We start from the raw sequence: 72,089 nt of genomic DNA, 5'->3' as shown, positions 1-72,089 counted from the left end.
TTTTGCCGGTGGGTCATGCCGAGGTGCACGAGGCCATATTCCGCGAGGGAGTGACCCTCCCGCTGGTGCCCAACCTTCAGATTCTGCTGTGCGAGTTTGGCATCGCCTTTGGGCAAGTGTGCCCCAACATGTGGCGGTTACTGCTGTGGCTCAACTCCCTGTGGCTGTTGTCTGGTTGCGAAGGACCGACCGTGGCGAAGGTGCTGCACTTCTATGAACTGGTGTACGTGAAGCGCCAGGGTTGTAGAGGGCAAGTGAATCTCAGCCGTCGGCAAGGAGCGCCTAAGCTGATCGAAAACCTGCGGGACTCCATGTCGTACTAGCGGGGCTCGTTTTGCGTTGCCACAGCGGGATGGGAGTACCAGGCGGGGGCTAACGAGGGGGAGCGGGGTTGCGGTACAACCTTACTCGTGAAGAAGAGTGCCGGGTAGCGCGCATCAGAGGTTGCTGGCGGAACCGCAACTTGTTGGACTTCCTTCTTCTTAGCGGGTGGGAGTTGCTGGTAGCCCAACAGTTGACACGCGCCGTTGGTAAGTAATCTTAGCTGTATCGTACCTTTGGTGGGGTTGTCCCATGCTAACTGGCCTGCCCCTAACTTTTGCAGAGACTCCGCCGGGAAACAAGGCTAGCCGCGACGCCTTTTCTAAAGCCATGGACCGCGCTGAAATTGATAACTTCCTGGAAGCCATGTATGCTTCCGGGATGGAGGCACAAAAGACGATGGTGGATCCGGAGACACTAGCGCTGAGCCAGTCAGAGGTTCCCGTGGTGCTGCCAATGCCACACCACTCCCATCTCGGTGGTGATGGGCTGCCCGCCGTCCAGGCGGGGAACGGCGGGGCTAGTGAAGCAGCGCCGAGGAAAGAGAGGGCGCCGGCCCTTCGGGGCGACGTGGCGAAGAAAGCGGTGCGCCCCACCGAGGGTGTTACCATAGCGGGGTTGGCGCCGCTGGCGGGGGGTTCGAGGCCAACAGTTGCTGGGAGCACACGGGTGCTCCAGCGAAAACGCCGCCAGCCGGACTCTGGTGATGAGGAGGAAATGGAGGTAACGGGGGCCCGAGAGCAACCCAAGAAGTCGAGGCAGGCTCCGCCCGGGGCTGTTGCGGATGTGGCGGAAGAGGTGGGTGCGAGCGGCCTGGACTCATTCGCTGCCTACGCCGAGTTCCTTAATGATGGTGAGCGGGACTTCCTGTATCACCTCTGCGAGCGGCTAGGGTTCGGCGGTCTGGAGGGGATTGTTCGGTCGACCGCCGTCAGCGAGTCGCCCTTCAGCACAGCCTTTGGGCACGTCGCCGTTGGGCTTCACGAGATGTTCCAGGCGGCGACCAAGCAGCCTCTAGTTGAGCGGGAGCTGAGGGAGGAAGTGGCGGGCCTCCAGAGGGACTTGGGGAAGACCCAGGAGAAGTTGGCTGACGTCGAGCAACTTCTGACAAAGGCCGACTGCGATGCTGCGGATGCCAGGGGCAAGTTGAACGTTGCTATTGAGCGGCACTTGGACCAGAATGAGCGGTACGCCAAGCTGGAGCAGGATATGTCTCTTGTACGGGACCGGGTGACCGCGAAGGAGAAGAAAATTGAGATCCTTCAACTGGAGTCCGCCGCTAAACAAGCTGAGATCAAGCGGCTGGAGGGTGAGGTCGCTCACCTGGAGGCTGAGGGAAGCCGTGCTGCGGCTGCCGCTGTAGAATCGTATAAGCAGTCGGCAGAGCACAAGAAGGCACTGAACGACGCAGCCAAGGCCGGTGCCCTGGCCAATGTGGAGATGTTGCGGCAGAAGGGCACCATTGAGTGGGCGAAAGCGGCAATGCCAGTCGTGCAGCCAAGGAAAGAAGCGCCGCCGACAACCAGTACTGCTCCCACTGCCGTAACTGGTCCCGGAGTCCTCTCGGGTAGCGGGGAGAGTGGCGAGCCTCCAGAAGGTGACTCCCAGCGGACGCCTACGCAGTTCGAGGCGTCCCGTGCTGGGTTCTTGGCGGCCCACACCCGGGTGGATGGCACGATAAAGACTCCCATTCCCACGGCCCAAGGGTCCGACCAGACGAGCCGCTCCCATCCTCCGCAGGCCGCCGGTGGAACTGCTGAAGGTAGCAGGGTCGACCCAACCAACCCTGCTGATCCCGCCAATCCCGTCAACCCCTAAATAGTAGGAAGTTTTTTTTTGTATGGCCGCTGAGGCATTATGATGTAATTCTGTTTTGAGATGAATGAAATTTGTTGGCACCCAAATTCCAAGTGTTTCTTTCTATTTGTGATAATGTGTGTGCCGCTAGAAGTCTTGATACCTGCTTTTGGTCATGAATGAAACATTAAAGGAATTAAAATTGGTCCAAGTGCACAATGTAGCGGACGTAGTCCGCTGACTGGCGTTGCCAGTTGCCCTCAGTGCTAGACTTGGTAACAATGGTTTGAATAATTCCTCGTTTCATTGATAGCTGTCTAAACAGCGCTTACAAAAGCGGGGACGTACCCGTTGGGTAGCTTCCCTTACCTAAATATTGAACAAAAATTTAGCTAAGTCAAGATGCTTTTGGGTAGCGGTATGACTATTTGTAGTAATACCGAAGGTGTTCGGTATTCCAAGGGTGGGTCGTTGTGACGCCATCCTTGTCCATTAAGTAGAAGGTGCCCGGGCCAACGACGTCTACAATTTTATATGGACCTTCCCAAGTTGGGCGGAGTTTCGTCGGTGGGGGTATAACTTCTTTCATCACCCAGTCCCCCAGTTGGAGGTTGCGGGCCTTAACCCTGGCGTTGTAGAAACGTGATACTCGCCGCTTATTCTGGAGATTGCGCAAATGGGCTGCATCTCGCTTTTCCTCTAGTAAATCCTTGTCGAGGTTAACGCCGTCGCAATTGGTCTCGGGGCAGTAGCCTTCGACCCTAGCGGTTGGTTGGATTACCTCGACAGGCAGGACAGTCTCGGTCCCAAACATCATACAAAAGGGGGTTTCACCTGTGGCGGAGGTTGGGGTTGTTCTGATGGCCCATAGAACCTCCAGGAGCTTCTCCGCCCACAAACCCTTTGCCTCATCGAGCCGCTTCTGCAATAGTTTCTTGATTATCTTGTTTGCCGCCTCGACCTGGCCGTTGGTTTAGGGATGGGCGACCGATGCAAAACGCATCTTGGTGCCCAGATTGGCGGTGAAAGAGATGAGTTCCTTATTGTTGAACTGTGTGCCGTTGTCTGTGATGATTGCATGGGGGACACCATAGCGGCAGTAGATGTTCTTCCAGAGGAAGTGGATTACCTTGGCGCTAGTTATCGCCGTCAGTGGCTCCGCCTCTATCCATTTGCTGCTGTAGTCAATGGCGAAAATGATATATTTGAATTGACCTTTGGCAGTTTGGAATTTTCCCATCAAATCCAGGCCCCACGTTGAGTGAATCCAGGAGCTGACGATAACCGACAGAGGTTCCGCCGGAGAGTGTGGTAGATCAGCAAATTGTTGGCATTTGTGACAGGATCTTGATATCCGCTGGGCATCATCACCAAGCGTAGGCCAAAAGTAGCCTTGTCGCATTGTGCGATTAGCCAAGGACCTGGCGCCTGAGTGATTTCCGCATTCCCCGCCATGTATTGTTGCTAGCACGACCTGTCCCTCTTCTGGGGTTAGACAACGAAGGTTGGGGTGAGTGAATCCCTGGCGGTAAAGTTTGCCGCACTGCATGTTGTACCGGGTTGCTCTCCGCTGGAGCTGTCACGCCTTGATTTTGTCTTCCGGCAATGTCCCGTTGTGTTTATATTGGATAATCTCATCCATCCAACTAGGATTGGCCTCGATGCCCCGTTCACTGACAATATATCCCAGAAATTTGCTGGCGGTGACGCCAAAGAAACATTTCTCCGGGTTGAGGCGCATGCCGTAGGCCAAGAGAATGGTTATTATGATTTCCAGATTTGCCACATGTCCGCTGGCCTTTCTACTTTTGACCAACATGTCGTCTACGTAGACTTCGATTATCTTGCCCAGATGTTCCGCGAACATGGCGTTCATCAGCCGCTGATAAGTTGCCCCAGCGTTCTTCAAACCGAAAGGCATCACATTGTAACAATACAGGCCTTTGTCGGTGGTGAAGGTGGTGCATTCCTGGTCGGCGGGATGCATCCTGATCTGGTTATAACCGGAAAAAGCATCCATCATGCTGAGAAGCTCGTGTCCAGCGGTTGCGTCGACGAGTTGATCGATGCGAGGTAATGGGAAGCTATCTTTCAGGCATGCCTTGTTAAGGTTTTTGAAGTCGACGAACATCCTCCACTTACCGCTAGCCTTTTTGACCATAACCAGGTTGGAAATCCACTGTGGATAGATGACTTGGCGGATGAACCCAATGCCCTGGAGCTTGGTAACCTCTTCTCTGATAGCGCGATACTTTTCTTCGTCAAAGGCTCTGCGTTTCTGTTTGATATGGTAGAAGGATGGCTTGATGCTCAACTTGTGTGAGATGATTTCAGGGGAGATACCTGGCATGTCTGCATATGACCAGGCAAAGACCGTAGCGTTGTCACGTAGGAACTGGGTGAGCTCCGTATGTATCTCAGCCATACATGGACTACTGCCCATAACGAGCCGCATGTAATCAGAACCCAGCGGTTGAGTAACGTCGCTGCCGGGGTTGACCGGGGTGGTGAATAACGCGCGGTTTACGCCTACCGCTGGGTTGGTGGGTTGGGGAATGGCGGATTGATCTGCCTGCTTTTCAGCGTTTTCCCCGCTGTCGTTAGTCATGGTGATTGTGGCGGGATGACCTTTTGTTCAAGGGTTCCCACAGACAGCGCCAATGTTAATGCTCAAGTCCGGCGGTAGCCGATTCCTTGCTTAACGCGGGTCCGGTGGGCGGACCGCTACTCCTAGGATTAGGTGATTCCTGTTACTGCAACACGATAGACAGGGTGTCAGAGGGAGACCGCGTTGGGCGGTCTTCACTTCTCCGATGCCTAAGTCAGTCACTGTATGCGCAGCATAACAATAAATGAGTAGTAATTGCGTAATTAATGAGGAGAGAGAAGAGGACCTTTTATAGGCGAGGGAGGGGTTGATCTTCTTCTTATTTCCTATGTGGGACTGCTGTGCTTCGATTCCCAGCGTCAGGGGCTTCTGATGCTATCTTGACGTGGCGCGTGGCGGCGCGTCAGCAGTGATCTGGGGGCAGTCCGGGGCTCGAGCGGTAGCCCGCCTGGCCGTGACTTCGCAGGTCATCCCCTTGGTGAGATTCAGTACCTCCGGCGGTACAATGAGCGTGGCTCATTATAGCGAATTATGCTCGTTCTAGCGTATGTAGGTACAGATATCAAGTATCATATTCCCATGTCCATAACCAATTGGTCTCGCGGAAAAGCCACCATTAAACGACTACGATGGTAGCCCGGACATTGGTAATGCACACCAATATTTCCGCTTGGGTTATGCAACATCGCATGCAGCTATGCTCATTCGTCTATGACTCATAGCAGCCACTCAACTTTTATTTGCGTTATAGCTAGTGACTGGGTTCGAGTCTAATATCTCATATTTATGCATATTTGAGTGTGCGGTTCATGTGCCAATTGCGTCGCCACAGCGCATCAACATGAGTCATTGCAAATGAATGCATATATATATATATATATATATTTGTTGGACATGAGTCTCCAACTATAAGTCCGCTATGTAGAACTCTTGCCAGGCGATCTCTATTTCGCTGGATTTGCAAATTGTCACTTTGATGAGACAGTCTTCCCGTCGTTAGGGGGAGATTAGAACGTCAATGTTCAACAGGAACGACAGGAATTGTCGTGGTCTGTCCCCACTATGTCTCATCTTGATCCCCTAAAAGTGACGAGATCACATATACCTGCTGCAAACATGCCTGCAAGGATTAATGTCCCCACAAGAGGACATGGTGCCACCCAGAGAAGATGGGTACTGCTCCACTACCATGGATGGGAGTATGGTGACGCCACAAAGGTGGCATAATGGTGTCATAGGCCATGGGTTCCGCTAGTGAGAGTAGGAGACCCATAGGTTCGATGGATTCTCGCCTAATGAAGAGAGCAAGTTTGGCACAACTTGATCCATTGATCATTGATACTCAAAATCTGTCTCATGAGAATATTTTGGAATGTGGTTATGTCTAAGAGACATCGTTGGGGGACGCCTCAATGTTAGAACCAATTCCTGAGAATATAGAGATCTCTACGAACTACACTAGTGTACATGAGGACGTGGAATTATTGAGACCAATGACATCGAACCTTACTCCGTTGAAGAATACCAACGTAGATAAAATTGGCTTAAATGGAAAGATGCGATCCAGGTTGAATTGGATTCACTAACGAAGAGGAAGGATTTCGGGCCTGAGATGCCAACACCTCCTAACATAAAACCTGTTCACATTTAATAGGTCTTCGTTAGATAGCGAGATGAGAAAAAGATATGGTAATCTCGCCTTATGGCGCAAGGTTTCTCACAACGCCTTGGAATCGACTACGAGAAGACGTGTTCTCTCGTAATGGATGTCATTGCACTCCACTACCTTTTCAGTTTGGTAGTTTCCAAATAACAGAACATGCAGCTTATGAATGTGGTCACTACGTATCTCTATGGGGATCTAGATAAGGAATATAATGAAGGTTCTTGTGGACTTTATTTACCCAAGTCAAGTGGCTCTAAACCATGGAGCGCATTTGCAACGAGGTTGAAATGCTCACTAAAATGACCACTTGATTGGGAAGGGATATGATGAACTATGCCCACGCGTTTCCATGACAAGTTCTGGATTTGCAATTGTCGCGGTTTATGTTGATAAACATAATTGGAACCCTTGAGAGTTAAGGGAAACCACTAAACACCTGAAATCCGAGTTTGAGAGGAAGGACCTTGGGAGAACACAGTTTTGTCTAGATTCAGAACTTGTATACCGTGTCAATAGACATTTTTGATAAAGTCAAAGATGCACCATGGTCGTCCGTAGTCTTGGCCTTAAAATGGATCCGTTTCGTCCCAGGGATGATGACGAAGACGTGTTATTAGTGAAAGTGCTTACTTATGTACAATAGGCGCATTATTGTACTTAGCATAATACAAGACCGGACACCTCAATTATTATGAACTTGTTGGCTAGATATAGCTCCGCGCCAACGCAACTCCATTAGAATGGTATAAAGACAATCTTTCGATATTTGAGAGGTACGATTGATATGGGTTTGTTCTATCCCTACAGAGAAAAGAGATGACTGAAGTGTGGGATCGGACCCCACAAGGTAAAATCCCACCTTCCGTGCTCCTCCTCCCCTCCATCAAGTACGTAGAGTTTTCAGCAGCATTCCTGGAATGGTAAACTTGATCAATATTGCTAGCCTATTTATCAAACAGATTAAGCTAACCATTAATTGGTTAATTCCGGCAGTCGAACTGTAACCGTTAAGAAGTTGTTAGCACAAATCCAATGATTACAACATGTGGCAAACCTATACAAGCCCACAATATTCAACCGTTGTCTGCAAACCTATTACAAATCCAATAATACAGCTAGAGTGTTGTTTAGTCAGTGCCAGATAACGTATGCACTATGACGATTGATTCAGGTCTGGGTGTATGTGGCTACAACAGTATCTACACTCTCCAAGATCAAAGGCCAACATGTGCATGCCCAAAAGGATACTCTTTACTGGATCCGAATGATCTGTATGGGAATTGCAAACCGGATTTCATACAAGGCTGTGAAGAAGATAAGCTGAGTCCCACAAATGATATATATGAAGTTCAAATGCTGACCAATACGGATTGGCCATTGTCAGATTTTATGCAGTTAAATCCTTCTACTCCAGAGAGTTGCAATCAATCTTGCTTTGAAGATTGTTTGTGTGCTGTTGCTATTTACAGGGTTGAAACCTGTTGGAAAAAGAAGTTACCTCTTTCAAATGGGAGAGTGGATAACGGGCTTAATTCACAGGCCTTCATCAAAGTCAGGAAGGGTAATTTAACTCTACCAGTTCCTCATCCGCCAAATCCGGATGACAAGAAGAGGAAGAACCAGACCACTTAAATACGCGTGGGATCAGCACTTCTTGGTACCTCAATCTTTGCTAACTTAATGTTAAGTGCTATAGTTTGTATGAGATTTTTCTTCAGTTACCAGAAGAAACATGTGAGGCCTAACCAAAATGTTTTGGACTTGAATTTGCGGTCTTTTAGTTATGAAGAGCTTAAAGAAGCAACAAATGGATTTAATGAAGAATTAGGAAAGGGTGTTTTGGAGTTGTTTACAAAGGAATATTGCAAATTGGTTCTGGTGTCCCAGTGGCAGTGAAGAAGCTAAATTTTGTGGTACAAGATAGTGAGAAGGAATTCAAGACGGAACTGAACATAATTGGTCAGACACATCACAAGAATCTGGTTAGACTTGTTGGATATTGTGACGAGGGACAAGAGCGGTTACTAGTATATGAGTTCTTGAGCAATGGCACATTAGCAAACTTTCTTTTTGCTGAACCAAGTTGGAAGCAAAGGATTGATATTGCTTATGGAGTTGCTAAAGGACTTCTGTACTTACATGAAGAGTGCAACACCCAGATCATCCATTGAGACATTAAGCCTCAGAACATTCTTCTAGATGATTACTACAATGCTCGGATAGCTGACTTTGGATTGGCAAAGCTTTTAATGATGAATCAGAGCCAAACTCAAACTGCCATAAGAGGAACAAAAGGGTATGTTGCACCTGAGTGGTTCCTGAACCTGCCAATCACTACCAAAGTCGATGTGTACAGCTTTGGTGTGGTGCTGCTAGAGGTCATTTGCTGCAGGAGAAGCGTTGATATGGAAAATTTTTCCGAAGAGAGAGCCATTTTAACTGATTGGTTTATGACCGCTACCTCGAAGGAGTCTGGGATACGATTGTTGACAACGAAATGGAGGCCTTGCATGAGAAAACAAAGCTGGAAAGGTTTGTCATGGTTGCTGTTTGGTGCATTCAAGAAGACCCTATTCTTCGACCCACTATAAGGAAGGTTGTGCAGATGCTTGAAGGTGTAGTGGAAGTACATGTTCCACCATGTCCCTCACCATACAGCAGAGCAGGCTGAAACCGACTTTGTTTAGCATTGTGATCACTTCAAGAAGTTACTTTTTTGTAGTGTTGGTGTTGGCCGGCTTCGTAGCTTTCCTTTTCGTTACTGTCTATGCAGTTGTACTAGTAATAAGTCTGAATTCAGATGCAGTTTTTGTAAGTTATGATCTTGTTGGGAATGATCAAGTCATTTCAGAACACTTAAGTTTCATTAGCTGTTGAAACTTTTAGTATTGAACCATGGGACTAACTTAGTGAACACATAATATCCCAATGAACCTTGAAAGCCATATTGGGCTAAACTTGCTAGGTTCTTCATCCTAACAATCCTCATCAAGCCTGAATAGTGTTAATATAAACCACATGAATAGTATCCATTCTTCCATTTCCAGCTCCACCATGTCAAAACTCGCCTACCTCCCTTGTAAAAGAATATCATTAGTCACTATGGAATGAGGCCTAGGCATTTGATCACCGGGTTCATAGGATACTAACGAACATGAAAGAAATGAAGGAGTCACGTCTTGGAAAAGAAAAAGGTCGACAGCAGGATTCAAACCTGCGCAGGCAAAGTCCGACTGATTTCAAGCCCGTATCCTTAACCACTCGGACATATCGACAATTCCTTCACAACTTTGAGTCCTCCCTTTTAATACCATTATAACTTCACATTTTTTGAAAAAGATCAAAATTTTAAGAGAGATATAACTGCCCTGCATGAGTGAAGTCCAAATTTAATTGTTCTGCGATTCTGATCGCCACAATCGGTGAGTCTCCGATGAGAAATTCTCGGAGCTTGGTACATACCTCATAGCAGGTCATGCACATGCATTGGTACATACATGATCTTGCTTGATGAATTTGGAAAATTCTGGCGAAAGTTTAGTTTCATTGAATAGAGAGGAACATGGATGTATATTATTTTCTTTATGAAGGTAACTTTGATTATATGTAGAATAAGAACACATTGGATACATTAGCTTCTTGTTTTGATTGCAAGTCTTGCCTGTGTTCAACTTGTTAAATTTTTCAGCCAATCATGAACCCAAGATTCTTTCTTTTATCAAATTTAGTCATTGGTATGGAAGTATATATGGTGCAAAAATAAATAGGAAAACTCTAGGTTCATGGCTAAGCTGAAAGTTATTGATTCATTTTTCGAAAGAAAATATGTTGATACTTGATGTGAATACATGCAAGTATAGACTAGATGATAGTTTATAATACCATTTGGACTTTATCATAGTTTATAGAGTAGATGGTCAATTTTGTTTTGTAATGTGATTACTTAAAAGTTAAATGTTAGCAGCTATGGAGAGGTTGTATCAGTAAGTCTGTTAGATGCTTTTTCAGATACCATTTAGGAGCTGTAAGTTATGATCTTGTTTGGAATGATAATGTTTAGAAACAAGTTTTATTAGAAGTTGAAATTTCATTTATGAAGTTACAGCCACTCATGAAGAGGAGAAGCATAAACGGAAACTGTGAGAAGCCCTGAGCTTGCTTCCTCCAAAGTCCAACTGCATAGCTCATTTAAGGTCCACAGCATTTTGGGCTACACATGGTGCTTCATCCTGTAAACAAACCATCATTTTTTCACAGGTCATGCTTCTTTCCCCAGTTTCAGAATATCAAATGTGTCATTTCTTATATCCAAAGTTAGACTCTCGAGATTGAAATTTGAATTCTTACATTAGAAGCTTTTAAAAGCTATTTATATTCTGGTAGATTATATTGTTCTAAACAAAAAGACAGAAATTGTTCCTTGGTGATTTTGGAAACTTCTGGCCCAACTTTACTTTATTGAATTGAGATGAATATGGAATTATGGATGTGTTGAAGGATGTCGACATAGTGTGCCTCTATAAACTAGGGTTTAGGATTGTAATAGGAAAGTATTATAGGTATTCAATTGTATTCGGATTCTCTTAACTTTTGTATACCTTGTGACTCCCTATATAAGGGCTCCTATTATCAATAATAAACACACAATTCTATTCTCCTACAACACGTTATCAGCACGAGTTCTAACCCTAGCCGGAAAAAAAAAAAAAAAAAAAAAAAAAAAAAAAAACCCTAAACATCAAAATCTGCCGCAGCCTCCCTCAGCTTTCCTGCCGAGCCTGCAACCTTCCACGCTGCTGCTCCCTGCACACCTGCGCATCAGTCCACGCACCAGCCCGCACGCACCTGCTAGCCCACCAGCCCCGGCTGCCGAACCTTGCTGCTGCCATCAGTACACACCTTTTGCCGCGCAGCCCATCAGTCCATGCATCAGCCTCGTAGCCCCGCAAGCCGCAAGCACTGCAGCCCCCTGCACATCCGTCCAGCACCAGGCCTCCACAACGCCGACCCGATCTCGACCCGCCTGTAGCAGCCCACTCCAGCGCCTCGCGCCTACACCGTCTGCAGCAGCCCACTCCGCGCCTCCCCGTCTACCAGCGCCCTACGACCGCACCTGCAAACCTCCCATCGCTTCAGACCAGAAGAAGACGACGCAACAGAGAACAGAGGAAAGAAAGTGACTTGGTTCATAAACTATCGCAAGCGTACGAATCGTTGTCAAGTAAGGGAAGTATTAAAACCTTGATTATCGTACCTCGGGGATTAGGTGTTGGACCTAACCGAGGTAATTGGCGCTAGAGTGACTCAAAAGCATACAATGAAAAAGTAAAAATAAAAATAAAATAAAGTAAAATAAAATATTCACAAGGCACCAAGCCTCGGCAATGCTCGGCTTAGCTCACACTAAGCCTAATGAAAGCCACTAACTTGTAGCCCAAATAAGTTATGCACAAAGGAAGGTAGAATTTTTTTTGGGAGTTTTTAATTGGGAATTAACTAAATTAAATGCAAACTAAAATAAAAGCAAACAACTAATTATCAAGCAAGAAATTAAATTTGGATTTTCAAATTAATGGGAACATGGGAGTATCGGGTGATTCACACTAACTATCTTGTAAACATCGATGCCAATTTCACAAATGCATGCATTTCCTATTTGTGTCGATTCCCGTATCTAGTACCGGTTAAGGCTACTAAACCAATTATCCTTTCAGTGTATTGATTATGCCGGTTAAGGCCACAATCAACTCTCTAATTTGGGCATTACGCTGGTTAAGGCCGCAATATCCAAAAATTAGAGGCCTAGAGAGCAAGATAATAGAGACCCAAGCAAGCTTAGCTACAATTAAGCAAGCTAATGGTCACCACACTTAAATCCTAGATGCAACAAGACTAATAAGTTGTCAATTTATCGATCTATTCATCACAATTGCCCACAACATAATTTCAAAGGGTGACAGCCTAGAAACATGCTTCTAAGGACCAACAAATTCGGATTTAAACCATACACAATGGAAATTGCATTTATTAAGAGTAAAGCATCAATATTTATACAAGATGAGTTAGGGCTTCACAACCCTAACTCCCAAAATTGAACTACTCACAACCCATTATCAAATACATAAGAAATTAAGAGAAATAATAGAGGAGAGAGGGAACACAAGCTAGGCTCACAATTTGCTATAGGCAAATATGAACCCAACTTGAAATTAAGCCCCTACTCTTTACCAAGTCAAAATCCCTTTGTGGTGATGAATCATTGATGATGTAGAGTGAGAGCCCATTAATTTTTCCTTAAAATTTCTTGAGAAAAATGGTTGAGAATGGATTTGGAAAGTGAGAGAAATAGGAGACTGGAGAGGGAGGTGGGTCGCAGCTATGCTGGAGGAGAGGATGGAAAATCTGGGGTTCGAATGGGGTGTGCTGCGGCTATTGTATGTCTGAGGTAGAGGATGATTGATTGAATATATATGGGTCAATTCGTGGCTACTGTTTGTGAGAGAGGAGAAAAAGATAAGGGTTTGGACAATCCGGTGCGTTTTGGAATTAAGACAAGGGAAGGAAAAAAATGAAAGGATCTGGTTGCTCCATCCCACGTGATTAGCTGTTGCATAATTTGAATGAAGACAAACAAGGTCCATGTGATTTGTGTGCTTGAATGCAACTTACGCGCAATAATGGCAGGGTCATCAAAGAAATGGGAAATATTTGAACCCGAAATTATCGTACCACGGGGATTGAAAAGCTAACTTTAATCCTTGGTTATGCCGATTACTAAGTCACCAATAATTTAACAAAAAAACCTAGAAAAATAGCACCATGCTATTTACATGCCCGGCTCGGAACAACCAAGCCTAAAATTGGTCAAGAGAACCACAAATAAATGCGGAAACTCACAACCAAATGGTATGGATAATGAAAATGGTTTGTGAAATTTGATTTTTTTTAATTGCGAAGAAAATAAAATTAACAATTGAAAATTAAAATTACAACTAAAGATAAAGATAATAGAAACTAATCAAGAAATAGAAATTAGGTCACTAGGGTATCCTCCTAGCCAAATTTAATGCACAAATATATTCCGACAATGGTCATTCAATTCATAGTAGCATCAAGAACCGTACCCAAGCCTTTTCAAGGCTCATGGGTCATTAGATTCCTTAAATGGTATTCCTACTCCGGATCAAGGGTCGTAGAAACTCAATTGAGACAATCTAGAGCCTTGTTAGGGCCTCTAGTTGCACCAAAAGGCGAAGAGTCCTAGAATCAAGGTTCCCAAGCTAGCCAATACGGCAATCGAAATTGGTATTGTAACTAGCCATGTTCCAAACAAGTGTCCTAGCCATAAATTAGAGAAGTGATTAGGTCCCCTAATTTTTTCTAGACATGCTCATCTACACATTCAAGAGTTAATCAAGCTCCTAAGCATGCATCTAAGCCAAATAATATAGAATAGAACATATGCCAAACACGAAATTAAAAATCATTAAATCAAAACATATTTATTACATTAAATCCATGCTAGGGCTCAAACCCTAGCTTCCTAAATAGACTACTCACAACCCATCCACAAATCAACAACAATATTCATCAATTAAAGAGGTAAAGGTGAAGAAGAGTGAAAAGTAACAAGAACAAGTCACAAATTGCTATGGAGCAATTATGACAAGCCTTGATTTATGGCTTCCCACTATACCCAATCTCAAGTCTTGATGTAGATGAGATCCCTTGAAGCTCCTTGAAATCCCTTTGAGAAATTGATGACGATTTGATGGAATTTTGGTGAGGTGAATCTTGGTGAGGAGGAATCTAGGTGAGGAGAAATCTTGGTGAGGTGGTTTGGGTGTGTGGAGAAGAAGAAAGAGAGAGAAGTGATGGGTCTGGTTTTCTTTGGGTTAGAGAAGAGAGAAGATGGATCCAGTCTTGGAGATGGTCTACTGGGTTTTAAAGTTGAAGAGGAGGAATAAAAAATAAATAAAAAAAGGGGGTGGTCGGCCTCTAGGAAGAATGGGATCATTGCAATGCAATTATGTGTGGCTGTATAGGAAGAGAGAGCGGATGTGTGCCACGTGGCAACACATAATAGGAAGAGAGGGAAAATAAAAAAGAAAAGAAAAAAAGAGGATGGGCGTGCAAATGTGTTTCTGATGGAGACGTCATGATACTGATGCTGACGTCAATGTGTTTCTGATGGAGACGTCATGATACTGATGCTGACGTCATCATGACGTCAGCAAAGTCTTCTTTTTTTTTTTCCTTTCTTTCTTTTCTTTTCTTCTTATTCTTCTCTCTTCTCAATGCATTTTCGCAAATACTACTAGAGGTAATTGGATTCCGCTTCCTTGATGGCGTTGACCACGGTTGATCCGCATTTACTATTTCGTCATTTTGTCAGAAACTTCAATTTGCTCCAATTTTCCACAATTTTTCCTTGATTCTTCAATTCCGCTTATTTTCTACAAAATAATAAAAAGTGATTAATTACATTATAATTGATTTGAGAATTAGCTTATTTATAGTGTTTTAGATATAATTACACGCATATAAATGAATATAATCACCATGCCACTTGTCAACTCATAATTGGTCAGACCAATTAAATTACACCAAAACGTGCATGCCTGCTTAATTAACAAGTTAATTAACCAATTAACAATAGGTTAATTAACTAATGGTTAATTGGTTAATTAAGGCAAAATAATTTTGTCCTTCTGTCGAGAATTCCGAATTTCACCATTTTGCATCATTTCTGTGTCCATTTTTTTCTGGATTTCCGCAACTCCGCTTATTTCTTACACAGTAAATAAAAATGAATTAATTAATTACATATTAATTGACATGGGGATTTGCTTATTTATAGTGTTTTAGATATAATTACACGCATATAAATGTGTATAATCAGAAAGTAAGCAAGAAGAAGAAGACCGAAAGAAAAAGAAGAAGAAGATAAAGGGACCCGGCCCAGAAAAAAAAAAAAAAAAAAAAAAAAAAAAAAAAAGGGGGAGAAAGAAAGATAAAAAAAGGAGGAAAGCCCAAAGAACAATAGCCCAGAGAAAGAAAAAAAAAAAAAAACACGCCTGCTCCAACACGCGCGTGTCCTCAAGCCAAGAACAATTACGTAAGTTTTTATAATTAAGGTTGCTGCTTTCCTGTATTTAAATTCCTTTTATTTTCTGCAAATATTGGAATATATGTTGCCAAATGATTTTGATATTTAATAAAGCGGAATTGTGGGGATTCATGCTTAACGAACTAAGAGTGTTCGTATGAAAAGAACTAAGAGTGTTCGTGTGAACTAAGAGCGTTCACAATGCTTGGACTAAGAGCGTCCGTAAGCATCAAATTGTGACCATATTAAAACATTATTGTTTGGTCTAATCCAAAAGAGATTCTTGGAAATTGATTTCTTGGTAGCATAGCTCGGAAATCTCATTATTTTAGTTTTCGTGGAAGTTTAACTCCGAAACTAATATATTTTCTCTTCTTATTTTCAGGATGTCGAATGAACCTAGACTCGACTTTCCCATGCTTGACTCAACAGGCTCGGATTACCACAGTTGGGTAACCGATGTTGAGAATCATCTCACTTCCAAGGGAATATTACCCATAATCCAGGCACCTAACCCGGATCTTGTGTTCAACCGAACATCTACAAAGCATGCTCAAGCAGTTATCTTGATGCTACGCCATATGGACAAGGCACTCAGATTGGAGTATATGTCGATCAAGGATGCTAGAGAGCTATGGGTAGCGTTAGAAGAGCACTTTGACAATGTCCAAGATTCCCTCCTCCCTGACTTGAATGTTCAATGGAACAATCTGCGCTTTGCTGACTTTAAGTCTGTTGCTGAATATAATTCAGAAGCTCTTCGCTTACAATCCATGTTGAGATTCTGTGGACAACCTGTCACAGAGTAAGAGCTAATTGAGAAGACTCTCTCCACCTTCCCCGTTTCAGCCATTGTGGTATCAAAGCAATACCGTACTGAAGTCAATGCTGGACAGATCACGAGGTTTCATCAGCTTATCAATATCATATCTGTAGCTGAGAAACATGATAACATCCTCGTGAAGAATTATAATTCAAGGCCCATTAGAACTAAGAGCGTTCATGAGGCGAATTATAATGCACCCAAAAGATGGCGCAAGGAGCGGAACCCTAGGAATAAGGGACATGAGGGACGTATGGGTCCATATAACCGCCCTAATCAGGAAGGAAACCGTAAGTTTGGAGCGGATACACGTGGTGGCAATGCCACACGTGGGAGAGGGGGTCGTGGCAACCCTATCAGTGGTAATGGAGCCATAGCTCATGGTGGTGGCGCCATGGGTCGTGGTGGAGGAGCAAATCCTCCTAGGGAACGCCCACAACGTGCACCTCAATTGAAGGGAGGCAACCACAATGATATGTGTCATTGATGTGGATTTAGTGAGCATTGGTTCAAGCAATGCAAGGCAAGCGAGCAACTAGCTTCAAGATACAGGGCATACAGGGACCTGAGGGAGCAAGAAGTGTTCCTTGCAGAAGAAGAAGAAAATGGTGGAGACGTTAATCTCACCATGGAGGACTTCAAAGCTGAAGATGAAGTGCACAAGGATGCTGCAGACTTTGATTAGAAATAGTCTTTATTTTTCAAGAATCATGTAATGGTCAATAAATGACAATTGTATTAACTCTTTCTTATGTGGCATACCCAATAAAATATGATGTCTAGGAAAGTCATTTAGATAATTGGTACTTAAGCGAGCCTCGCTCCACCAACCTCTCTCTCTACTTTCCTGGTCATATTCGATTGGAGTTGCCAAACGAATAGAGTGACTATAATGTGTCTCAGTTTGATTTTCTTTATTTTGGATTAGACCTTTTTGGACCATTTGATGTAATCATTGGCTACATTTATTAATAAAGTATCGTATTATTCAATGTCATGGACATGTTTTTAATTTCGAACTTTATTATTTCTCAGTATGTTTCCTGGAGAGTTTGAATGCCTTGTTGATAGTGGCACCACACATACTATATTGCAACATAGGCAACTATTTCTATGCATAACGCCTAGTCGATCTTCTGTGACTACGATGGCTGGACCATCACAATTGATTCTTGGTCGAGGACCAGCTCAATTTATGTTGCCAAATGGCACAAGTATTAATGTCACCGAAGCTCTATATGCTCCTAGGGCTGGAATGACCCTATTGAGTTTTAAAGATATAAGAGCCAATGGTTTTCATGTGGAAACACATTGTGAGAATGGACAAGAGCTCCTTTGCATCACCTCTAATGACTACGGACATAAACGAGTATTGGAGAAACTTATGTGTCGCTCTAGTGGGTTGTATGCAACCACTATTCGAGTCATTGAATCCAACCATGTCATGAGAGATGACTTATGGGATTCTGACACATATAGGCTTTGGTACGATCGTCTGGGACACCCAGGTCGTGATATGATGATCCGTATACTAAAGACTTCACACGGACATCCATTTTTCAAAACGAAAAGAAGTCAGAACAAAAATTTGGTCCAAGGTAGGGCCAGAGCCGCCTACCCTCTGCGGCCCAACAGTGGTATTGACACCACTAATGCCTCCTTGGTTCCTTTCTCTACTTCTAAAGTCAATTGTGACTTCGTGGCTCAACCGGATTCTTCCATGGTTGCTTCTAAAGCCCATCTTTCGTTTTGCAAAGCCTGCTCTTTAGCAAAATTAGGATCGAGACCATCCTATGCAAAGGACACTAAACAAAATATTCCATTCTTGCAACGAATCCAAGGTGATATTTGTGGACCTATCCAACCAACTTGCGGACCATTTAGATATTTTATGGTGTTGGTTAATGCATCGACACGTTGGTCACATGTCATGCTTTTGTCCACCAGAAATGCTACATTTGCTAAACTCCTAGCACAAATCATTAAGTTAAGGGCTCACTACCTTGATCATCCCATTAAGTCAATTCGTCTTGACAATACTGGAGAGTTTACATCACAAACTTTTGATGACTATTGCATTTCCATTGGGATTGAGGTTGAACACCCTGTTCCTCACATTCACACCCCAAATGGTCTCGCAGAAGACGTCATTAAAAGACTTCAAATGGTTGCTAGAGCATTGGTTATGTGCACCAATCTCCCTGTTTCTGCTTGGGGCTATGCAATATTGCATGCAGCTGTGCTTATTCATCTTAGGTCTACTGCCACTCAACCCTTTTTTGCATCCCAGATGGTTACTGGGTATGAGCCTAATGTCTTACACTTACAGATAAAAGTGTCGGTGGGTTATCACTCACTCATTTCAAAAAAAATTGTCGATGGTGTACATGTGGAGAGATTATTCAGAGCACCGCCGTGCACTTGCACCAACATAAATGAATGGTTAGATTGCATTAAATACACTTTTTGTTTATTAAAAATAAAGTTGATAATAAATATCAAGGGTTGAGATTATTTTATAAAGGTTGGGTCACTTACACCGTTGGTGCATAGAATAATTTCCAGTACATGTGATAAAACTGTCGGTGGAGTTTTCAGATTTTCTCTCTTTTCAAAAATCTTGTCGATGGTTTACATGTGATAAAAGTGTCAGTGGAGTTTTAAATTTTTTCACTTTTCAAAAACTTTGTCGGTTGTGTGCATGTAATAAAAGTGTCAGTGGAGTTTTAAATTCTTTCACACTTTTCAAAAACTTTGTCGGTGTTGTGCATGTGATAAAAGTGTCAGTGGAGTTAAAAAAAAAGTGTCAGTGGACATATAATTTGTCTACCCATAAAATTTTATTTGGTTACATATCCAAATTGTTCATCAATACTATTTATTTACATCATACATTTCTCATTTTTCAAAAAAAAAAAAATATTTGATGAACAGTAACTGACTTGTGACCCTGACCCAACGGGTGGAAGCAAATATCCAGTGGCAGTGAATAGTTCCTGCCCTAGTGACCTAGTGACCTGGTGACCTAACGGGTGAACTTGTTCTTATATGTCTCTAGAATTCACCCAAACCACACACATCAATTGTACATCAGACAACTCCATCAGATAGCACATGTGATCTATTGTGTACCAGTAGCTCATCAATTGTTATATAAATAGCATCCTACCCTACATGAACACATCAAGCAATTATACAAGAGTTGTTATCTTTATCTTCTCTGTTTTTCAAAGTCTTTCTCTTGTCTATTTCTTTCTCTAAGAATAAAGTTTATCTTTTCTCTATGGTCACATCTTAGTCTACTTGAAATCTTAAATTTAATTATATCGCTTTTGAAGCGAAAATTCTTCCCTGCTCTGAGTATACCATGCTTGGGCACGTCAGCATGTTATGGACCGTCGGATATATACTCTTTAATCTAATGTTTGAGGATGTTAACCGGCTGACCCGCTAACCATTTTATATAATTGAAAAAGTTACTGTGTAAGAAACAAATAACAACTTTTACATTTAAAAAAAAAGGCTGCCATTGTTTTGTTGTTTTTTCTTTCCCTTATCTTTTCCTCCCTCCGCAATCTGCATCTTCTTCTTCCATTTGCTTCTGTAGTTAATCAAAATTTGAGAATCAGGGTTTCTTCTCTATTGTAACCATGAAGCAGATCCCTTGGAAATAGAAATTCAATTCAATTTCTTCATCTTCTGCTTCAAAAAATTCAACCCCACTCTCCTAAATCAAAAGTTATTCAACTTCATTGTTCTTGATCCTGGTCTTTAATGATTCTCTTCCACCAAAGGTAAAATTCATGATCCATAAAAATCCCTCTCATACTAGCGAATCATATGTGAATCATTCTTGATTTTTTGGCGACATTTCACTCGCCCCACTTCCATAGCTCACAGCAGTAAGTTCTGAGCATGAACAGACTGGCAAAGGAACACCTGGTGTTGGGCAAGTTGCAGGAGGGGGAAGAGCAGGGCCGGCCTTGCCCAAGGGCAGCCTTGGCGACAGCCCGGGGCCCAAGGGAAGGTAGGGCACAATTTTGAATTTAAGGTTATATATATATATATATATATATATATATATATTTTGATATAATTATATATAAACAGCAATATATGCTATGGAGCGTGTAAAAAAAAAAAAATTCTTATTTCATAATTCTAGAGTGTTGTCTAGTTGGATGTTTTATTCTTCTTATTTTTCGTTTTTTTGAGTAATCGAGAACTGTAAATATCATTTTTTCTCAAAAAAAAAAAAAAACTGTAAATATCATTATAGTAGTCTTTCACTCTCTCTCTAAAACCTAGAAATCAAACAAATTTCTCTTTAAATTTGGGGTTTCAATTAATGATTATTAAATCCCTTAATTCTTCACTTGCACCGCCTGTGATTTCCAATATTTCTCCTATATGCTTTTCATCTCCCAATAATATTTCTCTTCTCTATTATTCTGTTCTTCTACGGTAAGCTGACCTATTTTTTGACATTTCATGATGCAGCTTGAGGTATAGATCAAAATAGATATTGAGTGTTTTTTAATTTTAAAGTTTTGGATATTAGAAGTTATGTTGCTTGTTTTTTGTGATTTTGTTGATTACTTAAAAAACTTGTTATTAATTCGTAATTTTTCGAAGTTGAATTAATCTCATAATCGTCAACAAAAAAATCTCAACACTAACCTTGGGCACCAAAAATTTTTTTGCCCTGGGCATGAAGAAACTCAGGACCGGCCCTGGGGAAGAGAAACAGAGACGAAAAGAAGGGGAGTGAGAATGTTAACCAAAAAAAAAAAAGAAGAGGAGTGAGAAGACGGGACAGAGAATAGGGACAGCAGCATTTAAAACGGAAGAGAGAGAAATTAAAAAAAAATAAAAAAATATTGGTCATATCGGACGGCCAGGATTTCAGTTGTGAGAGAATATGATCCGACGAAAAAAAAAATTATGTCTCTATATTTGTTAATTAAAATTTTTAAAGATTAAAGAGCAATGAAATCGAGGCGAATCCAGAGTCTATATCTAAAATTTTAAATGGATAAATGGAGCTTGTGGTCTTGGAGGGCACGAACATCGAATTTTTTAAAGAATTCGTTGTAGCAAAAATGATATTCAAGTAAATTGTCAATAAATAATGGTGGATCGCATTGATCGAGGTTAATACGACGACAAACGAAATAAATTTTTTCGCATGGAACCTATCACTATGCGCTAAATACATGAGTAAAACAGTAATGATTCCTCTGGCATTACGACCTTTACTACAACGATGCTGTCCATAGATCAAATTATTTCGTGGATTGGATTTCACTTGACTATATACGACTCCATTGCGTGTGCTCGGGGTAGTACAGTAATATCAAGAATAAAGAGTAATGGGCGCAACGGAAAACCGGCTGGTTTGAGAAAAAGAATTCTCTGGGCTCGCCTTTTTAGAGCAAATAAACTCTCTTTTGCTATTCAGCTCCTTTTTCTGACAGGAACGAAGCAGTCTCACCGCCAGGGGAGGGACTAGAACCTTCAGCAGTCTCTGCTCCTGTGGTCGGAACCGGACTTCACGTGCGGTTCGGAGGGCGGGGATCTCCCGACCCTACTATCATTATGCCTTTGCAATGTTACTTGGTTTAACTCTATTTGTGACATTTTCTCGTATGTGGGACTCTCTATCTTCTTGGGTAGATAATCGATCGTCTTTCATTTTGATAGTGAGTAGTTTTTATAATAATAAGTCAAGTCAAGAATAATAATCGAACTGGAGGAGCTTGCCAGCATGGCTTGGTAAGCAAGCAACCAGTTATGTAGGCGCCAACTTCCAGTTCTTTCTCTTCTTTCTTCGTACATTTTTTATTTCTCGAATTGCATAAAACTTGATATGTCTACTAGTGTTGTTTATTAAATTTATTGCTCAAAGGTATTTATATCTTCAAAAAAATCATATCGTTTAGGAAAAAAATATATAGAAAATCGACTGGTAGATGTAATGATTGAAATATTTTACGCCTATGGTGAAAAATTGGACCACTGCAACAGCCATTTAAGCCCCTTATATGCCTTGACTAATGTTGTTTAATTTGTTTTAGACATATAACGATTTTGTGTGATTCATATAAACAAAATTGAAAATCAATAAATTTGAGACTACCGATGCGTTTATATCATATTAATAGGTATTGTGTAAAAAAATCAACCCAATTTGCCATCATTTCGACGTCAAATAAAGAGGTCAACACTTTATACGCTTGTATTTCCCTAAGGGAAGCAGAGCCACGAGAAAATAAAATTCCCAAAATTTTTATATTAGTTGATATAGCACATATCCACGAGAGTGTGAAAGTTGACAGCTCGAAAATAGAAGTTGCGAATGAGTGGTTATGTGCAAATTAGTTTTAGGGTTAAGGGTTGACCAGGTGGATCGAGACCCCAATGAAGATGAAAATAGTTTAAATTTTGACCCTAACCATTTATTGTTGTCATGATGACATCCAACGGTCGAATTTGATCAATTCTATTTACTCTACCTTGTTGGTTATGGAAGGTATATTTTTCCTTATAACTAATAATCAAGTTGGACCACATTAGTAGGCATGTAAGGATTTTGTGCGATCCATATAATTAAAATTGAAAATCTAAAACTTTGAGACTACCCATGTGTTTATATCATATTAATAGGTATTGTGTAAAAAAATTAACCTGATTTGCCATTATTTTGACGTCGAGTAAAGAGGTCAACTCTTTATACTCTTGTACTTCCCTAAGGGGAGAGGAACCATGAGAAAATAAAATTTCCGAAATTTTTATATTAGTTGATATAGCACATATCCATGAGAGTGTGAGAGTTGACAGCTTGAAAATAGAAGTTGCGAATGAGAGGTTATGTCCAAATTAGTTTTAGGGTTAAAGGTTGACCACGTGGATCGAGACCCAAATGACGATGAAAATAGTTGAAATTTTGATCTTAACCATTTCTTGTTGTCATGATGACATCCAACGGTAGAATTTGATAAATTCTATTTCCTCTACCTGGTTGGTTTATGGAATGTATATTTTTCCTCATACTAATAAACAAGTTAGGCCACATTAGTAAGCATGTAAGGATTTTGTGCGATCCATATAATCAAAATTGAAAATCTAAAAATTTGAGACTACCCATGTGTTTATATCATATTAATAGGTATTGCGTAAAAAAACAACCCGATTTGCCATCATTTTGACATCGAATAAAGAGGTCAACTCTTTATACGTTTGTACTTCCCTAAAGGGAGCGGAACCACGAGAAAATAAAATTTCCGAAATTTTTATATTAGTTGATATAGCACATATCCACGAGAATGTGAGAGTTGACAGCTCGAAAATAGAAGTTGTGAATGAGAGGTTATGTGCAAATTAGTTTTAGGGTTAAGGGTTGACCACATGGATCGAGACCCCAATGAAGATGAAAATAGTTTAAATTTTGACCCTAACCATTTATTGTTGTCATGATGACATCCAACGGTCGAATTTGATAAATTCTATTTACTCTACCTTGTTGGTTATGGAAGGTATATTTTTCCTCATAACTAATAATCAAGTTGGACCACATTAGTAGGCATGTAAGGATTTTGTGCGATCCATATAATTAAAATTGAAAATCTAAAACTTAGTTACTTAGAGACTACCCATGTGTTTATATCATATTAATAGGTATTGTGTAAATAAATTAACCTGATTTGCCATCATTTTGAAGTCGAATAAAGAGGTCAACTCTTTATACTCTTGTACTTCCCTAAGGGGAGCGGAACCACGAGAAAATAAAATTTCTGAAATTTTTATATTAGTTGATATAGCACATATCTACGAGAGTGTGAGAGTTGACAGCTTGAAAATAGAAGTTGCGAATGAGTGGTTATGTGGCAATTAGTTTTAGGGTTAAGAGTTGACCACGTGGATCGAGACCCAAATGACGATAAAAATAGTTGAAATTTTGATCTTAACCATTTCTTGTTGTCATAATGAGAACCAATGGTAGAATTTGATAAATTCTATTTCATCTACCTTGTTGGTTTATGGAATGTATATTTTTCCTCATAACTAATAAACAAGCTAGGCCACATTAGTAGGCATGTAAGAATTTTGTGCGATCCATATAATCAAAATTGAAAATCTACAAATTTGAGATTACCCATGTGTCTATATCATATTAATAGGTATTGTGTAAAAATATCAACCCAATTAGCCATCATTTCGACGTCGAATAAAGCTGTAAACCCTTTATATGTTTGTACTTCCCTAAGGGGAGTCGAACCACGAGAAAATAAAATTCCTGAAATATTTATATTAGTTGATATAGCACATACCCACGAGAGTGTGAGAGTTGACAGTTGGGAAATAGAAGTTGCGAATGAGTGGTTATGTGCAAATTAGTTTTAGGGTTAAGGGTTGACCACGTGGATCGAGACCCAAATGACCATGAAAATAGTTGAAATTTTGATCATAACCATTTCTTGTTGTCATCATGACATCCAACGGTCGAATTTAATAAATTATATTTCCTCCCTTTTGTTGGTTATGGAACGTATATTTTTACATATAACTAATAAACAAGTTAGACCATATTAATATGCATATAAGAATTTTGTGCGATGCATACAAGAATTTTGTGCGATACATATAATCAAAATTGAAATCAATAAATTTGAGACTACCCTTGTATTTATAGCGTATAGTGCGACAAACGTTACTAATTTTCTCACTCGCAAATCTTGTGGGAGAGTGGTGCACTCACGCAAACTTATCTAGTCAAACTCCATCTATCCATGTAAAATAATTCGTCACGATTTCGTTATTCTTATGAAATTATTAAATAACATAGGAGTTTTCATACATACATTTCTCTTATCCAAAAAGTCCATCTCCACTATTGTAATTAATATCCATATTTATTTTTCCTTACCATAAGAAAATTACAAATTTAGTGTTCATTATAAATAAAATTTAGTATGAACCTGAACATTGCTTTTTTTTTTCTGAAAATTTATTATAAATAAATTGCAGTCTTTCAATAAAAAAACAAAAAATTGCAGTCCAACAAAAAAAAAATCTGCTTTCGGCAAAACAAAAAGAAAGAAAATAAAGGGCAAGTACGTGGCTCGAACCCGCACAGCCCACCTATAACAAAAAAGTGGCTTCACGATGCATTTTGCGTTTATTTGAAATATAATCATTGCCCTACTGGTTTTCTCTCCTTTCTCCGTTTGAGAAACTGAAAATTCTCTTCCTCTGCAACTGCAACTTCCCCGGTCTTCGCTCCTCTTGCTGCAAAGTATAACAAAGTCCAATCTTTCTTCGTTTTGAATAGGGAAAAGAACAGAACTAGTCTCACCTCCAATTTTTCCTTGACTTTTTGGTGAAAAGGTAAGTACGAATCTGGGTACTGCAGAATTTGAATAGGATTCATGAGATTTGCAGAACTTTGGTATTGAGTGCAATTGATGAAGAAGCCCAACACGCGTTCTTCCCAATTCGAAAATCCTTTCCAACAAAATTCATGGTTAGGATAAATATTGCACCAATTTCGTCTCCAGTTCTCTAATTCTGGTTGTTCCAGATTCCATTTGCAGGCCAAGTATTGGAATTCAATTTCGTGTGGAAATTCAAGATCTGAATGATTTAGTCGATCAAATCCCGGCTAAAACTCTTGAGTTGAAACTGAAGAGGAGTTTTGAAGAAACAGAGAGAATGGGTTGTAAACTCGATCCAAGTAAACCTCAATTCACCCATGACCGGGTAAAACTCAATTGAAAACAAAAACCGGGAAACAGGCAGAGCCTTTCCCATCGACATTTAGTTTTAATAAAGAGTCACGTGAATGTCACGTGGCCGGACCCATAAAACTTGAGCACGACAAGCTCCGAGCATGGAAGACGTTCTCCTTTTGAAGCGGTGATTTAGAGTTTCGTTGAAAATCCTCCCATATGCCACCTGTTACACAATATTGTAAGGTCAGTTTTCTTTTTTGAGAAGATATTGTAATAAGGTCAGTTCATTCTCTTCTGTCTATATACAGTCTCAGAGATCTGGACTCTAATTTTTCCACCATTCCTTAACCACAGTGGGGGTTGCAACTGCCAATGGCTTTTACCGTACGTTTGTTTTTGCTTTCTTCATTGCTTCTGATACCAACTTATGTGCTTGCACAAACTAATGGTAGCATAGCTGTGGGTGCTTCTCTCTCCACAGCAGGTAACTCCTCATGGCTTTCTCCCTCGGGTGATTTTGCCTTTGGGTTTCAGCAACTTGAAAACAATGATCTTTTCTTGCTTTCTATATGGTTTGCCAAGATACCAGACAAAACCATAGTTTGGTATGCAAATGGGGATAAGCCTGCACCTGATGGTTCAGTTGTGAATTTGACTGCTAACAGTGGGCTAGTTCTTACAAGTCCTCAGGGTGACCAGTTATGGAAATCCAATCAAACCATTGCTGGCGTTGTTGCTCATGGGGTTATGCACGATACAGGTAACTTTGTTCTGGAGAACGAGCAGTCAGCAAAGTTATGGGAGACGTTCAAGAATCCTACTGATACCATGTTGCCTGGGCAAATACTGGAAAGAGGAGGGAAGCTTTCTTCTCGAAATTCAGAGACCGACTATAGGAGAGGTCACTTCCAGCTAGATTTTCAAGATGATGGAAATCTTGTGCTTAGCGGGCAAAAGCCTTATTATTCAACCGGGACTACCACAGGGAGTGTTCCAGGTAGTGAAGGTCTGCAGTTGGTTTTCAATGACTCAGGTAACTTCTATATTCTGCGAGTGAATGGTGGACATTATAAATTCACAGCAGCGGAACGTGCAGCAAGGGACTACTATCTCCGGACAACTCTCAGCTTTGATGGGGTTTTGGCTCAATATTTCCTCCCAAAGACTTCTGTTGGCAATATAAGCTGGTGGTTTCCTCTTTGGTCAGAGCCATAAAATATTTGCCAAAAAATTAATGCTGATTCAGGTCCTAGTATTTGTGGGTACAACAGTATCTGCACTTACAAAGCAGACAAGAGGCCCACCTGTGAATGCCCAACGGGATACTCTTTACTTGATCCAAATGATCCATACCGGAGCTGCAATCCAGCTTTCAAACAAGGCTGTGAAAATGAGCCTAGTTATGCAGAAGATTTGTATGATGTTCAGGTTGCTATTTTAATGTGTGCTAGTTCACTGTTTCAATTGTTACATTTTCCTTTTAGTGTGTAAAGTTTTGCTTTCCATGAAAGCACTAGTGGAATTACCGAGCAGAGTATATTTTCTAAGACAGATAAACTAAATACTAAACACCATTAGTCATATGAAATAATAAAGTAACGAAACAGCCGACAATTTTGGTCGTATTGTATCATTTTGCAGCTTAACACAAATAAGAGACAGCCCTTAAGAATTTGAACAAAGCCATCGAAAACATTGCTCTTTCAGTTGCTGATATTGTCAGGGACACTCGATGATGCGGGAAGCGTGTACACGATAGTAAGAGGTTCCGTCAAGCATCAAAAGTCATATGAGATGAGCTAGAATCCACTAGCAATTACGGGCACGCCGTAAGAAACATAGACAAAATTCTCTAATATTTGGTTTTTTTTAATGATAATTACTACACCAAAACTGGTCTTTTACGGCCCACCATGTGCGCCGTAAAAGCCTATTTATAGTGCACAAAAACACGCTGTAAAAGCTCGCGCCTTAAAAGACCATATGTCTTTTACGGCGCTAAAAAATGCGTCATAAAAGAATAATTAACGCGCCGTAAAAGTGGTTCCACAAATGTGATTGAGGTCATTTACAACCCACATTGCACGCCGTAAAAGACCTTCTATTTAAGGCATACCCTTACATGCCGTAAAAGAGTGACTGCATTCCTATTTAAGTTGCACTCTGAGCGCCGTAAATGAGGTCTTTTCAAACAAAAAAAAAATTTATATTGCTCAAATGTCACATTCATATTACCCTCATATCATATATATTAGAAAGTGTACCCGCGCTTTGCTACAGGGATATAGTTGTTCAAGAAACGATAGAAGAAAAATCAAACCCATCAAACAAAATCAAAACACATGAAGAAGTTTGCCTAAAAATTCTACCAAACTTCAGTTGGAAATGCTGTTCTCTGTATACAAATAACAGAAGTGTTTAGTAATCTCTTGAGGAATTAGGTGTCTTGTTGGTCCTGTGGCTTGGGCCAGAAGGTGGAATTTTAGGACGCTTTTGACATGAGCATGATCCTCAGAAGCTGCTTCCACCTTGATGGTGCTACAAATCTAACAACAGCAGTCTGTTGTTCACAGTTGGTGCATTCTAGGGCTGGGTTTGGTTCGGTACCGGAGCTGCAGGCCCAAAACCAGCTACCGTACTAGACTAGTTTGGTACACAAAATCTTCTCCCATTACCGGCCACAGAAGTCGGTATACCGAGAGGCTGGGTTGGTATCGGTTGGTTGGGCCTGCAACCGAGTTTCTAACAAGAAGAATCACTGAATCTAAAACCCATAAATCGATCTTGAAGAACCACCAAATCCAAAACCCAGAAATTGAGCTTTAAGAATCACCAAGCTTCGAGGTTGAAGAATCACTGAGCTTGAACCCAGAGTCATGGGAGAGCTAGAGAGCTGGAGGAGTGGAAGTCCAGTTTAACCAGAGGTACTGAAATCCCATCATGGCCGGAGAGAGGTTGAGAATCGAGGGCCCGTGCTGGAGAAAAAGAGAGAGAGAGATAGATGGCGTTTCTTTAAAGAGTTTGAGAGACTCAGAGAATAGAGAAGAAGAAGAGAGAGTCCAGAAAGAAGAAAGAGGAGAGAAGAAGAAGAAAGAGTCCAGCAACAAGAAGAAGAATAAAAAACTAGAAGAAAGAAGTGAGCGTCCGGAAAGAAGAAGAGAAGAATAAAAAACTAGAAGAAAGAGGAAAGATAAGAGAGAGGAAGAATAAAAAACTAGAAGAGAGAGGAGAGAGAAGAGAGAAGAAGAAGTGAGTGTCAGAAAGCAGAAGAGAGAAGAATAAAAAACTAAAAGAAAGAAGAAAGAGAAGAGAGGGTCTAGAAAGAAGAAGAGAGAAGAACAAACAATTAAAAAAAATGAGTAATTAACTAATTATACATAGTTCGGTACGGTACGGTATACCGTGTATATACAAAAATTGAAACCATTACCGTACCGTGTATGTGGAGTCGGTACAGTTGTACCGTACCAAGAGTTTGGTTACCGGCAGTGTCGGTTACCAACTTCTTTGGTTCGGCTCGGATTCGGTTGGTTGGTTTGTCTCGGTTGAAAATGCCAGCCCTAGTTGGATTAGAGGTACCGCAGCAAATAAACAAACCCGCGGCATCGCGCGGGATACTCTACTAGTACATTCTAAATATACTAAAGGGCCTACACTGTTCCTAAGCACTGTTCATTCTTCTGTTCATGTGAGGTGAAAAGACGGTTTTGCGCTCGAGTGTTTTTGTAGATATTTGAAAACAGCCCGAGTTTTGTAGTGCACTCGGGAAGCATCTATTGAGTGTAGCCATCGAGTTTTCAGATACAAGTCATACAACCGCAGCATCACGGGCAGATATCAAGCTCAGCTATCAGATAGACTGAAAAGATCAAGCTCATGGATCAATTGTAGATTGCTTGGGTAGGAACAAGAGGAGGAGATTTGCATGATTTTGGTGATTTTTCGGAGGACAGTTTGGGTTTGTTTTGGTGATCGAGTTTGGGAAAAGGTTTTCAACACAAGAAGAGGTTTGTGTTTGATTTCAGTTAGTTTTGGTTGTGTATAATTGCATGGATATGATGATCGATTAAAATTTTGAGTGTAACAGTTGGTACATGAATCATTGTGGTTCATTCTGCTGTCATTCTACTTCAAACTACAACAGTATTGGTATTTGATGTTTCATACAGATAGTATGCATAAGTTACAAAAATCAGACATTAATAGAAAACATTGCGCATTAAGATGATATGTTTGAATACTTATCAGGGTATGCTCTGCAGCAGGGAACTGTGATTTCTGATTGGGATAGACTTGGCGCACTCAGCGAGCCCTAAGGGTCGAACTATTGTTCCTGCATTTGACAGATAAATGCTGGAATCGACATGGTAGATAGTGAATTACAATTTTTAAAGCCATACTATTTGTTGCTTTCATCAATTTTTAGTTCATTTGTCTAATTGAGAAGGTATGCAGGTTATGGTGCCTTTCACATTTGGAAATTTTGTGGATGATTCAGTATATCTGTTAGAACATGGGCAAATGCTAATGTCCAACTTAGATGGTGCTATTGAGAGAATACTGAGTGAAGTTTGTTGCTGATCTTTTTAAACATCCCTTTTGTGATAGATCTTTGCTCTACATGGTTGGTTGTAAGGTAAACATATAATCACAATCATCATACCTTATATTCACATCAGATATTGTAATAATACCAGTTTTTACGGATATGATTATAATGCAGCTGCATAGGGATCTGGAAAAAAGATAGTTGTCATGAAAAAAATCATATTCAATGATTTCATGTCTACGTTATTATGATCAGTATTGACAATGTAATATCTGATACCATTTTTCATGTTGTATTATATTATGCCAGTTTCCAGTTGTTAGAGGAAGAGAGCATTGAATTCAAGGGATATGGACTTCGTGACAATGCTGTGTAACTCTCTGTTTTTGAGGTAGAACTTTAGTAAATCAGCCAATATTTGTTAGTTGGCACTACACCAATTTTTCAATCAGACGACAGTTTTTCACTGTCGTCTGATTATAGACTTTGCTGTTGTCTATCTCAATGCCGTCTGATACATGGATCAGACAATACCAACAAACTGTCGTATGATAAAGTTTACTACAACAGCGACTACTATGCTGTCTGTTGTCTGAACACCAAGAAAAACAACAGCGGCTTATATACTTACTGTTGTCTGAATGATGTGCCACACAACAGGAGCTTATATGCTTGCTGTTGTCTAAAGGCTGTGCCAGACAACATGGGCTTATATGCTTGCTGTTGTCTGAAGGCTATGCCAGACAACAGGGGCTTATATGCTTGCTGTTGTTTGAAGGCTTAATCAGACAATATATACTTGCAAATCTCATTGTCCATCCATTACTGATACTATAGATTTATCCAAAAAACTGTTGTTTGTTGTTTTGCTGGACAATGACTTTCTCGTTCTTTTTAGTCCTTATAGTATTATAGTTAAATGGCTCATACAACAGTTTTTGTTAAAAATTTTGTGATGATCAATTATTGGACAATAATTTTTAGCTGGATTGAACGGTATGATAGACATTCAAAATGACATCACATCCAAAACACATTCATTTATGTTAAAATCCGATACATTTATCCATATATCCAACAAAGTCATTACATCAACAGAACTAGTTTTCTAACAAAATTTAGTAAAATGTTGAAACCAACCAAGTCTTGAAGAACACACTTTATGATGACAATGAAGATGCCAGCAGAAGTTGCATCAACAACAACCTTTACTTTCACATCAACAACCTTTACTTTTGCTGTTGAGTGAGCTTAGTAGAGAATCCACTAGAAGCCATCTTGTAACAGCTAATATGATATAATACCAGGATCACACTACATTAGTACATTCAAAAAATAGATTTCTATTACACCAGATGCATAACTAATTAAGCACATTCCGAACCAATTGGGACTTGAAGAGTTTATATTCCGAGTTTATGTTGTTCTTTCAAAGCTACCACCAACCTGCATATGCAGCCATTCGGCTTGCGAGCCCTGCACATACTCCCTTGGTGTGTGTGGTCCAAATAACAACGCAGCTGCATGAAATTGCTGTGCACCAGGAAAAACAAAACAAATGCATATAAAGTTCAAAATACAAGCAAACAAATTTGTGCAGTAGATAGTAAGAGACAAAAGAGACTGGAATGAATAAACAGAAGCAACTCTATAGCAGAAAACTACAAATAAAAAATGTATCTTGCTCATTAAATATGATATAATGAAGAATCTAGCAATCAGTGTCTTGTGTTATAACCATTGACACTAATGCAATCATAGCTCAAGTTCAAAATCATTATAATTCACTTAAATACTTAAAAACCAATGAAGTCAAGAATACTTCACCATTCAGTAACATTCGTTTACTTCAAGTAGGAAAACCAACTTTTAACTAGATAAACTGAATGTCAACCATAGCTTAGCTCCTACTTCACATACTGATAAAGATAATTGAATCTCTCAAAAGAAAATCCCAAAACGTTCCCTTTGACAGGAATATTTTCAGAAGCATAATAATTCAAAAGTTAGCAGCAAAATTTAGAAACAAATGGTCCAAACTCCAAAATCTAAGTCTCGTATAGGACACAGGGTTCTGCACCATAGGCAGGTTTTGGAAGGACCAAAAAGGTGGCCTCCACTGAAATTAAAAAATGATGAAGGCAGTCAAATACAATATGTTTCGGGTTTTTGACTTTTCAAAATCTCATATCATAACATTTGGAACACAAGATCCAATATGCTTTAAAACCAAGAATAGAAGAAAATACAATTAAAAAAAACAACAAAGACACCAAAAAGTGATTATGTCCCCACAATGCAGTACTTACGAGTATCCTGGCAATGCTGAAACATTATATGGATTAATGAAATATTCTTTTCAAAATAGATAATATATATCACTCACATAAGAAGATATACGTATACGGTATACCAACAGAGAACTAGTATAACTTATTTCAAATATATGTAGACATCACATACAGGAGATGAAGGAGCTCCCATCGTAAATGACTTTGATGCAACCTTGTCAGAATTAATTCTTGGTGTAGGACCTCCATCCCTAGAAGTGTTGGCCAGTCTACTCTCACTCTCTACACAATCTCTATCACCTGAAAAAATTAAGGAGCTGTATAAGATGGTGATCAAATATTTAAGGGAAATTGGAGCATTTCAAAATCATTTGGCAGCACAAGAGAAGCTTATTACCATTCACAAGAGTATGAGTGGATGGTGTTGCCCGAAGAATTCCCCTTATGCTTTGAGACTTCATATGAAAACCATAAACCTCATCTTCTCGAAGAAGACAAAGAACTGATGGCCATAGTGAAGAGATTTCCTTGTTATGGGAAGTCTCTAAAACTTCACTGATAGCTCGGTTCATCTGTTCTTCAGAATACCCCATGCGTGTAAACTAAAGAAAGGAAAATGAATTGAGAAAATTTTCTGACCAAGTAAGCAAACTAATACTAATACTCTATATTAAAAGAATGAGATCAAGACAATTGCACAAGTTAACAAAGCACAAAGCAAAAAGTTAAAAATAAAATAAAAAAATAGAGAGAGGAAGAATGAATGTTCTAGTGGCGTTGCAGACCAAGGAGATAGCTTAATCAAATTACACTACCACATTGATTGCGACTCTGATTTAGGGATTAAAAACAGCCTTAAAACTAGAAACTCTATACTTCTCAAGATCTTCCAGTAAACAGACTGCATATAACAATACAAATCAACCCAACAAGTAGGAACCCATTAGTCTAAAGCTTCTAACCAAGCAAGATTAAGAATCAGAAAACGAAAAATGAACACTGATGGCTGTGGCAATGAATAAGACTCAAAATTTAGGACAACTAGGTTCAAGGAATATAAGCTACCTGACTTGGTTCTGGGTCTCAGTCGGATGCTGCAGATTTTGGATGAGCTGAGAGACAAAACCAATCTTCAGAATCTGTTGAAAAGACCTAATTGATTCTGTTGAGAGACAAAACCACATATCAGGGGAAAAAAAAAACTAAGACTTGGTGGGTACATAGAGCCAAGTTCAATGCTTTTCTTTTTTTTTCTAATCAAATTCTAACTACAACAAAATGAACTAGGATGTTCAAATAATGCTATAATCTACTTCATTTCCTTTACCTCCTGTGTCATTTGTGATTATATTAGGCAAGCCGATATAGTTCACAATTCCACCACTCCTATATTGTGATGCCCCGGAAATTCATAATTATTTTCTGAGGATTTTTCCAGAATTAATTTTATAACTATTGGACGGTTTCGTGGCTCGTGGATGGAGCGGAAGTGTTTCGGGCGAATAATTAATTGAAGAATATGGTTTTAGGGGGGTTGCCAAAGGTTGACTTTTTATTCGTTGGGATTCTCCGAAAACTTCCTTCACGAAAGTTGTAGAGCGCGTCGATACGAGTTCGTGGACATGTGGAACGCGAGAATCGGAGTTCGTATGAGGAAGTTATGGCTATTGGAAAAAGTTTCCATTTTAGTATATATAGGAAAAAATCAGAAATATATTTTCATTTCCTCATTTCCTTTTCCGGAAGCCTTTTTTTCTCTCTCTCTTCTCTCTCGTCCGCTCCCTCAGTATCGAAGAAAACCGCCTGACCCGACCCGAACCCGGCCGATCCGACCCGACTTTTCCGGCCAACTGCGGCGGTCTCCGGCCTTGAAACTTGGCCAGCAGGGTCGTCTCCTCCGTCTGGTCGTCCCTCTGGTGTTCTCTTACGGCGATTCTCCGTCTCGGTGGCAGTTCAAGGCGGTGCAGACTGGAGAAATCGGACCCGACCGGAAAACACAGTTCCGACGTCGGCACGGCTTCGATTTTCTTGGGTTGAGTTCAGAACAAGCTCCCTGGTCGATCCATGGTGGTTGTTTGGATCGATTCACGTGAAAATTCGATCAACTCAGTTGGGATTACTGTTCACGGCTTGTGAGGTACGTGACGTAGTACTCCTCGGACGGATATTTTGTGGATTGGCTGTCTTGTTCTGTATTGAAGACGCAGCGGGAGATTCAAGGTGAGTAATCTCACGAAGTTCATATCACGAACGGGAATACCCTTATTGTTTTGAGAGTTATTTAGTTAACTACAAACTATAGATGGTATTAGTGGCACTTTAGAGTAGATGATTACGTGTGTGTATATATATATTATGGGATGTATATATATACATACGTATTCATGTATTAGTAGATATATGTTTACGTGAAATATATATGTTTTGGTGGTTTGTGGATTTATGAAAACAATATGCATGAAATGATGCTTTTTATTGTTTTGGGGTGTGGCTTTTGGAAAACAAATGATTTGTGGAAATGATTGATTTCGATTTGTTTTGAAAAGCGTTGAGATTTGAGAAAAGTGTTGAGATTTGGGTATGAAAACAATAGGCATGAATTGATGCTTTTTATTGTTTTGTGTTATGGCTTTTTCGGAAAACAATAATTATGGAAATGTTGATTTCGATTGTTTTCAAAAGCGTTGTGATTTGTGTAACATTTTGGGTCCAATGCGACTCCTTTAATGTTTTGCTCCAAGGGACATTGCGGCCCGAGGATCGAAGGTCTGAGACCTTGGGCAGAATACCAGGTGACCACGTCTTTGGCCGAACGAGTGGTTACGTTTTCAGTTAGAGCTCTAATCTGTCTGCCATATAGGTAATTCATGGGGTAACGGGAATTGGTTATTTACAACTCATGACATTACGTATTTTTAGGGAACAAGGTGTGAGTTGCTTCCTTATTAATGGTTTTTAAGGGGACAAGGTGTGAGTTGTTTTTCCTTATTAACGTTTTGATAGAAATCAAGGTGTGAGTTGCTTTCTATGGTACGATTATGGTACATTTGATAGGAAACAAGGCGTGAGTTGTTTTCTATGTTTTACTGATAGAAATCAAGGAGTGAGTTGCTTTCTATGTTTTACTGATAGAAATCAAGGAGTGAGTTGCTTTCTATGTTTTACTGATAGAAATCAAGGTGTGAGTTGCTTTCTAGGGTACGCTTATGGTACAACTGATAGAATTCAAGGTGTGCGTTGTTTTCTATGTTTTATTGATAGAATTCAAGTGTGGGTTGTTTTCTATGTTTCGTTTTAAAAGGAAACAAGGTGTGAGTTGCTTTCTTTTATTTCGATTTGAAAGGAAATTAAAGTGTGAGTTATTCTCCTTTATTTCGTGTTTTAAGGAATCAAAGCGTGAGTTGTTTTCCTTATTTTTGGCGTGAGTTGTGTGTGGTTTGAGTTACTCATACGGGCTTGCAAAAGCTTACCGGGTTTGTTGTGTGGCAACCCGGTACACTATTCAAACGGTGTAGGGGTTAATCCTGCAGGTTAGGATAATCGGGGCTGAAGCGGAGGTAGCGCCTTTGCGGCTTTACGGTAGGAAGCCATTTTTGTAACTTTACCGTTGATTAAGGACTTCCGTTGTATAGTTACTCTGAGCTGCATTTACGTTTTATTTTGTTGTTGACAATCTATTTCGTAAGCATTGTAATATATAACTCTATGGAGCGAGTTTATATTAACTTTGAGGGTTCAGGGCATCAATATCTGTGTAAGTTAAAGGGAAAAAGATTCCAGGTATTTTGTATTGATGACTGGACGTTCACGCATATATAATTATGGGGTTATATATATCGATTTTCATGTGTGTAAAATCAGGGGCGTGACATATATACCCAAAGCACCAAAGAACAAAATCCATATAGCCAAATTACACCATTTCTAGAACAGTCCTCATTTTCATCTAATCCCCATTTACTGATATACTAAAAGTATCGACAATTGTAGAAGCAGGCATATACATATTGAGCCCGGGAGTAATAAAGTAAAAAGCTTTAAACAAATCAACAAATAATAGAGACTGTTTGGGTGAGTGATAGAAAGACCAGGTTGTGGTTCTCGGCAAGCTTAGCCATGGTGGTGCTCTCTCCTACAAGGATTATGAGTGAGGCCATGGTTTTGAGCTGCTCTGGTTTCTTTATCTCCACGCCCTTCACTCCTAGCCTTCTCAGCACTGCAACACAGAACGGAGAGTTTCAATAAATATTTACACCACAATCCCCTCTCTCAAGTACCTGCATTGACGACATCAATTAGCCCTTCTAACCCATAATAAGGATTTGAACACAAACAACTTTAACTAAACAAAAAATCGACAAGAACACTAACCCCCAAATCGAAATTAACAGCAAACCCTAACACCCCAAATCGAGTTCTATGAAATCCCCAATCCCCAAATCCATTTTAACCAGAAAATCAATCAAACCCAAAACCAATCGATTTCAAAAACATGAAATTTCGAGGTAAGAGAAGTACCAGTTAACAAAACCAGAGCGCTTGAGCTTGTTTATCTTTTGAACTGGATAGCCTCAATTAACTTGTGTCGGATTAATGGGTTCCCAAAAGCTCTAGTCATTCTTTTTGTTGTAAAAGAAATCGAACCGTCGAGGATAGAGGCTGAGAGGGAGAGGGCCCGTGCCCGAGAGAGAGAGAGAGAGAGAGAGAGAGATGGCGACTTCAGTTTAGGTTTTGTCATTTTGACGAGGGCTCCTTCTTCGTTTTGGTTTTGAAATCTGATAAAGAAGAGAGAGAAGGATTATCTGATAGCCAAATCAAAACTAGAACTAGGCTATCTTTTGGTGGTGGTGGTGGTGGTGATGGTGGCGGTGCCAAAAGTCGATGGCCGGAAGTTGAGCTTTCCAGAGTGAAAGAGAGAAGGAGAGAGGGAGAGAGAGCGCCCCGTGCGACCCGACTGAGGAAGAAGGAGAAAAAAAGGAAAGGCTAGGGTTTTTTCCTTTATATACTACTCGATGTGAAACATAAAATTTGGTCGATGGAGGGAAGTGAAAATTGAAAATTTTGGCCAAATGTTAAAGTCAATTAACTAGGGCGGTCTATTGAACCCTAAAACTCAGACAACAGCAATTTCAGTATATTGTCTGAAAGAGAGTTGCACAATAGACAACTGAAAAACTGTTGTGTGAATCAAAACAATCAGACGACATCTTTTTCAACCATTGTATTAATGGTAATTGCACAACAGAGAAGTAATAACTGTTGTCTGATTAAAAACAATCAGACAACATCTTTTATCAACCATTGTATAAATGAACCTTGGACAACATCACATAATAACTGTTGTCTGAATTGACTCATTCAGACAACATCAAAAAAATCAACCATTGTCTGAAATGCTTTTGCACAAGAGCCAAGAAAAAACTGTTGTTGGATTCGAAAACTTAGACGACAGAATATTTCTTGTTGTCGTCTGATTATTTCAGACGACAGTTAAAATGTTTGCTGTCGTCTGATATGTGTTGTCTGATTCCGAAATTGGTGTAGTGTGGTATCCAATAGCTGATAGTTTTTGAGTTTATCTCTGCATATGTCTTTGCTGAATATAATATGAATTTAGAGGTAATGTCACTCCAATCTAATGTTGCATCAACAATCATGTAAAATTTCACTGCTCAATAAGAAAGTGTCCCTGAGATTGTAAGATCAATAATGGATTGCTCCACAATTAGAATGTTCTGGACTATAGCCTTTTTCTTCTTATTTTGTGTTCCTAATTCTTTTTGTCAGAAGAGCTTTTAATTTCTGGTAACAATATTACACATAAGAAGAAAAGGCATATTACACAATTAAGCATTTGTTGGTTGGCTAAGCATTCGAGTCTCTAATCTCTCTAAGCATCGCCGATTCTGGTATTTACTAAACACCTAGCCACACATATCCCTATATTGCTTTATCGCAAGATTGCAATTACATTTAGACTTTGAATTTTTGTGGCAAAATATTAGCACTTAATTGATTCAGTAGCATGTGTTTTTGATTAATGTTGACACTATTTTTGGAAGTTTGTTGACTACTCAGCAGTTGATGACCATGGTTTCTACTGTCTTTGGCAGAATCAGGAAATGGGACTGTGCCTTGGTTGTATCTAGGCGGACCAATCTACTATTGCAATCAGAGAAACTTTTGGGAAGTTTTATGATGGGCTTGAACCTGGTTGTCATTGTTTGCCTTGGTGATTGGGTAGTGCAGTAGCTGGTCATCTCTTTCTCGTAGTGCAGCAATTGGATGTTGGCTATGAAACAAAGACCAAGGCTTGTCTTTAATTTCCTTTACACACAAAGGATTGATATAACCTTCTATACACAGATTAAGCACTGCACATGCACTATAGGTGCATGTCTTAGTTCTCTCCTATGATGCACGGAAACGCGAAAATGCCCGCGTATCCCGTATCGAAACGGGAAACGGGTACGAAACGCGTCTGAAACGCTCGGAAACGTTTGGAAACGCGTATCCTGATTTGAATATGGATTGGATACGTACGTATCCGAATAGGATACGTGAGAATGTAAATAAATCGGATACGTGGGGGTAATCCTGACTTTTTACACCCAAAAAATAGAAAAAAAAGAATCCTAAACCAGATCGAGAGAAAGGGAAGACAAGTCGCAGACCAGAGAGAGGGAAGAATAATCGTAGCCCAGATCGAGAGAGAGAGAAGAAAAATCGCAGACCCAGATCGATTCGGAGTTCCTTTGATTCTCGTCTGGTCTTCTTCGCAAGTCGGACCTAATCTCAGCCGCTTCGGTTGCTGCTCGGAGTTCCTCTGCTGCTCGTCTAGTCTTCTTTGCAAGTCGGACGTAATCGCAGACCAAGATAATTTGATTTCTAGTTTGGTTTTGGAGGAATGCGTTGGGTGTTTGGTTGGTGAAATGGTGGTGGAAGATGTGGAGATTGACTGTGGTGGTGAGGTTTCAACGAGGGAGTTTAGGAGGCATTTGAGATTTAGAAGAGACAATCTCTGTTATGCTGGAAGCCACGGCTTGGATATATTGACCCCATCACCCTCTTCAAAATATAGTAACCATAAGCATCAATCTAGAACCACTGATGGAAAAGTAAGTAGCCGACTAGCCTCTGGGTCTAAATTAACTATTATTAATTTCTCCACAGATTATATTTGATTCGAACTATATTTTGAATATATATATATATATATATATATGCCCAATTTTTTTTTCTTTCTAATTATATATATATATATATATATTTAATTGGCGTTTCCTTCACGTTTCTATTTCCTATTACATTTAAGATTTGCCGTTTCCAGGTTTCCGATCGTATCGTATCCGGATACTCGTACCCGTTTCGGTGCTTCTTAGGTTCTCTCACTAATGTAGAGTCTTTTTGTTGTTTCTCTTAATTGTCCATGTATATATTTGTCCTATTTTGGTTTAGTTATTTAAGCTGCTTATGGTTGTTTCTTATTTTTCCCAGGTTCATGTGCTTCCTTCCATTTTGGATCTTATCTTGGGTTTCCAGAGCATTTTTCTCAGTTGCATTTCCACTTTGTTTTGTGCTCTTCATTTTCAGTTTCATGTTCATTGTAATTTTTCCTTCACAAGAGGTAAGGTTGATGTCCCCCAGCCCTCTTCAACTGTAGTTTATTTATTTTATATACAAAAAAAAAAATGGAGTACTCACTTTTCTTACTTTTTTTTTATTTTTTTATTTTTTGATTTTTTGATTTTTTGATTTTTGATTTTGGGGAAATGATGTTCCAAGCAAAAGCGGTGGAAGAAACAAGGAAAAAAACAGCGTAACAACTAGTTTACTATATAGTAAAGGAGAGTTTCTGTTCATTAGGACTGAAATGGAGTGACGGTTTTGCCCCTGATTTTTTTCTCTCAATTACAGTTTGCCATTGCTTTTTGCACTCTGCTTGGTTTGGTTGGTTTCCACGTGGCTCTGTTTGCTTGCTCCACGAAGAGAGAGATCAAGAAGGATCGAGAGAGCCAGACAGGTCAAGAAGGATCGAGAGTGTGCAGGTGTGTTTCTTAGCTTTCTGCAGAGAGCGAGAGAGAGAGAGGAGTTATTCAGGATCGAGAGAGTGCAGGTTTGTTTCTTTGATTGGAATTTAATTGGTTCTGATTTTGCATGTCTTCAGATTGTCAGATACTGTAATCAGTTTCCCAGGTTTCACGCTTTGTGCAGGTATTCTGTTTTTTTTTTTTTTTCTGCAGTTTGTGTTTAATCTGGATTTTGTGCATATTGTAGGGGGAGAGGTCTGGACTGGAAACAAAGAAAACGAAAAATCTTGGTATTATTGCTGGTGTGGCTGCTCTGGTTTTTGGATTCAAGAAGTTACCTGAAGTGGGTCTCATCACTCAACGGTACTGTTAATCTCAAGTAATTCCCTTTATACCCCGATCAATTCTTCGCCAATTTTCTATTCTAAGGAGTAGGCTCTGAAGCCGAGGAGAAGAATGGCAAGAAACGTATGGATTATGAGGTGTTTGAGCTGTTTCATTTCAAAGATGTCAACTAGTTGTGTGATTTTGTTTGATTGCTGGAATTAAGAATGAGATGTGTAAATTGAAATGTTGATTTGAAATTTCCCCAAAAAATAATGTGTTTGTATAGTGTGGAAGAAAATGATTTGAATTTGGAATCTGACAAGGATGAAATGTATGAACTCAAGAATTGGTTTGGAATTTCCCATTTGAAGAACAATGCATTTATGGTGTGGAAAGTTTTGAACTTGGAATCTGTTAACTAATGTGATGTGGTTTTGAAAATTCATTGTGTGCATTGTTAAATAAAAAACTGGATGATTTGTGTTGTAGATCTTTAATTTGTTATTCTGTGGCTTATTTGGGGAATTGTAAGGTATCGGTGGGTTTTTTTTCTTCTTCTTAGAATAATAATATATCATACTGTACAAGTGAAGAATTTTGAATATTTATAAGTTGCAGCTGCTATAATTGCATTGATGAAGACACTGTTACTCTAGCCTAATTAGTTTGGTTTCATGGATTGCTAATCTTAGTGTCAGACTATGCTGCGGATGCAGTATAGCATTACTTCAATCCACTAGATTCTCTAAATGTTAGGTTTCACATGGTTAATTAATTTTATTATATGTGATATAAATTTGTACAAAATAGTGGTGCTGGTGTTAGAAATCGGAAATAGGGATGCAAATTTGAAGACATTTCTGTTGTCCCTTTTGATGAGCAGTACTTTCCAAAGAGGCCTTGGCAAAGAAACAATCCACCAAAACTGGAGAGGCCGTTGAATTATTGTCAACAGGAAAGAGCCATATTGGTGAGTCAGAATGCTTTAAATTTTATTCTTCCATTTTGCATTCTGGAGTGGAAAATATATGTAATTGCTATGGTGCAACAATGCAGGTGCAGCTAATGAAAGACTAGACAATGTGTTCGGCAATCTCACCAATCAGCGAGGAATGGTTCTTCCTTTTGAACCGCTCTCAGCTACATCTGATAAAATCAGATATGCTGTTGACATGCCACAGGTACCTTCAATTCATTTTTTGGCCATTTCTTTAGAAATAAACTTGAACTTCTTAGATCAGATTGAATTATAGATGGCTTATTTGTTTGTTAATTCATTGTATCTGATGAACTCTGGCTTGGCCTTGACACCTGCTACCAGAGGTGTCTGGAAGTTTTTTTTCATTTCTTTTACTCAATATGGAAATACTCAATTTCTATTATGACCATGATGCTTGGGTTTCATGGGGTTCACATAAAACCGATATTTCATTTACCATGTCAAAAGAATTTGTCATAGTTTTTAGCTCAGTGTGCTGCTTCTACATGTTATTTGGTTTAAAATACTGCGTCATTAAGTGCATGTCATCCGTTCAGAGGCCCGACTAAACTATGGAAGTAATTAGAAAGAAGTTTGATTAAGTGTTCAAAGCTAATGTTCCTTTGAAGCACATTTAAATTATGCAGGTGAACTACATTGTACTCTTATAAAAGTGAGTTTCTAGGAAGTAATGAAATGTGCTATTATTTCAATCTGAGTGTTTTGGTGGGATGAATTTATATGAAACATTATGTGGATCTCAACTTTTTCTCTCTCATTGTGTGAAAAACAGTTCAGACCATACGATAGAAGTTCCAGGGAACATAGTCTAGATGAAGCAAAGGGAAAGATTCAGGAGACAACTATTCATTTGTGGATTGAAAATCAGGGAGATAAAATGAACTGTGAAAATGGCGCAACTGAAGGCACATATCTCGCAGAAAAGGTTAGATTATGGACCCTCACACCTTCGTTGACATAGCACATAATTCTTAAATGTTTAAGCATTGGAAACCAACAGTACTTTTCTGAAGAATCTTCAGCATTAGATTTAGAAATAGGTGAACACAATATGAATGCAGAAGCTTAATGATTCATCTTATAAGTAGGACTCACAAAATCAAGTAATAGATGCACAAGTCAATGTTTGATTACTCTTTGGCCCAGTTCCACAAATTGGGGAATCTTGATTTTAATCACACCATAAGTGCAAACCAGAGTCACAGAAACATGCATGTGAAAGAAGTGTCGAAACAAAGTATCTCTCCTATTAGGTAGACAATTCAAGGCTGACAATGAGTCACAAAAGATACATTGTGGTAAATGCTTTAAGATCCTTAGGGAAGGGCGTTTGTTTTGGTTGTTGTTATGAGAGGCTGCACACCAAAACACATTTCAGTTGTGACTCAACTTAGTTTCATTCCCAATAAGTTTGTCAGGGTCTACTTTCAGAAATAGTTTGTGTATTATCAGAAGTCATTTTACTAATCTGGTCTCTGGTAGTATGTAGTAGTACCTTTATTGAACTGAAGCATCACTAATGCAACAACAGCAACTTCATAGGATTGTGGTGCCCTTTTGTAACAATATCTTTCTATTTGAAGAACAATACTTGCAGAACTGGACAATAACTTTATAGGGTTGTGGTGCTCTTTTGTAACAATATCATTCTATTTGAAGCTATGATGAAATTCTCAGTCTAAAAGAAAGAAGATCAACTTTGTTTTTTATTCTCTGCCACTTGATTTCAGTTATGTTGAGCTATTGGATTTTGCGTTTTATCGTTGTTGTGATTGTCACAGGTTTGTTAGAAGCTGAGATTTTTTCGTGCGGTCCGAGTCTTGGTCTCTCTGTATCCAGTAAGAATTTATGATTTTCTGTTTTCGATTTATGATTATACGTAACAATAAGAATAAACAAAGTATTGTTCTTAGAATAACCTGTGAGAGTGTGAATTTTAAATCCAGAAATGATTTAGGCCAATATTGGCCTCAGAGAGTGTACGATCAATAATATTTTTGTCAATGAGTTGTAGATCGATTTATTTGTACTCCACGTTCCAGTCTTGCTATGTCTAAATCTCTTGCTTATATGTGGTGTCTCAGGCATATATACCAATTTCCTTGAAGAAAAAGAAGAAATAGACATTGCAGCCTGGTTTTGGTTTCAGTGGGGATCCCATCATCACAACTCATGCAAGCAAGTTAATGCTGTTGAAATCAACTTCACACCATCTAGAATATTACATACTAGCAAGGTATGATCTCGGTCAATTAGTTTCGATCCTCAATTTAACGTTCATTGTGCTTCTGTGTGAATGAGATTGTCATTGAAATTGGTTTTTGGTTCAGACTTTTTGTTTTGTTTTGGCTCTGTTACTTTGTTGCTACTTGCTAGATGACTGATCTCATTCACACATTAAAATTCATCTTAAACTTTTCAGTGATCTGTGCATTCATCAATTTTTCGATAACAGAAGTTGCAGTTTGTCTCCTTCCTCATCAAAAGTGAAGTTGAAGGCATATGCTGATCGAGCTTCATGAGGAAGGAGGAGTCGAACAGACATTCCATAATTAAAAAAGCAACTTCTTCAAATGCAAGCAATGTTAGAAAAAAAGATGAAGTAATGAGAAGCAGTTCAAGCAACTAATGCGAGGCTGGTAACTAAGTTCACTTCTCTTGCAAATTCTTATTTGTTTCCCCCAAATTTTTCATATTCTACTGGAAGTATGCTTTTTCCCTTAAAATTAAAAGAAGGCAAGAAGAAGAAATAAAAAATAAAATAAAAAACTGGTGAAAAACAAAAGGACGATTCAAAGTCCCTTGATTGCCTAAAAGGGATGATAATTGGCTTATTCTAATTTCTTGGACAACTATGTATGGACCCCCAGCGGATATATACTCTTCGAATAGGATTCCTCAGATCACTATCAGAGGCAAGAAATCTGCAAGGATAATTATACCTCCTCTGTGCTCCATAGCTCGGCTTCTTCTGTTGGTAGATATTGATGTATTCTTTTTAATTATAAGTCATCCTCATTTGCAAAGAGAACAGTAGTAGTTTTATTTTTCTACTCTTAAAACAACACTTTTTGTAATATGTAAAATCAACACAGTTTCAATTAACAGTTTTTACCTTACAATTGTGACTCTATTACGAACAAATTAGAGAAATGAAAAAAAAACAAACCCGCAGCATCGCGCGGGAATGTTGTCTAGTATATCTAAAGGGCCTAGCACTGTGCGACTGTTCATTTGAGCTCGAAATGAAGTACCGGTTTTCTCCTTGGTGCTTGCTCTAATTACAGCGTGCCATGCTTCTATGATTTTCTATACGTTTCGTTTAGTGAGTAAAGAAAATGCCTGATTTGGTAGTGGGTTCGGGAACCATTTCAAAAAAAAAGAATCACTGACTGAAAGAGAGTTGAAATCGACAGAGAGAGAGTGAGAGAGTTCAGTTTGTTCTTATCTATCTCATAGTCAGAAGAGAGAAAATTGAAATCGACAGAAAGAGAGAGTGAGAGAGAGAGAGAGAGTTTGGTTCGATCTTGTCTCTGACGTGGTTCTTCGTCTTGCTTAGATTGATAGTGAGGGAGGTTGTTGATCGGGATAGACAGGTCTCAATTTCCGTTTGTTTCCAGCTTGGAGGCATAAAAGGTAACTTCTTGATGTTAACTTTTTGGTCAATTTTGTTGGGTACGGTTTTTTGGGATTATTCGATTAAGGGTTTTGTGTAAAATTTCATCAGCATGAGTTTTGTTTCTCAGATTGTATCTGAATTGCAAAGCTCTGATTTTTGGTGTGGGTGGAGGCTTTTAATTAGGTGTGTTCTTTGTTCTTTCTTTTGTTAAAGGATCACCGAATTTCATATATATAGATCTGTATCTATGAATCCGTCGTGAGCAATTTCTTTTGCTTTCTGCCCATGCAGAATTGGAGTCAAGGGGAAGAATAACATTTGGGTCTAGGTTTTGATCCGGTAGTAACTATACTTATCTAATTGGGTGTTTTTTTTTTTTTTTTTTTTTTCTGTTCTTGCAGAACTGGACAATAACTTTATAGGATTGTGGTGCTCTTTTGTCACAATATCTCTCTACTTGAAGCTATGATGAAATTCAGCTTTGTTTTTTATTCTCTGCCACTTGATTTCAGTTATATTGAGCTATTGGATTTTGTGTTTTATCGTTGTTGTGTTTGTCGGAGGTTTGGTTAGAAGCTGAGTTTTTTTTGTGCGGTCTGAGTCTTGGTCTCTTTGCATCCGGTAATAATTTGGTATGATTTTCTGTTTTCGAAGAATAACTTGAATTCACTGACAGTGGAGGAGGTAATATCTTCGATGTATTGAAGTCATTGAATTTAGCTCTTTTCGATCTGACTTACTGGAAGCCCATCTCAAACTAAGGGGCAGAAAAAAAGAGCTGCATTCTTACCATAGCAGCATAGCTGGATTTTGGATATTTCTGCTCAAGTTGGTGATCACCTTTGAATTATGCTATCAATTCTTTTGAACCAAAGAACATGCACGGATGTAGTTTGCATAAAATCTGACACTAAAAATATTGTATCATACTTTAAACTAAGAACATTGAAGCATATATTTGAAACTAGGAATCTATTAAAGGGATGCACGTCTATTAAAACCTTTAATTCCATCTGCTTTTGGTTTGCTGTTTGTTGGTTATTTCAGGCTGCAAAAAGGTGTTTGGAGCAGGTTGAAGCTTCGGAAAGATTCACAGAGGCAATATCTTTTGGTGGAATTAACTACGCTTTCCTGTCTTTTGATACAGGTTAGCAAACAATATATGCTCATTGGATAGTCATCGTCATTTACATTTTCAAGTCTGCTTTATTGCAGCATGCTTTATGAATTTCTGCACAATATATATGTAGCATCGAAATGTAGAAGCGTGATACACTTTTTGCATATATTTACAACATGGAAATGTCATGAGTTTATATGGTTGTTGTATTGAACGAATAGATGGGAAATAAAAGCTTTGCACATTGTTTGGTAAGGATATCTGATCTAGAGACAAATGGAATAGATGGAAAATAAAAACTTTCTACATTCTTTGTTTGGTAAGCATATCTGACTTGGAAAAAAAAAAAAAGACACTAAAATGATGTGTTAAGCAATTTATTTCGTTGTTTGTTGTCTACTTGCTTGCAGACTATCAAGGTCAACGGTCACTTGCGAAATCAGACCCTAACATCACATCTCTTGCCCTTGTCATTTCATTTTGAAAAATTGTTTGCAGCAGATTCTTCTGTCAAATATATTCCCCAGTGTTAAAACAAATTTTTATTGCTAGCAGTATGATGTTCAGGGTGTTTCGTCATATTCTTATGCCTCACCAATGTGCTTCAAAAATATAACTTACAGCTGTCTTGGCATGCTTGCATCGGGTAGGCAGTCCCCAACCTCTGATGTATTCCCGCCAAGGTTAATTACCAACAGAAACTAATGATCATCAATGTCATCGTGTAATGGGATGAATATCTACATCATAATAATAGTTAGCCGTGGAACCAATGTAGTTTGAATAATGATGGAACAAATTATATAAATCGGTTGTTGCCTGAGAGCAGCGTTGGAACCTCCGGTGAAACCGCTTAAGACCACACATAGAAATGGTTCAATCAAGTAAGCCAACATAATCTTGTGCTTCCTCATGTGACCTAGCACGTTCCTGTCATACAAGGCAATAAGCCCCTCCATACATTAAAATGCAAGTTTTCAACATTTGAAAGTATATATACACTACAGTAGACCATGAAATTACATACAGCAAAATAAGTTGGAAGAAACCATATGTCAAGGTCAGCATCGTTCAAATACGCAACAGATATATTATGACCTGTGTTATACGAGTGTTAAAAAGAATTTCGGTGAAAACCATAAAACGCAGACATAATACATGTCACTCAGTGGAAAATTATTGAAATACCTTGCTCGATAGGGGGATTCCAGGTGAAAGACATTGAAATTCCATTCGGGTCAATCTGTAATCCCCATATTTGGCTACTTCTTGACTGCGTCGGTATGTATAGCATTATTACATGGTGAAAAACAATAAAAAAATATATATATTTTCTGGAAAACGTTTTTGACCAGCAACAGCAAGAACCTCAATTAGAATTGGTTGCTGTTTAACAAAATTTCCTGAATTTAAGCTTTAACCTCATTAATCATAGACACACAACAGACATGGGATTATTATATGGTGAACTGGATGATGGTGATGTCCAAATTTACTCCTCAAGTTACAGCTAGTTTCATGCTTAATTACTTTCAATCAGCTAGATTTTACAATCAAATGAGATGATGGTGTTCATAAAGTAGAAATTATGGCATGTTTGCCACTTTAGTCTTCAACAAGGGAAATGAAGCAAGTCAATATTTATTTAATTTGGTCTGCTGATTATTTTCTTTTAAGGTGACGATCAACCATTTTATAAGTATATGGATGGTCTCCATTTATGAGAATTCTTAGCTCATAAAAAAAAAACTATTCAAGGATTACATTAAATAATTAAGTTTCCAATAACATATGACGGACCACAATATATATCATCTATTTTTGTTGAGGCATGGAATAAAGATTATGATAAGTGCAAACATTCTTTGTTGCTTAAGAAGCTGGATCACATCAGTGAAATGCTTGCATAATTAAACATTTCCAAGATTCAACACAAGACCTAGACTATAGGATGGTGAGCATTACTTGCAGGTTCATCATGTAAGCACCTCCATTGTCAGTTGCTTTATGCCTATCATCTTCATCACAACAGCTGAAGCAGCTCACTTCCCCTGCCATAAGATTGTCCATTAATCATCCTGTTCTCAGTTTTGGGTGAACAAGCAAGTATACCTAACAAACAAACTAACACACGAATTTCCAAACTGCATCAATTCACAACTAAAGGAACACAGCCAGACTAATTGAGCAATCCAGTCAGTCATTTTAATGTAAGTCTAGATATTTGTCCACCAATTATCTTAGATCAAGTTTAACACTCAAAAACAGATTAAGCATGCAAATAAATAAATAAAGCTCCACCTTTGGAGCATTTATTCAAACAGGTAATGGGCACACTAATGTTTGATGCCTAAAAGATCGAAAGAATCAAATTTTCCAACCTATTGCTTATTTCATAGTCCCACAAATCCAGTAATCGAGCCGTCAGCAGCAACTGAGATCCATCTGTCTGATTTTGTATAAAAAAGAGGAAAGATGCATACCCTTGATTTTGATTGCTGCTCGGAGCCCCTTATTTGGGTGTGAGAATCTAAATTCAATTTTCAGCAACGCACCATAAACAACCGATGATTCCCAACTGCGATAGATTTGATCTACTCGGTTGGGAGCCACTTGAGATTTAACCTTCTCAGAGACCAAAAAAGAGTTTCAGATCCGACTCTAGAGTTCACCGCAATTTCCATCTGCCCTTTTCGCGGCGAAGCAACTAGGAGGAAATGGGCATCGCTCGTGCTTGCCATGTGCTCCAACCTGCAGTAAAATCGGTTTTACCTTTTTTTGGGTCAGGCGTTAGACGAACGCCGCCTGTTATGCACGCGCTGTTAGATCCCCAGTTGGACACGGTGGAGACGAAAAAGAAAAGGAGACTGCTGCCGTGCCCCCCCCCCATGCCAAAGAGACAAGGCTGCTGCCGTGGGGCCCTCCACCTGCCAAAGAGACAATGATGTTGCCGTGGGAAAATATGGAAATTATTCTATGTACCGACGGTGCAAATAACTCAACACTTATAAAATGATCTCAACCCTTGATATTTATAATTAATATTTTTATTAATAATCTAAGATTGTATTTAATATAATCTAACCATCCAATTACGTCGGTGCACTGAATCCTCCCTCGGGAAAATAAAGTGGAAAAAGAAAAGATAATGAAGAGAGTGGAAAATTTCCGAAAGTGGACAAAAAAAAAAGGTGGTGCTGTCGTGGGGTCCACCTGCGAAAGTAGTAGGGAAGCTGCCATAGGTGATAGGACCAGTGTCTAGTTCCAACAATGGACCAGTGGGGCCCCTCACATGCGAGAACAGTAAAAAGGCTACCAATTGACATTATAATCTATCAAATAGGACAGATGCAGCACGCCAAGTCATCAGTGAGCATTCTCAAAGTGAAGACACTACGGGTCAAGAAATTGACACGCGTCTTGAAGGTGACAACGACGCTTCAATGCGTCCTCATCTATCAAAGTTCTTCCCCCTCTCTACACCGTCAACTGAAGAATCCGCTGCTAATGTTCCTCCTCATGTACCTTTAATTTTGAATGAATCATCTGGGGTAGATAATATTGAGCCTAGGAAATCACAGAGGGTTACCAAGGGTATTCCTAAGAAACAATTTGAACCAGAGATAAGGCTGCTGCCGTGGGGCCCTCCACTGCCAAAGAGACAATGATGTTGCCGTGGGAAAATATGGAAATTATTCTATGCACCGATGGTGCAAATGACTCAACACTTATAAAATGATCTCAACCCTTGATATTTATAATTAATATTTTTATTAATAATTTAAAATTATATTTAATATAATCTAACCATCCAATTACGTCGGTACACTGAATCCTCCCTCGGGAAAATAAAGTGGAAAAGGAAAAGATAATGAAGGGAGTGGAAAATTTCCGAAAGTGAACCAAAAAAAAAGGTGGTGCTGTCGTGGGGTCCACCTGCGAAAGTAGTAGGGAAGCTGCCAAAGGTGATAGGACTAGTGTCTAGTTCCAGCAATGGACCAGTGGGGCCCCTCACATGCGAGAACAGTAAAAAGGCTACCAATTGACATTATAATCTGTCAAATAGGACAGATGCAGCACGCCAAGTCATCAGTGAGCATTCTCAAAGTGAAGACACTACGCGTCAAGAAATTGACATGCGTCTTGAAGGTGACAACGACGCTTCAATGCGTCCTCATCTATCAAAGTTCTTCCCCCTCTCTACACCGTCAACTGAAGAATCCGCTGCTAATGTTCCTCCTCATGTACCTTTAATTTTGAATGAATCATCTGGGGTAGATAATATTGAGCCTAGGAAATCACAGAAAGTTACCAAGGGTATTCCTAAGAAACAATTTGAACCAGACATCAAAACGAAAGCTAAATATCCTATAGCTATTAGCTAATTACATGTCTAACCATAGGTTGTCTAGGTCACATGCACTTGTTGTTGATCAATTATCCACTGTATCTATTCCTAGTAGTGTACATGATACTTTGGCGAACCCTAAGTGGACTCAAGCGATAAATGAAGAACTAGAGGCTTTGCAGAAAAACTTGACTTGGGATATTGTGACTATGCCAGCCGGAAAGAAGAATGTTGGATGTCGATGGGTGTATAAATAGCATCCTGTTTAAGGATAAAGGATTCAAGAGAGATTGATAAGAGAATTGTGTATATTCATTGATAATAGGAGCCAAATATATAGGGATTACAAAGTACATAATCTTGGAGTACAAGGATTCCTATTCTAACTCAGAGTAGGAAATCTCTCCTATTATAACTATAGAACTAATCCTAGTTTGACAAGGCACACTAAGTGTCAACATTCTTCAACACATCATACTCTACATGAACACATCAAGCAATTATACAAGAGTTGTTATCTTTATCTTCTCTGTTTTTCTCAGTCTTTCTCTTGTCAATTTCTTTCTCTAAGAATAAAGTTTCTCCTTTCCCCATAGTCACGTCTTAGTCTACTTGAAATCTTAAATTTAATTATATCGCTTTTGAAGAAGTGATTTAGAGTTTCGTTGAAAATCCTCCCATATGCCACCTGTTAGTCTGTTACACAATATTATAAGGTCAGTTTATTCTCTTCTGTCTATATATAGTCTCATAACCTAATCTATCTGGACTCTTATTTTTCCACCATTCCTTAACCACATTGGGGGTTGCAACTGCCAATGACTTTTACCGTATGTTTGTTTTTGCTTTCTTCATTGCTTCTGCTACCAACTTATGTGCTTGCACAAACTAATGGTAGCATAGCTGTGGGTGCTTCTCTCTCCACAACAGGTAACTCCTCATGGCTTTCTCCCTCGGGTGATTTTGCCTTTGGGTTTCAGCAACTTGAAAACAATGATCTTTTCTTGCTTTCTATATGGTTTGCCAAGATACCAGACAAAACCATCGTTTGGTATGCAAACGGGGATAAGCCTGCACCTGATGGTTCAGTTGTGAATTTGACTGCTAACAGTGGGCTAGTTCTTACAAGTCCTCAGGGTGACCAGTTATGGAAATCCAATCAAACCATTGCTGGCATTGTTGCTCATGGGGTTATGAACGATATAGGTAACTTTGTTCTGGAAAATGAGCAGTCAGCAAAGTTATGGGAGATGTTCAAGAATCCTGCTAATACCATGTTGCCTGGGCAAATACTGGAACGAGGAGGGAAGCTTTCTTCTCGAAATTCAGAGACCAACTATACGAGAGGTCACTTCCAGCTATATTTTCAAGATGATGGAAATCTTGTGCTTAGCGGGCAAAAGCCTTATAATGCAACCGGGACTACCACAGGGAGTGTTCCAGGTAGTAAAGGTCTGCAGTTGGTTTTCAATGACTCAGGTAACTTCTATATTCTGCGAGAGAATGGTGGATTATTATAATTTCACAGCTGAGGAACTTGCAGCAAGGGACTACTATCTCCGGACAACTCTCAGCTTTGATGGGGTTTTGGCTCAATATTTCCTCCCAAAGACTTCTGTTGACAGTATAAGCTGGGTTCCTCTTTGGTCAGAGCCATCAAATATTTGCCAAAAAATTAATGTTGATTCAGGTCCTAGTATTTGTGGGTACAACAGTATCTGCACTTACAAAGCAGACAAGAGGCCCACCTGTGAATGCCCAACGAGATACTCTTTACTTGATCCAAATGATCCATACGGGAGCTGCAATCCAACTTTCAAACAAGGCTGTGAAAATGAGCCTAGTTATGCAGAAGATTTGTATGATGTTCAGGTGCTAGCAAACACTGATTGGCTCACCTCCAGCTATATGCAGTTAAATGATTCTACTGCTGACACATGCAGTCAATCTTGCTTGCAATATTGTTCATGTGCTGTTGCTATTTACAGCAATCAAACCTGCCAGAAAAAGAAGTTCCCACTCTCATATGGGAGAGAAGATAACAACTTGAATGCTACAACTTTCATCAAATTGACGACAGTTTATAAGAAGAACGGGAGCACTTCGGTACATGTGGGATCAGTTCTTCTGGGCACCTTTGTCTTTGTTAGTTTTATGTTAGGTACTGCAGATTATCTGGGACTTTTCTTCGGTTTCCGGAAGAAACTGATGTAGAATGAATGACGATAAGAATTGAAGAACAGCTCGATCGCAGAAAAGGAGGAAAACCTGATTTGCTGCAACTTCAGTTTCATGTTGAGGTTGCTATTTTAATGTGTGCTAGTTCACTGTTTCAATTGTTACATTTTCCTTTTAGTGTGTAAAGTTTTGCTTTCAATGAAAGCACTGGTGGAATTACCGAGCAGAGTATATTTTCTAAGACAGATAAACTAAATACTAAACACCATTAGTCATATGAAATAATCGAGTAACGAACAGCCGGCAATTTTGACCGTATTGTATCATTTAGCAGCTTAACACAAATAAGAGACAGCCCTTAAGAATTTGAACAAAGCCATCAAAAACATTGCTCTTTCAGTTGCTGATATTGTCAGGGACACTCGATGATGCGGGAAGCGTGTACACGATAGTAAGAGGCTCCGTCAAGCGTCGAAAGTCATATGAGATGAGCTAGAATCCACTAGCAATTACGGGCACAGCCGTAAGAAACATAGAGATACTTTTCTAATATTTGGTTTTTTTTTAATGATAACTTGAATGAAAATTACAATCTAAGAGGTGCCTTATATAGGGCACATAGCATAAACCTAATACAACTAGAAAACATAAAGAATAATTTATTGTAGACTAAAACTAGGAAATCTAATTAAACCTGATTAAATAAAAATTAAAACTAGAATCCCAGATACTAAAGAATATTACTCTTGGAAGCACAAGCACCAGCTGAAGATCAAATGATATTAGCCGATTGGGCATACAATTGCTATGAGCAAAAGAATTTGCATCTGTTGTTGCAGAATGTCAGTCACGATCAGGCAATGGATGGCATCAACGAGTTGGAGAAGTACTTGATGATAGCATTTTGGTGCATCCAAGAGGATCCATCAGTAAGACCTACCATAAAGAAAGTGATACAGATGCTTGAAGGCACTGTTGAAGTCTCAGTGCCTCCAATGAATCCCTCCTCATTATATGTTCAATCTAAGTGATTGTATTTGTTCATTAATTTCTGGATACCATAGCTTTCTGTGTATTCGATCATCAAGGATCAACAATTTTATTGCATTAAAAGAAAAGCAAAGTTCATTGTGAAAATTATAGCAGCAGAATAAGTAGATATGTTGAACAATCACTGGGCAAATATACCAGCAACTATACTTAAAAATAATCTCTAAATCATTAATTCCATTCAGTCCGCAGATCTGTAAAGAAATCAAGGTCATTTTGATGCTCAGACAAAAAGCTCTTATGAACACGGTCAGGGATCTACTGATGGATCCTCTTGAATGCACCAAAATGCTACTGATAGACCATAAAATGATCGAGTTACTCCAAAGAAAGTGACCATGAAGAAAGTGACCTACCATAAAACCTCTTGAATGCATCAACGAGTTACTTTAATGCCACAAAAGTATCTAACTACCATAAAATGAACCATACTACAGGGACATGGAAGCCACACAACTCGGGGATCTATAATCTAAGCTGAGTCATAAGCAAGTCTGGGGCGAGGGAGCCCCTAATGGATTCCAAACAAAAAGTTACAACCACCCCAACCTGAAAATCTTAAGAGTGCTGAGTCACCTTGACTTCTAGTTCAGATTAGTTCTTGTAGAAGAACACTACCTTATTGAAACACCTATCATTTTTTTCCCCCAAAGAGAACATTACAGGAACAACTATCATTTCACATAAAAAGACCACCTTGACTTTTAGTCCAGTAATGTTCTTGTACCCATTCTGGGATAAAAAGAGCATCTCCTTCCCTACCAGCACGTTCGGATTTAGAAGGGCCTTTTAGTTACTCCCAGGAAACAGAGTCGTAAAGATAGTCCTGGATCTAACAATTGTGTGCACTGTAAACAAGGTTCCTCCCACTGCAGCATATTTCTAGTAAACAAAAAGTCTAGCAATCTAAAATATGTACATATTGAGTAAATATTAACTCGACACTACCCTAAATATTAACTCGACCCAACCACCACCTTCATCCAACTCCGATCTGAGCTTCATCTCACCGCAAGTATCTGGATATTAACCTCCTACGGCCACGTACATAGTACAATACGTAAGAGATATTTCACTAATGCACAACATGGTTATCAGCTAAAAAGGAAGCATAAGAATAAGGCCAGCCCCTAAGACAGTGAGTGATGCTACATGGTGCTTCAACTAATTAAAGTATGCAAGCTTCACTACACTGAAGAAGTGAATTACTGAAGGGTCTCTCTATCACTTGTGATCATGGATGTAGAAACATAAGCAAGGGAAGCCAAGTTGGATCGCCGAAGTCCACCACAATCTTGAATCCCTCCTCTTCTCTTTCCCACCCCCAGCCACCTACAATTTGCCCACGAACAAATTTTTCCAGATATCCCTAATCCTATATCAACTTATCTTGTTTACCACTGCAACTCAAAAACCCAATTGACCCAATTGGAATACCAATCAAAGAACACAAATTCAAGGTAAAAAGCAATCAAATTTAAGATGGGTACCTCAGTTTTTGTGACAGTGTGAACAAATTTCTGCTTGGAATCAGCTCCAGGCTTGGTTGATGACCTCCCAATCTTGTGTTTTTGTGAATCCATCTTGGTTTTTCGGCGGAGGCGAGAATAGGATTAAGCAATCCCATGATCGGTGATATGGCTTTGGGGAGCGTACCAGAGGGAGGTACCTCGACTCCTTTCTACCTCAATGAATTTTCGGGTTTGGGGAGCTTGTATCCGAGCACGGGGGCGGTGAAGAAGAAGAAGAAGAACAATACCCGCTCCAGAGCTTGGCATTTTACCCACTTTTTACCCGTTCTCTGTCTCCCGCTCAATCAAAGTAGCATTTTTTTTTTCTTCCAACCCTTTCTAAGAAGACGGTAACGGGGACTTCCACTTTAGTCAGATCGGGTCTGACCTATGGCCCCCACCAGGTGGACAGCAGAATTTTCGTTAGTATTTACAAAATTGACTCGATAGTTACACGCATTTTGTCTGTAAACGTAGACCTGCTCATTTAGTCGAAAAGTCTTGACCTTAACTTATTTCTTTTTTTATTGAAAATAGGAGAAACTTTATTAATTAAATACGATTGACGTGCATAAGGACATCTAAGATAACATCTGGAGTATTAACAAACCAATGACAACGCACATTGGACTCATAACTATAACCGGCTAACCTTAACTTATTTCTGTTTACAATATAAGGGAGGATTCAGAACAGCGACATGCACTTGCAACAACATAAATAAATAGTTAGATTGCATTAAATACACTTTTTGTTTATTAAAAATAAAGTTGATAATAAATATCAAGGGTTGAGATTATTTTATAAGTATTGGGTCACTTACACCGTCGGTGCATAGAATAATTTCCATTACAACATTAGGAGGTTTTATCAGTTTTACTGGCATGTACTGTACATTCTTAAACAATGCAGACCCTATCAACTCTGAGATTTTGATCTGTTGCTTCATCCATGCCTCGGTTCCGAGGTCACAAGGCCTCCCATTCCAGATCTACTTCTTCTCCTTCTGGACTTGGTTATGACGTGTTCCTCAGCTTCAGAGGTGAAGACACCCGAAAGAACTTCACTGATCACCTCTACACGGCCCTTGTCAACGCCCACTTTCGAACTTTCCGGGATGACCCTGAACTCGAGAGAGGGGAAAATATCAAGGAAAAGCTTGAGAATGCCATTCGACAGTCGTGGAGTTCTGTGATTGTGTTTTCGAAAGACTACACCTCTTCCAGATGGTGTCTGGACGAGCTTGTCTTGATCCTTGAACGCAAGAGGACCTCCAAGCATGTCGTGTTACCGGTTTTCTACGACGTTAGTCCATCTGAACTGAGGAAGGCAGAAAAGCTTGGGAGGAGCCACAGTGATGGAGTTCTTGCAAAAGCAAAAGCAAAAGCTGGACTTAATAAAAAAAATAAAAAAAAGCAATCGCCGGAGAAATCGAGTAGGTGGAAGGAAGCACTTAAAGAAGTTGCAGATCTAGCAGGAATGGTTTTAGAAAATGAAGCCGACGGGTACGTAAATTCATAACTAAAGCCTTGTTTAATTACTAACAACTGTAGTACATGTCTTGTACTTTGTTGATTTTATTCGCATATCTAATTCTTTGAAATTGATAGACTCATAGCTGGCTAGCTTGTATGATATACTTTTGTTTTGATTGCAATTTGTAGGCACGAGTCAAAGTTCATCCAAAAGATTGTTACAGTGATTCAAGAAAAGCGAGATCAAGTGGTTGATTCTCTCTCTGCAACTGCAGATCACAACTCCTCATTGCTTTCCCCTTCTGGTGATTTTGCCTTTGGATTTCGCCAACTTGAAAACAGTGAGAATTTCTTGCTTTCTATATGGTTTGCCAAGATACCAGACAGAACCATTGTTTGGTACGCAAATGGAGATAGGCCTGCACCCAAGGGATCAATTGTGAACTTGACTTCCGGCAGTGGATTAGTGCTTACAACTCCTCAGGGTGAACAGCTATGGAAGTCTGATCTAACCATTGCTGGTGTTGTTGCTTATGGGGATATGAATGATAACGGTAACTTTATTCTGAAAGATAAGAAGTCAGAAAAGTTATGGGAGACATTCAAGAATCCTACTGATACCATGTTGCCTGGGCAGATAATAGAAAGAGGAGGGAGACTTTCTTCTCGACAATCAGAGACTAACTATGCAAGAGGACGCTTCCTGATAGATTTTCAAGAAGATGGGAATCTCGTGTTTAGTGCCAAAAAACCTTTTCATTCTACTAAAACTACAACGGGGACTGTTCCAGGTAGTGAAGGTAAACAGTTGGTTTTCGATGACTCTGGCGACTTCTATATTCTGCGAGAGAACCGTGGAAAATTCACTTTCACAGCAGAGGGACGCCCAGCAGGGGACTACTATTTCCGGTCAACTCTCAACTTTGATGGGGTTTTGGTTCAATATTTTCTCCCAAAGTCTTCTGTTGACACTGTAAGCTGGAAACCACTTTGGTCAGAACCAAATAACACTAGCAAGTCAGAACCAGATAACACTAGCAAGAGAACCCGCGCGATGCCGCAGGGTAGTTTTCTTTCTATTTTAATCTTTTTATGTTCGGTTTTAAGTTTTTGGTTTAGAAAAAACAACCAAAATGTGTTTAGATGAAATAAAAAATATGCGCTAAACGAATTTTTCAGAATTTAGTTTACATTGTATGAATCTAGTTGAAACATGAACAAAGCGTTATATTATCAGAATAACATAATGCAAAAAGATAAGAGTAATTAAGGGCTTCTTTGTCTATAGCTTGTTTGTCTATGTGAACGACTGGTTCCTGAATCTTGCCTTGTACAGCGGCATTTACGATGACTTCTCCATGTGTGTTTATAAGTTGTTTGATCTGTTTAAGGATTTTATAAACAGAATGCTCTTATGCAGTATAACATACTCCAAGTCTTTGATCTGTTTCAATAGCGTCAAATTAGAGAGTTATAAATAAGGCAAGAAAAAACAGCAGAACGATTAACAGATAGGTCTGGAGATAACAAAGCCTGGTAAGAAAACATGCCTGAGTATGAAGCTTTTCCTCAGATAAGGGCAACTCCATCTCTCGTACTTTGTTCTTGGCTTTGGCAATTTCAATGTGCTCTTCTGCAGAATAGAAGACAAAACCATTGAATATAAAAGCAAAATTGAATAAGAATCCAGAACTTGTTTCTTTGTTCAACTATGGGGAATGAAATATATTCTTACCCTTAAGTCCTCAATTGCATAAAGACAGCCAGTCAAAAAATATATGGCTAAGCTATGGATACTGAATAGTTTCAGAACCAGTAAAGAGCAAGGTCAATGTCAAGTGAAGAATTTGCCCCTTCGAAATATTTGAACGCTTAAGACCAACGGAAGATGTTTTCAGTTCGCTCCTTCAGCGTCTCTTCCATTTTGGCGTTCAATGAACTTTGCACCAATGAAGTCTGCCAACAAAGAAGCATTTTTAAATTCAAAAGTAATAATGAGTTCTCCCCTTGAGCAGAACACAGGCAAAACTATGGACATTAAGAACATGATCAAAAGAGGGTTGATAGTGGGCATGTTAGATTGACACGAAAGATAGTCTCATACAACATGAAAACAGTAGCAAGACATTAGGTCTCATTTATGATCATATGATGGCATGCTTTAGTTCTACAATAGACATTGAAAACTGAAATTACCAGAATGGAAGGCTTTCCGGTTGCCAAAATCTTATAGCAAGTCTGCAGCTGCATATGCCAAATTCATTTTATGCATGAGCCTTTGATATGCAGAGTTAGATTAGATTCAACGAAAACACGGACAGATCTTGGCAAATGTAGAAGATAAAGTAAATCTACTATCTCTGACTCATTCTTTATCAGACTTAAAAAAAGAAAAAAAAAAAAGAAAAAAAAGGATAATGCTAACCACTACTATTGGACCTCAAAAGAATGTTGTGAAAGTTATCGGCATGATTCACAAATGGATTACTTTTCTAGTCTTTTCAAGCTTATACTCTCAATGAACACATTAGTTTGTCTACCTAAGTTATGTAAATATAAGGATGCAACATGTTTAAGTCTTCAAGCAAAATAATTGCAGTAAAAAAGAATCTAATAAAAAATTACTATATATGAAAAAAATAAAAAATTGAAGGCAAGAAGTGGCATGAAGGCAACAGTGTGTTTTTCAAATTGGAAGAGGACATTTTTTACCAAGCCATTTAATTGCAGCAATCTAAGTTCTTCAGACGTCAGAGACTGATGACTTCTTCTTAACTGTGCATATCACAACCTCAAACAGCGATGGAAGAAAATTTATCATATCAAAAAGGCACTTCCTGAAACTCAATTATTAACACTGTATTGGTACGTCAGAGACTGACGACTTCTTCTTAACTGTGCATATCACAACCTCAAACAGCGACGGAAGAAAATTTATCATATCAAAAAGGCACTTCCTGCAACTCAATTATTAACACTGTATTGATACGACTACAGAACTGTAAGAACCTAAGAAGATGACACAAATGGAAGACTGTAATGTTATGAATTGATTGTCCTCCCTCCGCTTGTAGCATTTACCTAAAAATCTTTGTGTCACCAGAGAAATATGCACTCACTGCAGTTCAAAGAGGAATGTAAACACTAACTTTGGTTAATATTCAGGTAATACAACTCAAGCTTAATCTAATTTCAGAAGGTATCAATATTATACCTAGTTTAGGAAGTGGTTGTGTAATTGGAGATTCCTTGTCTGCGACCAAACAATGAAGGAATTTCATGAGTACACCATAAATTGAACATGACCATTTTTCTATCAGTTTGTTGCTATTAATAGAATATGAAGAATATACATATATATTTATGAAATTGCTTAAAAGGGTTACCTTGAATCATCTTTTGGATATGTTCATAGCTTTCAGCATGATTCTGATCAAGTGTAGGGACAATGATCTGTTGCCCATCATGGTCTTTTAAGATCAATAATCTCACAATACTATAAACGAATCTATACTCACTTAAATTTCAATTTTTAAATCATAAATTATTATTGTCAGAGTCATAAACCAATGAAATTCACCTGGCCTTGGAACTACTGTGGATAGAGAGCTTTGAGAACAGGGCATGGGTCTCTTCAAGAGTGTTGTAACTCAGATCCTTACTAAGGGTTTTCCCTGCAATGCAGCATTTAAATTTTTATCAAAAACTGAAAATAAGCTATAGAAGATAACCACTAAACTACCTTCAGGTGGAAAACAGTTGGGGTTTTCTTTCTGCACAGAATAAAAGCCAGTATTACTCTTATCAGTAGCAAGTAGAAGTATAGGTGCAGAAGGTAATACTGAACCACGTTGTCTTGTACAATGATCAGCTATGCTCATCCAATAAAGTATGAGAGCTAATGGAAATAGAAGGAAGCAGGTGTGAAAAGCCAAATAAATGAGCGAATGGAAGACAATGTGCATGGCAAAGAAGCACCCGAAATAATTGTTCAAACTATTGGAGCTGAGATTGATAAGAAATTGGAACTAATTGCTCAAACTATTGGATGAGTTCCAGGGCAACAACTGAATAACAAAAGAGTGTCAATCCATATCTAAGCGTAAAAATAAACCATCTTGTTGCTTACTAAAAATTTTCGGGACATACCTTTGTTTGATTAAGATCAAACATTCATCACTGATCAATTCGACCATATGCCAAAATTGATATCGACAGAAAACAAAATTGATATTATACTCCTTTTCACATTCAAGCATGTACTGAGGAAAAACCCACTGGAATCCGATGTTATCGGATACCGCCTATTGTCACACTTGAGAAACCCTAATCAATTGATTAATCTACGTAGAAACACGAAGGTAGATAATTTGGTAATCGAAATCCATTGATTGTATGAAAGAAAAATTTTACCCAGCCTGATATTGCGTAATAGTAGATGGTGACCTTGATGGAGGCTTGTCGAACTGGAAGGCAGCTGGAGATGTGGGTTTTATACACAGGGATTCTGGACAAAAGAGTAATACCAGCCCTTTTCAACACAACACTGAGAATCATCTGCAACTTTCATCTTGGACTCTTTCAGATTGTATTTGGTTTTACTTTGAACTGTCACTTTTGCCAATTTTCAAATGAAATAGAGGCGGAAAGAAATTGGAACCATAGTTGGAAAAATGTACTGGCCTTCTTCTCGTTTCTTTGGGTTTTCCTTTGGGTTGACTAACACCATACAAAAGCGTAAAAAATTAAAATAATTGTTTATTTTTTTCAAAACCAATTGTGTCACATGAAATTTGTGCATATTCATATTTTGAACATGTGTCATGTACACTTAAAATATGTACACTTTTGATATTTTTCAAGTCTTTATCAAGATCAACGTTGATGACAGCTGTGAAACAGTGCGACTGCAATTTGATAATAATTTGCTTTCGTATAATCAATTGTGTCATGTAAAATTCATGTGTATTCATATTTTAAACATGTGTATCAGAGTTTGAAATTTGTACACCTTTATTTTGTAACAGTTTATATATTTTTATTTATAGATTTTGTAACACATCTTTATAAACTATATTTTTAGTGTATTTATTCGGTAGATCATTGTTATTGTTTATTAAATTTTTTAACTTATTTCTTGAAGTGACTCTTGAAAGTGCAATATATAGTTGTTCATGAGTAAAAACAGGTTCTTGTAAAAATATGCCAACTTTTTTTTTTTTTAGAGAAGGACGTCAAGCTTTTATTGATGAGGTTAATTCATACAATGGGTAGCAACATAGTTGCTAAGACTAGAGGGAATATGACCACTCCAGGAAACATCAAAACTAGAACTAAGAGCCAATTTAGCCAACATATGAGTAGCAAAATTAGACTCTCTATACACATGAGTAAAATATGACCCAAGTAAAGAAGCATGAAGAAAGATAACATCCTCCACAATACCTCCATATCTTGAAGCATCCTCCTCCTCAGACATAATATCCCTCACCAATTTCTGACAATCAGACTCAAAAATAATAGGAGCAATACTCACAGCAAGTTGACAAGCCCTTCTAGCAGCTAGAGCTTCCACCAAAGCCGGAGACAAAACCCTACCAACTTTGCAGCAACAACCACCCACAACCAACCCATCAGAGTCCCTCACTATCACCCCGATGTCGCCAGAACATGAATTCTTATCAAAAGCACCATCAATATTAGCTTTCAACCAACCGACTGGAGGAGGAGACCAAGGTTTAGTCACCGTGCTCCCAACTCGTCTCTGACTCAGTCCAACTGATTTGAAAAGTAACTGTTGGGAATAAATACCATACCTCACTTGCTCAGGAGAAGACCATTTATCTTGCCAAACCCTCTTATTCCTTTCTTTCCAAATAGACCAAATCCCCCATAAGAGAAGAGAAAAAAGATCTTCAGAAAGAGACTCTGAACATACTTGCAACCAATCCAAGCACGAAGCCTCTGAATGGTTAGCAAAAATGCCTCCCAACCCAGGGCACCAGTAAAGAATACCTTTAACAAAGGGGCAATCTCGACTAACATGCTCAACAGACTCATTCGCATTGTTATATAAAGCGCAACCACCCTCAATATAAACATGCCTTTCACGAAGCTGGGAAATAGTAGGTAAAATAGAAGAACAAAATCTCCAAGTATGCACTTTAACCTTACCCGGAACTTTAGTGGCCCATAACCATTTCCATAGCAAGGTACCAGAATCATTGCTAGAAGCAGAAGCAGGAGAGTGCAGCAAATTAAAAGCTTGAACATAAGCAGTTTTAGTAGTAAAAGCCCTTTAGCATCAAAGTGCCAAATAAGCCTATCTGGGACTAACCTCGAGCTCAAGGGAATAGCTAATATCAAATTTGCATCAACAGGATCAAAAATATTCTCAATAAGAGCAGCATTCCAACAAGAATCCGAAATTAAATCACTAACCCGAGTCACAGGAATATTCGGACGAAGGAGTGCGCGAAAAAAAGAAGGACGAGGTATCCAAGGGTCTGACCAAATCCGGATAGAGTTACCATCACCCACCTGCCAATGAACACCCCTCATCAACACAGCTTTAGCTTCCATTATGCCTCGCCAACAAGCAGAAACAGAACCTGAAACCCTAGCTGACCAAAAATCACCAGAAGGAAAGTATCGAGCTTTATAGATCCTAGCTAGCAGGGGGTTTGGGAAACATAACAAACGCCAACCCTGTTTCGCTAGTAAAGCCAAATTGTGAGCATATAAGTCTCTGAAACCCATACCCCTTTGCTCCTTGGGCCAACATAAACGCTCCCAAGACATCCAATGAATTTTTCTATTATCCTGCTTGTTGCCCCACCAAAATTTGGCACACATTTGGTGTAAAGCAGCACAAAATCCTTTAGAAAGAAGAAAGCAACTCATGGAATAGGAAGGCAGTGCTTGAGCGACTACCCTAATCAACAATTCCTTCCCAGCACTGCTAAGCAACTTACCTTGCCAACCTTCAAGCTTCTTGCTCAACCTCTCTTTGATAAAAGCAAAAGGCTCTGACTTGCTACGACCCACATAAGTAGGAAGCCCCAAGTAACTTTCATGTTTTCCCACCATTTCCACCCCTAAAGAAGCTGCCAAAGACTGTTGTGAACCATGACCAACCTTACTGCTTTTACTGAAATTAACCAACTGCCCAGATGCCTTCTCATAATCATGAAGCACAGATTTAATGTGCAAACATTCCTCCTCAGAAGCAACCCCAAAGAGAAGACTGTCATAAGCAAACAGTAAATGATGGATAATAGGTGCGTTTTCACATACCTGAACACCCTTAAGTAGGCCAAGAGAAGCTTTCTTATCAAGTAGTGCAGAGAACACTTCTGCACATAAGAGAAACAAGTATGGAGAGAGAGGGTCCCCCTGCCATAACCCCCCTAGTAGGAGTAAGATAACCCTTAGGTTGTCCATTGATCAGAAAATAATATCTCACTATACTGACACACTGCATAATAATTCGAACCCAAGAATCATCAAATCCGAATCTGACTAGCACAGCTTCTAAGAATTTCCATTCCATCCTGTCATATGCTTTACTCATATTAAGTTTCAGGGACATCACCCCTTCAAAAGACAAACAAGTATGCATATAATGAGAGACTTCATTAGCAATCAAGGTATTATCCGTGATTAGCCTGCCAGGAATAAAGGCACTTTGGAAAGGAGAAATAAGTTGTGCCAAAATCTTTTTCAACCTATTAGCCACAACCTTAGAACAAATTTTATACAGAACATTACATAATGCAATCAGTCTCAAATCAGAAACCTTCACTGGATTTTGGACTTTTGGAATCAAACAAATATGAGTATAATTGACTTCTCCAAGCAGTTGACCAGAGTGCAAAAAATTTTGCACCGCAGCAACAACATCAGAGCCAATGATATCCAAGTAGTGCTGAAAGAAAAGCGGAAGCATACCATCAGGGCCAGGAGACTTTGTAGGATACATCTGAAACAAAGCTTCCCTGATTTCCAAAGCAGAATAATCAGCGCACAAATCTACATTCATCTCCGGAGTAACCCTAGGTGTAATTAGATCAACAACATCACACATATGAGCATGATACATCTCTGCAGCTTGAAACATATTTGAAAAGTATGACAATACTACACTTTCCATCCCAACATCCGTATCCTGCCAAATTCCAGAATCATCAAACAATCCCTGCAGTCTATTCTTCACTCTTCTGTTAGAGGCCTTCCTGTGAAAGTATTTGGTATTCCGATCACCATCGCGAAGCCAAGAAACCTTTGCCCTTTGCTTCCAATAGGCATACTCATCATTCAATAACCCATCCAGTTTCAAAGCTAACTCAAAGCTCTCACTTTGATTAACATCTATTAAAGGAAGATAAGTGAGATCATGCAATCTACCATGTAAGGCCTCAATTTCTCTACCTCTGTTGCCATAGGTGATATGCTGCCAATTTGCTAAAGCAAACCTAGTGTTACGAAGTTGCTGCACTATTTTGAACATAGGAAACCCATCAGAACTACGTTCCCAGCCCTCACGTACAACCTCAAAACTGCTGTCTGTGTGTGTCCAATGACACTCAAACTTGAACCGCCAACTGTGCCTAGAATTGGAATGCACAGGCCTTCGGTACACCCCTAGCAAAATGGTAATATGATCTCCATGGATTGGCAGTAGGTGTTGAACCCTAGCCGCGGGAAACACATCAAACCATGAAGCGGAAGCCACACCTCTATCCAACCTGCTCCACATCCCCGGCCCCTTCCAAGTGAAAGGCGACCCGAAGAAACCCAAATCGATTAGTTCTTAGTAGGAAAGGGCATCCCTGAAAAGCTGCATTTGGCCTTCACACCATATTTCACCTCCTTCCTTCTCTTAGGCATTCAACAGCTCATTGAAATCACCGATGACCACCCACGGTAACTTCACCTCCTCGCTTAATTCCCGCAACAGTGACCAAGTACGGTGGTGGGATGGCCATAAAAACCAGTTAGCCTCCACCGTATACCAGACCTGTCAGTTTCATGAACCTCCACGTCGATATGATGTGAAATTTCAAACGAAACAGAACATCCAGCCCGTCCCTCCAAAACAGAGCCAAACCACCACTCTGCCCGACTGAGAATACCGCCTCACAGTTCATCATCCCCACCTCAAGACGGAGATTATTCATATAGTTCCAATCTCGGATCTTCATCTCACACAGGAAAATGAAATCCGGCTTTTTCTGCTGCACCAACCGGCGCCACGCTTGCACTGCTGCATCGTTGTTGATGCCATGGCAATTCCACGAGATAACCTCCATTGGAGATAGTAAGTAGAGGGTTCAAAATTCCTAACCCTAGGTTCACACCGAAAACCCTAGGAGAGAGAGTTAACGTATTTTCTTAAATAACTTGGGTACTTGAAAAATTCACAGATGTAAAAATATGCCAACTTGATTTAGTGATTGACCTTGACTTTTGTTGATTGTCATAGCATAACACGGTTTTATTGGAAATTGTCGTCTTCTAAAGATGAATGGCCATTTGTGTTCAGTTGTAGTAAGAATAATTTTAGGTATCAAAATTTTTTCACATGCATTAGTTCCTGTTAATATTTTTGATTCTATTAATCGATTAAATAATTTTGTTATTATTAATCTTGTACCATTACATAGTCCAGCTACTTGATCTAAATTTCTTAATAACATGATAGGCATTCCAACTTTTAAAATTAATTCATGTGGTGGTACTCCATTAAATTCAAGTCTATTCAAAAATTCTGTAGGATACAGAGCATTCATATTTTCATTATTTCTAGAATTTAACAAAATACTGTCAGAACTTAAATAAGTTACTTTATTACCTGGTAATAAATTTATAGCATAATCATTCATATCTCGAACTGTGGTATTTCGTGGTGTGACAATTGCACGTTCTTTCAAATAGTTAAAATTATTATAATTAATACTAAAATCTGAATATGTTGCATTAAAAATTGCTTCTATTGGATTTGTATAAGAATGAATAAGCAGATCATTAGGAATTTCGACCCAAGATGTATCTCTATCATCTTCATCATTAATTGAGCATATATTGCCTTCTCCAATTTGCAATAGCCAATTTGCAAAAGTTGAAATATTTATTCTGTCACGCCCCAAATTTTGAATAAATAAATCCAAATCCGAAACGCGATAACTTAACAAGCACAAGAAAAACACATAGAAAATTTTTCATATAAACTAAGCAACTAAACAAACTGAGCTCACAATGTCAATACCGACTCGTTCTTTAGAGTCACATATTACATTACAGATAGTTTACAAATTAAACCGAATGACAATTCAATAAGTAAACACACCCACAACAACTCACTACACAGCGAAAGACTTAAAACTATGAGTATCCTTCCACGTCCACGCTACAGAACGTACACCTTAGCTTTGATGACTATTAATCGATATTCTAACCTGCATAATAACTCCTACACCATGGAATAGTGCACCGGGAATGTAAACAACAAACCCAGTAAGCTTTTTAAGCCCATATGAGTAAACTCAAATAAAGTGACTCACGTCACGCATGCTTATAATTTCTTAACTCGTGAGATGAATTAAAGTAACAATATTTACTTTCACAAAATACATGCTTTCACCATCTTAGTCTAACAAAATCAAAATGCAATTATCACAACTAAAACATCAAGTTCAAATAAATCAATATCATGCTCAATAATTTCAACCCAACTAAAACCCACATGCTCTGTCTCACAATTCATTTTATCTCACTTCCCACAATCTCCAACTATACAAATAACTCCCAATATTTTAACATTTTACGTCCCCACGAACTATCAGATCACCATTCCTTTGCCTCTACGGCACAACCACAAAATCATATTCATTTCCCTCAACATAACGCATTTGCCAAAATCATGACATCCCAACTCATTTTCCAATCACTACAGATCACAACCCACAACTGTACCCACAATAAGAATTAAGCAAAATCAGTAATCCCTGCATAGAAACTTAGTTCAGGAGATCACATGAAAACAAACAATAGAAATCATATAAATCCCTGCATAGAGTTTAGTTCAGGAATTTACATTAAAACAAACAATTCAAAAAGCGGTAATCCCTACATATAATTTAGTTCAGGAGATCACATTAAAACAAACAATATAATTCATAGTAATCCTTGCATATAATTTAGTTCAGGAGATTACATTAAAACAAACAATAGAATTCATAGTAATCCAAATCCCACGTATAAATTAAAGAAAGAACACTAGAAACATTCTCCGAAAACTACGTACTCATGATGCAGTAACACAGTTACCATCATGACCGCACACATACAACTGACTACGTACTCCTGATGTAGTGACTCAGTTACCACCATGACCGCACGCATACAACAGACTATGTGCTCCTGATGCAGTGACTCAGTTACCACCATGACCGCACGCATACAATAGACTACGTACTCATGATGCAGTAACTTAGTTACCACCAGGACCGCACGCATATAACAGACTACGTACTCATGATGCAGTAACACAATTACCACCATGACCGCACGCATGCAAACAGACTAGAGCTCTACTGAATCATAACCTGTCACCTCGGCCGAGGTTCAGCCTTACGATATTTTTGCACCCAGGTTACCACTATAACCTACAGACTTCAGACCCTTCCACCCTCGGAACAAGACATTTAAAGAAACCCCTCCCAACTCACAATTGTCACACCATAACTTCAAATCACTCTTTCAACAATATAAGTCATCAAAATTCCACATATCACAATGCCACACCATCCAGATATATATTCCACGTAAATATATATATATATATATATACGTAATCATTCACGCAGGAATGACCACTAATACCAACTATAATTTTATAAATTATTCCTCTTGAAAATCATTTTATATCAAAACATTGTTTTAACCTACCCATGAACCGTTGTCGATCAAGTTCATATATTTTAAAACAAATAATTTATTTCGATAAATACGATTTTTCATGCTAACAATTAAATATACTAAATTAAAACATAACTACTTTATCAACCAAAACACCGTGAGATTTACTCACCTTTAACTCTAACTACGTCTTCTCTAACAGCCAAGATAAATTACTGGACGTACTGCCAATCACCTAAAGCAAGTACAACCCTGATTCAGTACACGAATTAACAAAAACCATTTAATTCCGAAACTCCCGAAACACACTAAGAATCCGAAAATGGCGCCAAACGAGGCGAAACTTCATCCAAGACCACCCGAGGTCTCCGGAATACTTATACAATCAATATACCAAAACTACAAGTCACTCGAACGGTCGAATCCTTGCGGATTGCAAACCGAAGATAACACGTAAAACCGAAACCCTAGCATGCATCAACTTTCTCCAAAATGACCTTATGATATATCAAAACGACCGTATCGATGCGTAGATGAATAATATGAAAACATAACACAAAAATAAGGCCAGACGCGCTTCTACGCACCACCACAAGCGACAGTTCAGTGGGCGGTCAATGGTGGCGGTCAACGCCGGGTCAACCACCTCCGATGCAAAAGTCGTCAACTACAAACTTGTTCAAAATGAAGGGATGATCAAATTTCATAGCTAGAGCTAAGCGAGATTCGGTCTAGATCGTCCTAGATCAAGCTTGGAAGTTGAATTAATATCGGCCCTCTGATCAGGTTTCCAGATTCAACATGGGGTGTCAAAAGCTTCAAACCTTGATCTATTGCTCTACACTACAAATCGTAATGGAAGGCTTATATGGGGATGATCAGGAGGAAGAGACGATCCCAAAAATGGAATAAATCAACCAAGGGGATACCGGAATCGGTGAAATCCGGTCGGATCCGTTTTAGGGTCTGTGGCTGCTTCGATCTCCAAGTTCCAGTGGCTTCTGCCGTGATCAAGCACCAAGGGGACGACGAGGAGGAGGAGACGAAGCCGTCTGCGGTGGTCTATTCGTCAGCAGACGTTGGACGGAAGAGATAGAACCGGGTCGGTACACCAGGTTCAGGTCAATCGCGCGGGTAGGGAGGAGAGAGAACGGAGCGAATTTGGGGAGGAAAATGGGATTTTCAGAACTTTTGGGATCTATGAAAAAATCCGGAATTTTCTTATATTTATAGAAATTTCCCCAAATTTCAATCACTCATAACTTTCTCATACGAACTCCGATTTCCTCGTTCCACATGTCCACGAACTCGTATCAACACGCTCTATGACTTTTGTGAATGAAGTTTCTGAAGAATCCAAACGTATAAAAATTCAAACTTCGTAACCCTCCTAAAACGTGCATTTCGAATAATTATCCGTCCGAAAATAATTCCACTCCACCCTCGAACCACGAACTCGTACAAACAAACACTTTATTAATTCCAGGAAACATTTAGGAATTAATAATGAATTTCTGGGGTATTACATATTCTATCTTCATCAGTTAGATTTTTCTTTGATAACCTCATATTTTCTGTTAGATGAAATATTTTAAATGATGACCACAAGTATGAACTATTGAATGGAACTTCAATTATTTGTTCCTTAGTTCCTCCTGTAATAACAGGTAAGATTTGTCGGAAATCTCCACCTAATAAAATAAGTTTACCACCAAATGGTTTGTCAATTTGCATATTATTTGGATTTGATAAAATATCGCGCAAAGATTTATCTAGTGCTTCGAAACAATGTTTATTAGACATTGGAGCTTCGTCCCAAATAATTAATTCTGTTTTCTCAATTAATTTTGCAAGATGAGTGCCTTTTTTTATTGGACAGATTGATAAATTGTTAACAGTCAAATGTATTTAAAATCGAGAATGAGCAGTTCTACCATTTGGAAGTAATAATGAAGCAATTCCAGATGAAGCAATAGCTAAAACAAGTTTTCCTTCAGATCTTAATTTACTTATTATTGTATTCCACAAAAATGTTTTACCAGTTTCTCCATGACCATGAACAAAAAAAGTATTGGATGTTTTTTCTTCAATTGCTCTTATTACTTCGTCATAAATAATTTTTTGACATGTATTTAATTGAGGTAGTAAATTCTTATGTTGATGTTTCAATTGAAGACAATCATAATCTAATTCTTCTCTTAATAATCTGTTATCGAACTCTGATATTTTATCTATATTAGGCATCGGTAATCGATGATCTTTTAATGAACTTGATGATCTATTGAATATATGTTCTAATTCAAATAATAACTTATTCTTTAATTATGATTCCGGTAATATTAAATTAGGATTTCCAACTTCAATTCTGGCCTTGTGCAGGATATCATCACACATATTGTACCAATGCGAATCTAATAACATCTTAGGATTTGCAACATCGCAAAACATAATTATTGTAACAAAAAGTTGACGAATTTTAGAAGTTGTTGCAGTATGTAAAGCATTTATTAGTGCTTCAATCCATTCTTTGTCATTGCCTAATAAACCCAAAACTTGGCAAGCTTCTTGATAAGAATTATATGTAATGTCATTAATTGTTTTTATTGAATTATAATCA

At 39.1% G+C, this 72,089-nt stretch overlaps 5 protein-coding genes and 2 long non-coding RNA genes across 10 annotated transcripts in view; 4 read left to right on the top strand and 3 right to left on the bottom strand.

Annotated features, from left to right (window-relative positions):
• The window catches only part of LOC112164320 (uncharacterized abhydrolase domain-containing protein DDB_G0269086-like), a 2,425-nt gene extending 286 nt beyond the window's left edge, over positions 1-2,139 (top strand). Inside the window, exons 2-3 of the mRNA XM_024300535.1 lie at positions 605-1,119; positions 1,378-2,139. Of these exons, the coding sequence (XP_024156303.1) occupies positions 605-1,119; positions 1,378-2,139 (1,277 nt within the window). The remainder of the gene's footprint in view (positions 1-604; positions 1,120-1,377) is intronic.
• A 5,408-nt stretch (positions 2,140-7,547) lies between these two features.
• LOC112164319 (G-type lectin S-receptor-like serine/threonine-protein kinase RLK1) lies at positions 7,548-8,983 on the top strand. Its single transcript, XM_040506031.1, is given in 2 exon segments — positions 7,548-7,953; positions 8,226-8,983. Coding segments are annotated over 2 exon segments (1,164 nt in total).
• Positions 8,984-25,902: 16,919 nt separating this feature from the next.
• On the top strand, positions 25,903-53,760 carry LOC112202709 (G-type lectin S-receptor-like serine/threonine-protein kinase RLK1). Its single transcript, XM_024343716.2, has 2 exons — positions 25,903-27,483; positions 53,212-53,760. Exon 1 carries the CDS (start codon positions 26,428-26,430, stop codon positions 27,268-27,270), a length of 843 nt encoding a protein of 280 aa, XP_024199484.1. The 5' UTR covers positions 25,903-26,427; the 3' UTR covers positions 27,271-27,483; positions 53,212-53,760.
• On the bottom strand, positions 31,609-34,270 carry LOC112202711. The gene is made up of 4 exons (XM_040519574.1): positions 33,961-34,270; positions 33,293-33,497; positions 33,068-33,195; positions 31,609-32,137 (listed from the first exon to the last, which is right to left on the bottom strand). Exons 2-4 carry the CDS (start codon positions 33,486-33,488, stop codon positions 32,021-32,023), a joined length of 441 nt encoding a protein of 146 aa, XP_040375508.1. The 5' UTR covers positions 33,489-33,497; positions 33,961-34,270; the 3' UTR covers positions 31,609-32,020.
• Positions 36,837-37,825, bottom strand: LOC121053114. Its single transcript, XR_005810821.1, has 2 exons — positions 37,414-37,825; positions 36,837-37,111 (listed from the first exon to the last, which is right to left on the bottom strand). It is a non-coding gene; the product is annotated as an uncharacterized LOC121053114 (long non-coding RNA).
• On the bottom strand, positions 47,439-56,413 carry LOC112202710. 3 transcript variants are annotated; one of them, XR_005810820.1, is made up of 6 exons: positions 56,058-56,413; positions 49,475-49,918; positions 48,957-49,042; positions 48,180-48,264; positions 48,019-48,089; positions 47,439-47,921 (listed from the first exon to the last, which is right to left on the bottom strand). It is a non-coding gene; the product is annotated as an uncharacterized LOC112202710 (long non-coding RNA). The 3 variants fall into 3 exon arrangements; XR_005810819.1 differs by lacking the exons at positions 48,019-48,089; positions 48,180-48,264 and having other exon boundaries at positions 56,058-56,412; XR_002937536.2 differs by lacking the exons at positions 47,439-47,921; positions 48,019-48,089; positions 48,180-48,264 and having other exon boundaries at positions 48,757-49,042; positions 56,058-56,411.
• Positions 56,414-56,834: 421 nt separating this feature from the next.
• On the top strand, positions 56,835-58,970 carry LOC112202159 (disease resistance protein RUN1-like). 2 transcript variants are annotated; one of them, XM_040505354.1, is made up of 3 exons: positions 56,837-57,583; positions 57,743-58,107; positions 58,191-58,632. In XM_040505354.1, the coding sequence occupies exons 1-3, from the start codon at positions 57,030-57,032 to the stop codon at positions 58,235-58,237; spliced, it is 966 nt and encodes a 321-aa protein (XP_040361288.1). In that variant the 5' UTR covers positions 56,837-57,029; the 3' UTR covers positions 58,238-58,632. The 2 variants fall into 2 exon arrangements, with proteins under 2 accessions (XP_024198853.1, XP_040361288.1); XM_024343085.2 differs by having other exon boundaries at positions 56,835-57,583; positions 57,743-58,970.
• The last annotated feature ends 13,119 nt before the right edge of the window (positions 58,971-72,089 follow it).

The sequence above is a fragment of the Rosa chinensis genome, chromosome 5 (genome assembly GCF_002994745.2).
Source record: "Rosa chinensis cultivar Old Blush chromosome 5, RchiOBHm-V2, whole genome shotgun sequence".
Lineage (NCBI taxonomy): Eukaryota > Viridiplantae > Streptophyta > Magnoliopsida > Rosales > Rosaceae > Rosa > Rosa chinensis.
The sequence above is the reverse complement of the archived record's forward strand: the minus strand, read 5'-3'. Positions and strand labels throughout refer to the sequence as shown.

Excerpts from the sequence above, each read along its gene's own strand:
- LOC112202709 (XM_024343716.2), top strand. The coding sequence starts at position 26,428 with ATGGCTTTTACCGTACGTTTGTTTTTGCTTTCTTCATTGCTTCTGATA.
- LOC112202711 (XM_040519574.1), bottom strand. The coding sequence starts at position 33,488 with ATGGGGTATTCTGAAGAACAGATGAACCGAGCTATCAGTGAAGTTTTA. Across the intron at positions 33,196-33,292 it reads CACTCATACTCTTGTGAATG|GTGATAGAGATTGTGTAGAG; the intron begins GTAATAAGCTTC and ends TAATTTTTTCAG. Across the intron at positions 32,138-33,067 it reads TGGGAGCTCCTTCATCTCCT|CAATTTCATGCAGCTGCGTT; the intron begins GTATGTGATGTC and ends CCTGGTGCACAG.
- LOC112202159 (XM_024343085.2), top strand. The coding sequence starts at position 57,030 with ATGCCTCGGTTCCGAGGTCACAAGGCCTCCCATTCCAGATCTACTTCT. Across the intron at positions 57,584-57,742 it reads TTAGAAAATGAAGCCGACGG|GCACGAGTCAAAGTTCATCC; the intron begins GTACGTAAATTC and ends TGCAATTTGTAG.